Source organism: Cornus florida, unplaced genomic scaffold (genome assembly GCF_030987335.1).
Source record: "Cornus florida cultivar Cherokee Brave unplaced genomic scaffold, ASM3098733v1 CherokeeBrave_3.0.0_Hap2_Chr11, whole genome shotgun sequence".
Lineage (NCBI taxonomy): Eukaryota > Viridiplantae > Streptophyta > Magnoliopsida > Cornales > Cornaceae > Cornus > Cornus florida.
In genome coordinates, this window is record NW_026775581.1 from 136,292,756 (window position 1) to 136,359,839 (window position 67,084).

At 33.7% G+C, this 67,084-nt stretch overlaps 2 protein-coding genes and 1 pseudogene across 8 annotated transcripts; 2 read left to right on the plus strand and 1 right to left on the minus strand.

Moving 5' to 3' along the window:
* Nucleotides 1–7,331: 7,331 nt before the first annotated feature.
* LOC132283433 (vacuolar protein sorting-associated protein 29-like) lies at nucleotides 7,332–11,607 on the minus strand. 7 transcript variants are annotated; one of them, XR_009472028.1, is made up of 5 exons: nucleotides 9,698–10,935; nucleotides 8,393–8,530; nucleotides 8,107–8,273; nucleotides 7,909–8,009; nucleotides 7,684–7,821 (listed from the first exon to the last, which is right to left on the minus strand). XR_009472028.1 is itself a non-coding variant. In XM_059785378.1 (4 exons), exons 2-4 carry the CDS (start codon nucleotides 11,071–11,073, stop codon nucleotides 7,513–7,515), a joined length of 579 nt encoding a protein of 192 aa, XP_059641361.1. In that variant the 5' UTR covers nucleotides 11,074–11,129; nucleotides 11,475–11,607; the 3' UTR covers nucleotides 7,332–7,512. The 7 variants fall into 7 exon arrangements, 1 of the variants encoding a protein (XP_059641361.1); XR_009472029.1 differs by having other exon boundaries at nucleotides 7,707–7,821; nucleotides 7,943–8,009; XM_059785378.1 differs by lacking the exons at nucleotides 7,909–8,009; nucleotides 8,107–8,273; nucleotides 9,698–10,935 and adding exons at nucleotides 10,942–11,129; nucleotides 11,475–11,607 and having other exon boundaries at nucleotides 7,332–7,821.
* A 22,818-nt stretch (nucleotides 11,608–34,425) lies between these two features.
* On the plus strand, nucleotides 34,426–43,484 carry LOC132286511 (serine/threonine-protein kinase D6PK-like; annotated as a pseudogene).
* Nucleotides 43,485–53,332: 9,848 nt separating this feature from the next.
* Nucleotides 53,333–58,843, plus strand: LOC132286389 (formate dehydrogenase, mitochondrial-like). Its single transcript, XM_059788723.1, has 8 exons — nucleotides 53,333–53,403; nucleotides 55,065–55,167; nucleotides 55,267–55,652; nucleotides 56,298–56,469; nucleotides 56,715–57,255; nucleotides 58,018–58,142; nucleotides 58,283–58,386; nucleotides 58,492–58,843. Exons 2-8 carry the CDS (start codon nucleotides 55,071–55,073, stop codon nucleotides 58,597–58,599), a joined length of 1,533 nt encoding a protein of 510 aa, XP_059644706.1. The 5' UTR covers nucleotides 53,333–53,403; nucleotides 55,065–55,070; the 3' UTR covers nucleotides 58,600–58,843.
* Nucleotides 58,844–67,084: the final 8,241 nt, after the last annotated feature.

The window sequence follows — 67,084 nt, forward strand, 5'->3', positions numbered from 1 at the left end:
AAAGAAAATTATAATGAGACGGAGGATGTCCTATTTTTCTAGGATTGTAGTCCTAGAAGTGTCGAGGGGGATGGGCTTAAGCCCCAAGGGAGTCACATTCGGAAGTAACCCGTCCTTTGTGATTGGAGATCCCATGAATTAGGTTCAACAGGTAGAAACAATCCATACTGCGTGACTTATTTATAGCACTATCTTTTTAGGAGGTTTCTCGTGAAGATCCACTCCTACCCATCCCTATGGCACTAGTGCTGTTTAATGTGATGTTAGGAAAGGTTTTTCCCTGAATGAGCTTGAGGCAAACAAACTCTTGCAAGGTATAGGTCACATGTACCTTTGGAGAACTCACCTAAGTGAGAATAGTCGTGAGGTCGCGACTATGAGAATTGGGCTATTCTCTAGTAACTCTTATGAGAATCAAGATACCAGTGCATGGCCATTAATAGCGCTACATTGCTAACCAAGTCTTAAGTCAATACTTTGTGTGCTACATGCTGAAGTTTGATTTAAGGGCCGAGTTCAATACCTAGTCTCTCGGGTTCCTCAGATGGAGACAGTAACACTTATTGCAAGTTCAAGTTCGGAAGACTCTTGCACCTGTTGCATAGTATTCAGTTGCCAAGTTATTTTTATTTTTTCATAATATCTATATTTATATCTTTATATGATATTTTGAAGTTTGAAGTTTTAAAAACTTGTAGGGGATTGTTAGGTTTTTTTTGAATAAAATATAAAAGTTTTTTAAACTTATTTTTGAAGAGGTGTGACCCCTTATGACTAGTTGTGTCTATTGGCTAAGAGTGTGAAAATAGCCTATAAATATATGGTTATTGTAATAGATTACATACAGTTTTTACTTCCATCCTTTATATTTCTTTCTGTTTAAACCTCAATTTCATTCCACCAAAATATTATATGTATGTATATATATATATATATATATATATATATATATATATATATCTGAGTTTATGGGCAACATGACATAAAGACTTGGTGATTCGTCTCTCTGTGAACGTGCTTATAGAGGACACTGGAGTTGTATCTTGGAACATTTCATAGTTGTCACAACATGCATGTAGGGAGGCTATAAAGGCTTTAGGACAGCGTATACTGTGTGCCTCTCCATTAAACATGCCAGAAGTTTCTTTACTCCTCTTATTGATTTTATATATTTTACTGGCTATTATTTCAGTATATTGTTTTATTTATACTATATATATTGTGTTATTATTATATTGTGATATGAATATATAAGTGTAACATTTTAATATGATTACGTGAATGACCTTAAAAATAAGATTGTATAAAAATATTAAAAATCCCCAACAGGTCTTTGGGCTCGTTGACATCGTTGAAGAAAAAGAAGGGTGGGTCTTCAGGCTCATTGTCGTCTGATCGCAGTCATCATCATTCTCATTCAAGGAAACTTGAACAAATGGCCGTAATGGTGGTCGAAATGGTGCATTCGTGGTCGCAAACATTGAACTCAATGATTTTCCCCAAAATACATTATATATATAGGGTTAATTTCACTAACAGCCCCTCAGGTTTGGCCAAATATCACATTAAAACAACTTTAGAAATTACTATCATTCACATTGCAAACGTTTGGTCTGTTTTTCACTCACACCTCAAAAACGACTTTTTAGTTGTGTCACATCACTTTTTATATGTAAAAAAACATTGTTACCCCCTTTAACTTTTTGTTGAAAGTTATTTCATATATAAAATGACTTAACTATCCCTAGGAAGCATTTTAAGTGACTAAAATATTTGAATATGGAACCCCTTTCTTTATCTCTCTTTCTCTTTCTCTCACTAGTATATATATTTATACTATTATTAAATGTGCAAAGCGTTTTAGTGTTTCAGTATTTCAGTATTTATTTATTAATATATAAAACAATATTTATTAATTGATATAAAACTCTAAAAATTAACTAATAAAATTCAAATTACCTATTTATCTATTTGTTTCTAAAAGAATCACCTAATAAAATAAATCACGACTTTCAAATTACTTAATAAAATTCAAATTACAAATTCCCTAATAAATCTATATCTATACTATTATTAAAAGAGTTTCTATAAATTCAAATTACAAATTCCCTAATAAATCTATACTATTATTAAAAGAATTTCTATAAAACTGTAATACAAAATCTATATTTATATATATATCTATACTATTATTATAAAAAATAATGACATTCATCCGGCCCGACCTAGTTATGATTATGTTCTTATCAGAAGAGGACATATGTTATCATCCTATTAATCCAACAAGCCTGGCAATGAGAAAGGAAAAAGGATTTTCTAGAAGAAATTGAGAATTCTAGAAATCCAAGGGGGCAGAAATTCAGGGACTCATAATTTCAGAATCATCCCAACACCCAAGCCTTGAACCGTTCTTCCACAAATTCTCTCAAGCACATCTAAAATCTTACCGTTCTTCCTCAAATTCAACTTCAAGAAAGAACAAACACATCTAAATAGTGCCTCAAATTCAACTTCAAGAAAGAACAAACACATCTAAATAGTGCCTCAAATTCAACTTCAACAAAGAACAAGCACATCTAAAATCGTGCCGTTTGCGATCAAGATTCGTCAGCAGATGGATCCAAGCACATGGATCCAACCAACAAAGGATAAGATGATGGTACTCAATTTTTATAAATTAATAAATTAATTATTATTTGCTTCATATGCAAAGAATATATCATATGATTGTACTTATTTTTTATAAATTAATAAATTAATTATTATTTACTTCGTAAAAAAAGTGTTAATGCATAATAAAATATTTAATAAATCAATTGGTGCATAAATAATTAATTCACCACATATTATCCTCATACCCTTTTTTTTTTTTTTTGCTTTTGTAAAAGTTAACAACATTACTATATTACATTAAAGGAGTGCTATTGATAATTCAATTTCAAATATATTAATTTTGACACAAATCAATTACCAATTAAAATTAAATAGGTAAAATAAAATAATTTCTCTAAAACTCTAACACAAATTACCTTTTATCATGAGTTTTTTTAATAAAAGGAAATCTAATTAGACAAGGATACATTTACTTATTTTATTTTCAATAAAACATATTAGACAATGATACATTTAAAGAGTTTCTATAAAATTTTAACACAAATTACATATTTATTTATTTATTATAAATTTTTTTAAAAATATATATATAATTAGACAAAAAATTATTAATATAAAAAATATTTATTAATTGATATAGAAAATAAAATAATTTCTCTAAAACTCTGCCACAAATTATCTTTTATTATGAGTTTTTTAATAAAAGGAAATTTAATTAGACAATGATATATTTAAATAAAATAAAATAATTTCTTTAAAAACTCTACCACAAATTACTCAATTTATTTTTAATAAAACTCTATCACATTAGATAAGAAAATATTTAAAAAGTTTATATAAAACTCTAACATAAATTACCTATTTATAAAAGAAAATCTAATTAGACAAGAATTATTAATATAATTTTTTTTATTAATTAATATATAAAATAAAATAAATTTTCAAAAATTCTACCACAAATTACCTTTTATTACAATTTTTTAATAAAAAGAAATCTAATTAGACAAGGATATATATAAAGAAAATAAAATAATTTCTATAAAAGTCTACCACAAATTACCTATTGTTTTTCAACAAAACTCTGTCACATTAAACAAAGATATATTTAAAGAGTTTCTATAAAACTTTTTCACAAATTACCTATTTATCTATTTATTATGATTTTTTTTTTAATTAAAGGAAATCTAATTATACGAGTATTATTAATTTTAAAAATATATTTATTAATTGATATAAAAAAGAGGTTTTAAAAGAGTTTCTATAAAACTCTAACACAATTTACCTATTTATCTATTTATTATGAGTTTTTTAATAAAAGGAAATCTAATTAGACAATAATTATTAATATAAAAAAATATTTATTAATTGATTTAAAAAGAGTTTTTAAACGAGTTTCTATATAAAATTTTAACACAAATTATCTATTTATTTATTCATTATGAGTTTTTAATGAAATAAAATCTAATGAGACAAAAATTATTAATATAAAAAATATTTATTAATTAATATAAAAAATAAAATATTTTTCTAAAACTCTACCACAAATTATCTTTTATTTTGAGATTTTTTTTTTTTAATGAAAGGTAATCTAATTAGACAAGAATTATTAATATAAAAAAATATTTATTAATTGATGAAAAAAGAGTTTTTAAAAGATTTACTTTGACACACATTACCTATTTATCTATTTATTATGAGTTTTTTTAATAAAAAAAATATACATTTAAACAATAATATATTTAAAGAAAATAAAATGATTTCAATAAAATCTACCACAAATTAGCGGTTTTATTTTCTATAAAACTCTATCACATTATATATTTATTATGAGTTTTTTAATAAAGTAAAATCTAATTAGGCAAAAATATATTTAAAGAAAATAAAATAATTTCTATACAACTCTACCACAAATTAGCTATTTTATTTTCTATAAAACTCTATCACAAATAACATGTATTTATCTATTTATTATGAATATATTTACGAAAAATAAAATAATTTCTATATAACTCTACCACAAATTACCTATTTTATTTTCTTTAAAACTCTATCACTTATAACCTGTATTTAAATATTTACTACGGGTTTTTTAATAAAAATAAATCTAATTAGGCAAGGATATATTTAAAGAAAATAAAATAAATTTTTAAAAGAGTTTATATAAAACTCCAACACAAATTACCGATTTATCTATTTATTGTGAGTTTTTTAATTAAAGAAAATCTAATTAGACAAGAATTATTAATATAAAAAATATTTATTAATTGATATAAAAAATAAAATAATTTTTCTAAAACACTAACACAAATTACGACTTTTTAATAAAAGAAAATCTAATTAGACAAGGATATATATATATATATATATATATATATATATATATATATATATTAAAAGAAAATAAATAATTTCTATAAAATTCTACCACAAATTACCTATATTATTTTCAATAAAACTCTATCACATTAAATAAAGATATATTAAAAGGGTTTCCGTAAAACAGTAACACAAATTACCTAAACTCTACCACAAATTAACTATTTTTAAGAAGAAAAAAAAAAAAAAAAAAAAAAAAAAACTCTATCACAAACAACCTATATTTATCTATTCATTTTGAGTTTTTTAATAAAAGGAAATCTAATTAGACAACGATATATTTAAAGAAAATAAAATAATTTCTATAAAACTCTCTCACAAATGACATTATTTTTTAAATCTCTACAACAAATTCTCTTTTTTATTTTCTATAAAACTCTATCATATCAAACAATGATATATTTAAAGGAAATATATAATAATATAATAATACATATAAATAAAATATAAAAGTGTAAATATTTTTAGAATTTATTTTTTAATATAAAAAATTTATTAATTAATTTAAAAATGAACTCTATCACATATAATCTCTGCATTTATCTATTTATTATGAGTTTTTTTAATAAAAGATAATCTAATTAGATAAGGATATATTATATAAATAAAATAAAATAATTTCTATAAAATAATTAAAAAATCTATGAAAAGAAAAATTGCACAAGTTATAAAACATTCATCATTAGTGTGTGTGTGTGTGTGTGTGTTTGCTTTCTGGCAGAAGACGCTGGAGGAGAGATTTGTTGCTACGAGCGGCTATGTAAAATAGAAATGTTGTTGGGTTAGAGTTAGGAATTGTTTATATATAAATATGGGCTCATGGATCTGATTTTTCTATGAGCCTTCGTTGGGTAAGACATAAGTTTAATTATATTTCACTTTTGATGGGCCATCTTATGCATACACTAAATGGGTCTTTTATATATAAAAATTAATATACAGGTTACTGACCCGAGGAGACTTCTTGTTCCTCTTGCTCGACCACATTGTGAGAAGGTCCATATGCTGTATTCAGTTAATCTAGGAAGGGAAGAAAAGGAGCAAGTAGAAAAGAGAGGAAAAGAAAGAATTTTGGATTGGTACAGTTTTTTTGTGAGAAGGTCCATATGCTGTATTCAGTTAACTTTTTGAAACTTCTCATATTGCAGAGAGATTCAGATGGTCACACTCCTTACAGCATCCTTCTACAAAATGCAGAAACAGTTGCCCTAGTCTGTCCCCACCAAGGTCTATTATGCCCTTACACATAATTTTCTTGAAGCCTACTCGATTTTTTAATCGTATTCTTCATTTTCTAGATTTAATCTGTGACCTCTACTCTTTGCCAGGAAATGGACATAAAATGATGGCCATTCCAGTAACTTCACTCAAAGTTGGCGACGAGGTTCTTCTGAGAGTACAAGGAGGTGCTCGACACACGGGAATTGAGATCCAAGAATTCATTGTTGAGAAATGAACACGATTTGTATCCTATAGAACTGGTTTGTCATTATCACACGGTGACATGTTCATTGTCATATGTTGCTGAGTTTCAACCTATGGACCTTAGAGATGGCAAATACTGTGATGTTGAAGAAGATTGTGATCTGTCTAGGACCATCCCCGTCACATTTGAGAAACCAAATCAAATCAGTTACCCTATGCAAGTGTGGCTACTGTTGTATTATTTGTGATACTACAGTCAATAATGAAGAATTTCTGGTGATTCTGATCCTATTTTGCCTCCTCTCTTTGCTTCAACAACCAATACAAATCTTCCCAAATTGATTAGCAAGCCTTTTTGTAAATCACCAGACTGATAATCGAAACCTATGGTATTATGAATTGTACTTTCGGTGTATGATTTATCTGTTACCGAAAAGAAATAAATAAAAGGATTTTTTTTTTTTTTTTTTCTAAATGGAGACAGACAATTTGAAGCTTCCATAAAGGGTTACTGGTCAAGTATTGCGAAGGGAGTGGTTTGAAAATTAAAATTTGAGAAAAACAATTTAAAATATCAAATAAGTTTGAAGTTTCAAATATTTTTAATAAAATGATAAAAAGAAAAATCGGATATTAAACTGTGACCCTTTGTAATAAAGGAACTCAACGAAAAGCTTAGAAGAAACTTATTTGGATATGATTAAGACGAAGACAATTCAGAAATCGTTCACAAAATAATGAAATTCTTACTACTCTATGGTTTATACTTACTGTTGGAGGGTGCGTTTTCATCAATCAACTTGATCTTGAATATAAATGGAAGTTCGAAGCAACAGAAGAATGTCGAGTTTCACGCGAGGTCAATCACGAATAGTTAATTTGCCTAAAACACGAAAGGATAAAAGAATTGACAGGAGTTAAGAAACTACAACCATAAGCTATATGTTTACTGATAAAATGTTCAAGCATTAACTACAATGATGATTCCCTTACTTGCTTCATAAAAAATCGAGAAATGTACTGGTGCCAAATCTACCATATATCGTTCATTTTATTACAACTGGATATATACCTAGAGAGAACAGAACTGAAGCATGGTCATTGCGCGGGAAGAGTTGTGGCTGCAGCAGTCTTCTTAAAATCTATTTTGTCAACCTTCACCTCCCCATCAATGAGTTCATAAACATAGACAACAACACGCAAGCCATCAACGTCCATGAGCACAAAACTTGGGTTCGCATCATAGGTGATACTGCTGTACGCACCAGTGGCAGACCCAGGATTTATGACAACGCCACCCTCATGTTTGTAGGCCTTTAACTGATGGGTGTGGCCGCTAATAAGGATGCCCACATCTAACTGTCTCTGGAGCATCGCTAGAGAGTCCAGGTCTCCCCATGGAACGATCTTCAGATTATGAATGCATGATAAGAACTTATTAGTGTTATTAAGTTACAAAACAAAATGAGAACAATATGAATATTTAGACAGTACCAAGTGACGATTCATTTTGTAATGATGTAGATACCATTGGTACTTCGAGAAATAAGAAAATGGTAGATCCGGGAACTGGCAATAGAAAATTCATAATACCACTGTGCTTGGAACAAGTAGGATAATCAGTTAACAACTTCATAAGATGCCTCCTTGCTAAAATTTGATTTTTGGTATAAATAAAGGCGTCAGTCCTACCAATCAGAGTGATATCAGAGTGATGGGAGGAGTTCGCTGGATGTAGACCTACACCAAGTATTATTTGGAATTGGTTATTCTGAATCTCGAAACCATGTTCTCCCTCTTGATAATTCGAGCATTTTGATATTGCACCAAGCAATGACCCCTCAAGCTTTCACTATATACTGGAAAAAGTATATTTGTAAGATTAAATTTGGCACCATGCTTGTGGAGGTTGAAGAATCAAATCAAATCAAATCTGGTGATCCTTGCAGCAATACTGAAAGAGGGAGAAGAATCAAACCTGATGACCATGGCATAACCCAAGTTTAAATTGTCCAATGGTAAGTGTTTTGGTCTCTGGATAGCGGGAATCCTCATCGTATTCACCTCGTGTAACATTCAAGCTTGGACAAAGGCTCTTCAAGTAATCATGAACTTCCTGCTCATGGAAACAACCGAAGAAGTACGCTCAGGTACACAACATTTTAGCAAGGTACAAATAAATATGGAAAGAAAAATGTGAAGTGTTTCCCCTTGTGGATATCAGTTATAGTACCATGCTCTGTGTCGACAGCACCACCTGCCTTATATACACATAAATTAAGTAAATGGGACAAACAACGTAAATTACATTCACAAGGCAAGCAACTTTACTATCATTGGTACAACCACCCGGTGCTTGATGAACTTGCACCTTTTTTCTTACACTGAAAATTTTAGTTCATAGCAATTGATGGTAGCAGTTGATTGTCACTAACTTGAAAATCCAAGGCAGCAAAACTAATCATCATCATCCTAATTCCTTGCCCATCTCTTATTAATTAGATCGGTCACATGAATTCTCTTTTTTCATTCTTTTCTATTATAAACTCTCACCTACAATATATAACCTTGTAAAATACTTATCAAAAATAAAAATAATTAACTTTGTAAAATCATTTCTAAAAATTTCATCCAGTGTTAATTTGGGACTCCTTCACTGTCTAACTTTTATGTAAATTGGTCGCCCTCTTTGTACCAGTCCATTTATGTCTTTGCACATGTCTTATACCACCTAAGTTGACTTTCTCTTAGTCTAATAGGCACTACTCCTATTTTATTCCCTCACATTTTGATTAGTAATCCTATCTCTTCTAGTCACTCCTATCATCCATCTTTACATCCTAATTTCTGCTATTGTTGTTCATGTTTCTTTTTCAATGCCAGAGATTGTGCAACATATAAAATAGTTGGCCTAATAACTGCTCTGAAAAATTTTCCTGTTAATTTATTTGTTATTTTCTATTCCATAAAACACCACAAATAAATTAAAAGAACAGTTATCAGGCAGCAAAACTAATTATTATCACCAAAAAAAATAACATTGTAAAAGTAATATCTAAATTTTTTAATTTCCATCAAAAGAAGGGGCCTTTTGAATTCTTCAAATAAGTCAATGTTTCTCGAACAGATATTCAAATACTGCATTAATTAAATAGTCTCTCATTCAAACAACTCTCCAACTCCTAACCCACCAGGTAACCTCTTAGTCACAGGGAAGCCTACACACAGACAAAAAGCCAAAGCAATAAGCATGGGTAAACAACAACCAAACTGAAGGACTCACACCGGATTTGTTTTTGTTTTTGGTGGCCAAGGATGATGAATTGCAGTGGCAGCGACTGACACCTCTATCAGAAGGCAATCATGCATGCTCCAGTCCGGGAGGTGTAAATATCTTATTGAAGGCAGTGAACATTGTTATTATATGGTGTCACAAACAATCTTGCACTTGTACCTGCAAAGAGCATATTGCCAACTGAAAATAACTATTGATATGGCAAGCTAATGTTGTCGTTGAAATCTAATGGTGCACCATTCATGCCAAAATCCAATAATTAAAGAACAAGTCTGCCTAAAAAAAAGGCTTCAAATGCCTAAAAATTTTACTACCTCTTTCACAAACCAATCTAGAACCGAGATCTTCAATGCCCAAAGATGCCAATGAGATACGTGGCAAGAGTGCCGCTTAAAAATTTCTTTTGCAACAAAATGACCAATCCCATTGTCAGCCTTTCTAGATAGCTAGATTGTCAACAATGTGAGATAATCTCCTATCTCCTTTCAACTTGAATGATGGAAGAATTTCTCTGGCGATCTCAACACTGCCATATATCTATTTCTAACGGTCATCACTCTGTGGTCCCTACCATCCTCTATTGTCGATTTGTAGCTCACCGACACTCTACCATCATGCCATTCAAACTATCAATTTTCTGCTATGGAGAACTGTCATGCGGCTTAACAAGGACATAATTTAAATGGTGGTAGGCATATTCACATCAACCTATACACACAAGAGAGCTTTCAGAAGACACAGTTTCAACATTGGAAAGTTAAAGCTAGCTATCAAAATCATCTCTTATCTAACTGAAACTTAATACAAACACTATATGGGAGGCAAACTCGACAAGCATGGGGTTCCAAGTGTTTGTCAAGCCAAAAAAAATTATAATTTTGCACAGTTAAACCTAATCAAACCGGAGTTGGGACACCTACCAAAATAATAAATAAAAGAATCAAGTAACCACAATAAACTCATGCCTTCAGGCAATTCTTCTCGATTTTGTGTTTATGGACACAAGGATTAAATTATGGTCAAACAAGGAAAATCAAATGCATGTTGTGAATGAAATTCAGAGATTGGTTCCAGCATCAGTTATTATTTGATTAAAAAATAAAAATAAAAATACAATAATTCAAAGAGGATTAAGCAAAAAAAAGAAAAGAAAAAAGAACACATACACAATCAACAAAACATTAGCAAACCCAGAAAAAGAAAAATCAAAATATTGAGAAGAAGTGGGGTACTTTTATACAGAGATTGCCTGTGCAAATGATGTGCTGGATCTTGCCAGTAACAAGCATGGATTTGAACTTTGCTGGTAGATCAGGTGCCCTGTGTGGGATGTGAAGATCCCCAATTGCCAGCACTAACACCATTCTTTTCTACTTCAATAGTTTACATAAACACCCAATGCTCAAAATTTCATCACAATCTGCACCAAAAATTACAATAACTAAATTAACACCCCAATTAATGCCTAAGAACACAAATCTTTCAAAATTCTTGACAAAAAAACGGATATTGTAATTGATTCCTTAACATCACCTAACAGACTAACCCTAAAAGATAGAGAAGAGTGAAAAATTCTATACAAATTTTAGGTTTTAGTGGTGAAACACCAAAATTTCAAATTCCATACGGCTTTATTTTCAAGATCTACATCAAAAACCTAAAATCGCAATTAAATATACAAAAACGTATATATATATATATATATATATATATATATATATCAGCATATGAATACATGTACAGACATATTCAAATCAACACTTACATTTGGGGATTTACTCGTATAATATATTCAATTGCTTTTCTTGAAAATCTCCACCTCCTCCTCGTTCGATGATGAAAGAGATGCAAACACGCATGAGCACTTTTTATTTTTTATTTTGGATTAATTACACTCACACTCTGAAGTTTCCCTATTAACAAGTTAACCTATTTTTTAACAGTAACACCTCCTTAACTTTTGTAAAGTTAACAATGACACCCCATTTGTTTTTAACACAAGGTAAATTGATTTTAATGACCTTTGATTGGTCAATTGACCTATTTAAATCACAAATTTACTATTTTAACCTTTTAGTGATCTTTTACATATCAAACTCACCCAACACACTTCAATAAGGCTATATTTGGTACGATGGGTTTGAAAGGAGAGGATAACATTAGTTATAAGGGAAAGGGAAAGAAAAAATAATTTTATTCTCCTATCGTGTTTGGTTGATTATTGAATGGAAAAGAAAGGGAAGGATAACAATCATGTTTGGAGAAAAAAATGAAAAGATAGGAAGGAGAATTATTTTAATAAATTTACTATTATATCCTTTTATATTTTAAAATATAAATATATATATATATATATATATGTGTGTGTGTGTGTGTGTGTGTGTGTGTGTATTTGTCTCCTATAAGGCCCATGGATCAACCACTAGAAAATGATTTTTTTTTTTAGGGCAAATCATTTCAGCCTCCATCTCTATTCTCGTTCTCAACTCTGAACTTGCCCTTCTCTCTCTCTCTCTTTCTCTTTACAATTGCAAACTACTACAAGAATCAGAAGTTCAAAACCCATATATTTCAGTTTATATATTTGTTTGCAAGAATCAAAAGTTCAAAACCCATATCGGCATCATTTCAGATTGTTCAAAAAATCAAAACCCATATCGATCTTTTAGTTTCCATTGCCCGTTGTTCCAATTCGGGTTCGTTGTTAACAAGCTTCAGCCGCTGGCCCTCTTTTTCTCAACTCTCAAGCTTACCCCCCCTCTCTTTCTACAACTGCTAAATCAACTAATCAAGGTCTGTAATTCTTGTTTTGCAAACTAAATTCACATGTAATCAAGGGCAAAATTGGCATCAGAAATCACACACTAAGCCTCTCCTTCCCTTTCCTTTCATTTCCTCCCATTTTTGGGAGGTTAAGAAATTCACTATTGAAGCCTTGTGTTAACATTCCAAACCCTTCCCTTTCCTTCACTTTCCTTTCAACAATTTTTGCCAAACATAAATTTTTAACCCCCATCCATCACCTTCCCTTCCCTTTCCTCCCTTTTCCATTACACCAAACTGACCCTAGGAAAGAGCAACCTACTTCCCAATTGTAAAAGATACTCAAGGCTGATTCGAAGATAAACTCAAGCTGAAAGAATCAATTGATTACTTACAAGCTCTCACCAAATAAACAACAATAACAACCCACTGTCTCAATATTTAGTCACAAAATTGATAAGTTTATATATATATGTATGTATATGCTTATGTTTCTGTTCTGATTTTGATCGTGTTATATGTGTATCAGTCATTGTGCAATGTGTATGGGATTAGAGGTAGGATGAAGAGAATGGCATTTTTGGGTCTGAACAAAGAAGGTAAAAGTAGAAGAAATCGAAGAAAAGCTCCATTAAGAACCACCACCACCACAAGAATTTCAATGGAAATAACCGTAATTTGATGACATAGGTATATGGTATATGTGTGTGCGCACGCGTTGTGTGTGTATGGAATTTATATGTATATACTTCATCTGTTTCAATTTAAGTGTCGCTTTTGGGGAGTAGTAATTTTTAAGGGGACATGTAGAACATGCATTGTCTCCTTAGAAAGTTATTAATTTGCATTTTTAAGTTTTGAATATTAAAGTTTGAAATTTTAAACTCAAAAGACATATATAGAAAGATGTGAAATATATTGTTTGGAAAAGAAAAGTGGACAATTATTTTGGGCCAGATCAAAAAAAAAAGTATGACATATTTTTTTTGAGACAGAGGGAGTATGTATGTATATGTGATTGGTGACTGAGCAATGGGATTGAAACAAAAGAAACTTCCAACATCTACCTCTCTACAATGGAGGGAGGCCTCAAAATTGAAACAGCCAGACCTAAAAAGGCCACAAACCTTAACACCCTATAGCAGTATTATGCAAATTAATTAAATTATTATGTAATAAAAAATTAAATTAAATTGATAAGTCAAAAAGCACAAACTTTTTTTTAAAAAAAATAATTAATTAAATTCTTGTGCAAATTAAATGACTATTTTTATTTATTTAGGAAAAGTGACTCTTTTTTAATTAATTAAATTATAACTATATTTACATTAATTAATTAATCCAATACACATACAATAATTATTTTACATATCATCACACAATATCACTTTTCCATTTTATATCATTATCACACACAATGGCCCATTACGTCAGGCGCTACTTTATTCTTCATTGGTGGAGTGTGGAGTGTGTAATATGACATGGGGCCAACCTGTGTGTAATGCGCATAGTAAAGGCTTTCATTCAACACAGTTTCAGATATTGTACACTACTGCCTTACGCTGGGTTGCTTTAACCAACTAATCAATGGCAGATTCAAGGTAGGGCTGGGCTGGGCTCCAGCACACCCCAATTTTTATTTTATTTTATTACTATGGGTAATTGTAGCCCAGTCCCAAAATAAAAATAATAAAATTATTATTAGTATTAACCAATCCAAACAAGCCCAAGTTAGTTAAGCCACAATACTGAAATAAAGGTCTAATGTAATGTTTCCAATTTTCGGCATTTTTCATTCATTTTTTTCATTTTTTCTGAATTTTGTCGCCGCAAAGGCATTTTCGTCTTTTCACGTTTTGCGTATGGGATTTTAGTTAGGTTTAATTGCATTTCATACTTTTTATTTTATGTAAATTATGTATTATTCCTATAGTGGTGCATTGCATGTATTTGTGTGGTGTGGATTATAAGATAAAAGAAAAAGGGAAAAGAAAAGGATAATGGTGGGACCCACCACTATCACATTTGTAGGCAAGTGACCACATTTTTTTGGTCTCTTATCTCTCATTCTCCCGTAGCTCTCTCTTCTCCTTCTCTTTTCTTCTTTATTTCATTTTGTTTTGTAACAAACTTTGAATCAAGATTACTCCTTCAATATTTGGAAATTTTGAGTGTCGTTTGCGGCAAAACGGAGAGCACGGCGAGCTCTACACGTGTGTACCAACGATTCCAGCTTTGAGCCTCCCTAGGAATTTCGAAATTCTTGACCCACTTTAAGGGTTTTGCACAATTAAGAGGTAGGAGTCCTTAATCCATGAAGTCTTGTGCTTTAGTGAGTTAATTTACTTGAATTGTGTCTTAGAATGCTTAATTGTGTTGATTTTAGTTTAAAATGACTTGATTGAGATATGTGAAAAGTATGCTTATATGTGGAGTTCCTATGTCTATTATGTTGTTAACATGCTAGATTTTATTGTATGAAAACATGTTGTAATTCATTAAAAATTCTTATGAATTGTGCTTTGCCAATTAAATTTTGAGTAATTGTTGAATGATGGGCAAAGACATGATATTGATACATTCATGCATTGACATTGGGCGTGAAAAAGGGAAGAATTGTTTTGATACAAAAAAGGAGAATTTTGGGAAGTGTTTTGATGAAATGGTTTTATGGAAACTCGGTCGCCGCGGAGTCACTAGAGGGCCGGTAGGTTAATGTAGCCTAGAGGGAATTAGGGAGACTGCCCAAGAGTGGTTGAGCTATTTGGACCCCATAATGACGTTGTGGAGATACCAACGGTCAGGGACAGTAGCCAATCCTTCTTTCTCGGCATTGAGGGGGTACCAAAGGGGGTTACATTAACGGTTTAAAAAGTGATGGATTTGAATGTTGAAAACGGGGAGCGACATCGGCATGCATTGCATTACATTGCACCGTATTGTTTATGTTGAGATTAAATATGATGTCGTATTTTCCCGACATGGTATGATCCCGCTTCCCATTGTCCTATTCATTGTTTGGATTCACGGGGACACAAAAGACATGTCTTAAGTGCCACTTGCTGAGCTTACAATATATGTCGAAGCGTAGAATTGCTTGATTCCTTTATTAGAGGTCTAAGCCTCTATTTATATACAAAAGATTGTAAAATTATGGTAGGACTCGCGTTGCTTGCCCTTCAATTCTTTCGATATAAACATTCTTTACTAATAGAGTTCTTTCCATTGTCTAATTTTCCATACATAGAACTTGCCTTGTACAGAACTTCCTATCTCAGAATTTTCCTTCTACGGTAAATCCTTCAACTGGTAGGACTTGTGCATTCTTGAATAACTGGGCTGAACATACTTTGATCCGGCTGGGTTTGAGTAACGGACCGGATGTTAAATATTAACAAGTTGGGCTGATGACTTCTTGATTCGGCCTTGATGGAGGTTGGAGGACAAATAACAATGGTCTTGGACTAAAAATACCCTCAATTTGGGCTTGAGCATGATGGGCCTTATATGTCCTTAGAATGTAGATATGTGTAATGATGACGTGTGCGCTTTTTATTGGAGGGAGTTTTTTTTCCCTCCACAGTGACTGATTACAATTTTCTTGGTGATAGGATTGTAAAGCTTATAAGCTTTTGATTGGTCACTAACACTTCTAGTTTTTTACTCCTCTCATCTGGAATGTGGCCGTAAGCAATACACCCAAAAATTCTGAAATAATCTATCACCAGTCTTCGTCCGCTCCATGCTTCCTCTGGTGTCATATTTTGAACAACAAGAGTTGGACTTCTGTTCAATATGTGAATGCTCCAATAAATTGCTTCAGGCCAGAAATTTTTTGGAATGCCACTCCTTGTCAAAAGGCTTCATTCCATATTCAAAATAGTGCGATTTTTTCTCTCGCAAACTCCATTTTGTTGAGGTGTATATACTGCACAAAAATTTGAAAATTCACGTGAATTGTATTCTCCGCCACGATCAGTGCGAAGAACTTTTATTGGACTTCTAACCTCTTTCTCAAGAGTGTTTGTTAGTTTTTAAAGACTACAAAAGCTTCAGATTTTTTTTACAAAAAATAAGCCCATATTTTCCGACTATAGTCATCAATGAAGGTAATTATATATCTTTTACCTCCATTAGAAGATGGATTTATTGGCCCGCAAAGGTCGGAATGCACCAGCTCCAAAGCTTTCTTTGTTTTCCATGATTTTTCTTGTGGAAATTGATTACGATGTTGTTTGCTAACAACACATTTTTCACAAACTTGTTCAGGACAGTCAATTTTAGGAAGGCCATTCACCATATTTTTATGTTGTAGCGTCTTGAGTCCACCAAAGTTTAGATGCCCGTAACGAAAATGCCATAGCCATGCTGCATCCTTCAATTTTGCTGAGAAGCATGAATGAGTAGTGTTGTGGAGATAAAGCAGAAACATCCGATTTGTCGTCATATTTACTTGAGCAATTTAGCCCACTTTTGCATCTTGAATTCGACATACTCCATCTTTGATAGAAATCTCGTAACCCTTTTTTTACATCTGTCCCACACTGAGCAAATTGGTCTTTAAATCTGGCACAAAAAGTACATTAGAGATAGTATGGATGGAATTTCCCTTGGTTTGGACAGCTACCTTTCCTTTTTCCCATAACAGAGACTTTCGAATTGTCTCTAAACTTCACATCATCACGGAAGGATTCATCCAAATCATAGAGACTTGTTACCACACATAGGATTCTAACTACCATAAATTCTTGTTGGTTTCCTCATTTGCATGACAAACCTTCAACAAGGATACTTCTTCTTTCTTTTCTACAAAGTTAGACTTTTCACCATGTTCTCTATTTAAATTTGTTCGGCATTCAGATTTATAATGGCCATACCGATGACATCTATAGCATTCAACATTGGACTTGTCTACTGACATTGGTCTGAAATTGGTCGAATGGTGACTATCTCGTCTTTGGTGGTTGCCTTGTCCTTGGTTGCTACCTCGTCCTCTTCTTCTCCATTGAGAACCATGAAATTGGTTATCTTCAGACTTTTGGTGTTGTTAGTTTCTTTGATCCTTGTTTCCTCCGCCTCCTCCTCTTCCTCAGCCTGCTAAGTTTAGAGCTGAAAGTTTATTGTTATTTGTGACCTGCAATGTTTGTTCCTCCTTTTCTTGCTGTTTAAATTTTTGTTCATGAACCAACAATGAACCTTGCAGCTTATCAATTGAAATATCATCAAGATCCTTTGATTCTTCAATTTAACAAACCACATAGTTAAATTTTGGCGTCAATGATAGAAGAATTTTTTCAATTACAGTCACGTCCTCCATCTTGTCTTCATGGATATGTATCTTGTTGACGATTGCCATCATTCGAGAAAAATAGTCTATGACCGACTCTCCCGATTTCATCCAAAACATTTCAAACTCTGTATGAAATGCTTGAAGCTGTTGCTTCTTTGCCCTTACTGGCCCCATGTACTTCTTCTTCATGGAATCCCTTGGAAGTTTCTTTGCAAAGAATTGTTTCCAAGATTGACTGATCAATAGCTTGAAATAAGTAATTCTTGGCCTTGAGATCTTTCAACCACTGCCCTTCTATCTTCGTTTTCTGTGCTTCCGTCATTACCGTGACTACTACTAGTTCTGTTATTCCATCTGAAACGACTTGCCAATACTCCTTAGATCTTACGAAGTTCTACATTAGCATGCTCCGTGGTCATAGTGACCAGCAAAGCATGGAATTGCAGGTTGCACAAAATTATTTTCGAAGGCCATTGTTGCTGCTACAAAAAAAAAAAAACAGGTGAAATAAAAATAAGTTGCTGTTATATCACTCTCTATCTCACGTACTTTAATTTTTTTTGTTTGGCTTTGTTTGGCAACTTTCAAGTCTCAACTTTTCTTTTATCACTTTTTACTCTCTTTCTAACCTCGCTCTGATACTTATCATTTTTCAGGTCATGGAAAGGAATTGGCGGATGATAATCCACCTGGTGCTTGAAAGCACTTAGGGAGCATTTTGGATGCATTTTTGTAGAGCTTGAACTTATTTTGTAAAAATGTTGATTTAAAATGTATTATTTTTGCAACATGCAAAATATTTGGATTTACCATGTATATTGCCAGTGGGGTAATGTAATTAAGTGTTATCAACACTAATTCCTTTAGTGTATCTTAGTAACGTGTGGCAAATTATGTTAACAACGTAGTTGTTGTTATTGTTGATGTTGAAATATATTTAAGCATGTACGTGGGTGTAGTGGCATGGGTGGTTGATCATCAAGTGTTATTGTATCTTGATTTTCTTTGGACAGTGTGTGAAATAAAATGCATTAATTATATTTTGATCACCGAAAAGACCTTATTTTATTTATTATGTGATACAAATAAATGACTATTATACCCTTTGTGTCCCAAGCTACTTGAATTGTAGCAAATTACCATCTTGCCCTTTTTGAACCTTGATAATTGAATTTAACGTGAAAGGACCATATTACCCTTGAACGATTCTGGGTCGGGTAAAGACCCGTTTAATGATCCGGATCTATGAGGATTTGGGTCGTTACATCCAAGTCATGCCCTAATACATGAACCAGTGCTAAGTTCTAACCCTATTAAAAAAAAAAAAAATTACTTAAAAAATTGTCTTATTAAATTTATATTTAATATAATGAAAATATTTTCAAAAGTATGACAGATATGTATTGAATCGCAAACACCAATTCTGATGACTTGTTGAAGTAACACAAACAAATGTGGAATGGCATATGAGCATATCATTTCAGATTGTTCAAAAAATCAAAACTCATATCTTGCAGTTTCTATCGCCCGCTGTTTCAGTTCGGATTCGCCGTTTGAAAGCTTCAGCCGCTGCTTCTTAACTCTCAAGCTTCCCCCATCTCTCTCTCTCTCTCTGCAACTGCTGACTTGTATGTATGGGTTTTGTTTTAATTTTTGGAAGTGACGGCGGTGACGGTAGTGGCAGTGGCAGAGGAAGAGGGATGGTGGCGGCGGCAGCGGCAGCGGCAGTAGAGGGGACAGCCCGTCTCACAAGAATTCGAGTTGGGCTCGGGTTGACCATGTTCTAACCCGAGACCAACCCGAAGATTAAAATGTGTTCAATCCAAAGCCAACCCGATTTGTTGGTGAACCCAGCCCAATCCGAAAAATCTCGGCCTGAGTTTGGGTTGGACTGGGTCGGACCGTCCCAAGTTGCACCCCTACATACTGTACAACAAACCTAACTGCGAAATCAGAGAATGTACAGTTGTATCATAAATTCATAATGTTGTGCAGGCTGCAAATGTAGTCAATATCCTTTTGATAACTTTCCTTTTTTTAATTAACAATTTTGGATTGTGAAATTGCTCCTTAGGGTTTTCAGAAACAATTTTAGTATAATTCATGACTTTGCTTTGACCTCCCAAATAAAAGAAGAAAAATATGCTCGTAAAATCTCTTTTTATATTTTATTTTATTTTTATTAGCATGATTATGAGTAGCAGCTAATCAAATCACTAACTAGAATATTCCATGTGAATAATTCAGTCCATTTTGTTATATTTGTTTGTTTCACATAATAAATTAAGAAAAAAATTTTAAAAAAAAACTTTTATTTCTATTATTATAGACTCAAGGATTGCAACTTATGTAGTTTGAATCAACTAAAAAGCTTATTAAGTGTATTTAATTCAGATTACATTGGCATTTAATGATTCCAACAGAGACAGTACCCCAACCTATCTATTTCACATCTATGCTCCCCCAACACCAACAGTTCCGATTCCCAACTAATTGATGTCATAATTGCTGTCCCGTTGTCCTCAAAATTGAATATTAGAAATGTTGTGCTACACTCCAAAAAGAAAATTGATCCAACTCATTGGAGCACTGGCATTAATTCAAAACAACCGCAACCTATTGTTGCTACATTCCAAAAAGTAATATTGATCCAACAGCTGAATTTCATAGTTGGAGTCTCATTGCATGTGATCCAATGGCCCTCCCCGTTAACATTCTAGTCACTCTTTCTGTTACTCTCAGCCAGCTATGTCCAGAATATTTGACCGTGGGTTCGTTGACTGCTGTTGATACGCTTGATGTGAATACCTGGACCACCTTGCCCTTGCGGCCCTTGTAGGTCCCACGGACAACCTGAACATCGTCGTCCTTGTTGACGGGGTTTGAACGGAAGTTGTACTTTTTGCCGAGTTCGTTCATCAGCGGCACTTCCCGACAGCAATGGGTCACTAGCTCATTATCAATTCATTATAATGGGTTAGAAATGGGTTGAATATTAAATGAGCTGAACCAAACTCACATCTAACCAATTATTCAAATACTTTTAAAAATAAATTATCAAATATTTTTAATTTTTGAATATCAATAAATAAAAATTTGTTCTTGTAACAATTTTATATTAATTTTTTAGTCTATGGTGTTACAATTTTTTTTTTTTGAAAAGCCAATACAACTTATTACTTTGTTAGTATTATATATTTTAACCAGTACAAACATGATTTTAATTTCAATTTTTTTTACCCAGTAAAATAGAAAAAAAAAAAAAAAAATCAGAGAGGAGAGAGAAAACATAGAGAGAAAAATTTAAAGAGGATAATTTTAATTTTTTATATATATAATTATATTTAATAACCATAAATAAGTATCACGTCGTCTTCTTATATTTAAAGGAGGCAGTCACCCAGTTCACAGAGTACAATACTCTCTAACCATCTATCATCCCTTTTGTGACAGGTACACTCTTTCTTTCTATTGTTATGGATGAGAAAAGAAAAGCTAAAGAAAAAGGAAAAGAGGAGGTGATGGGAGAAGTCGGAAGGACGTGTAATGTTCTAAATAAATGTTACACGGGCTCTCAAAACTGAAGAAGATATGCGTGTCCGGGCTGAGGCGTAAGCATATATAATTCAATTTCTGTTTGTTATAGTAATAGTTTTAATTATTCTATATTATTATGTTTAGCCGTGTATATATGATCATGTGTATACTGTATATATATGGTTAGTCTTAACAACAAAAAACATACTAACGGTACAAGAGTGTCCAATTTCATTGGTTGGAATCCCATTTGAAGTCATTTGTGTGAGTTCAAATTGGAATGGACCGATGAAATGAACCTAACAGTTTCTCTCAAGGTTGACATATTTGTCCAGTCACCTAATGAGAAAGGAAAATATGATCCAATTGTGATTGGTTCGGGATTTCTCTTTCTTTTCAGGAGACTGGTCAAATATGTTGATCTTGAGAGGAACTGTTAGATTCATATCATCAGTCCATTTTAATTAGAACTTGCACAAATGGGGTTCTGACCACCACCGAAATTGGCCACTTTTGTACTGCTAGTATGCTTCTTGTTGTTAAGACTAACTATATACATACAATACACACATGACGATACATACACGATTAAAAATAATAATATAATAAATAAAATTAATATTACAACAAACAAAAATTGAATTATATATGCTTACGTATAAATGCTTATGTCAGCCCAGACGCGCCCATTTGGATTTGTATCGTCCTACAGCCACTAGAACCTTTACCTGGTCCCAAACCACATTTTTCATCTTGATCAACACGCAAAACCCAAACACGATATACACAGTGGCAATGATGGAGAAGTTTCTGGTAATTGATCTGGAATATCAATTTCATGTGCACAATTCCAACTACAACCTTGAGAATTCTTGAGTACCCGATTTACTACCCAAGTCATCACAATCATGGTTGGGAAAAGTCATAAAAGGCTCCTTCAATCTCCATAGCCAAACAACTAAAACTTGTAGTCCTGCAAAAGAGTACGTGACTACATTAGTGAATAGTGGTGGTGTTGTGCAAAAATTAAAGGTTCAAATGTTAAGGATGCTATGCAAAGTTGGTTAACGGAGCTAAGAGATATTTGAGTGGGAGTAAGGGCGATTCAAGATTTTTTAATGAAGTGGACTAAACAGATATAATTTTCTTGTAGATATAATTGACAAATAAAAAATAAAAAAAGGTTATAGAAATTAAAATATATATATTTGTTTTGCTGAAATAAAATGTAGATTAGGGTGATTACCTCAAAATGCAATGCAACAATTACCTCAAAATCAATGCAAATTTTGCTACTATATAAAAAATCATTAAAAAAATTCACCAAATAGGATTTAGTTTGCAAAACAAAAATTTCACCAAATAATATTGCTTTTGGTCATTTGTTTCTAAGGTCACGTGACTAAGCAGGTCAACAGCAACTCTGCATCGCATCACATGACGTGACCGGGATCGAATCTCTGTCACAAAATCAATATTATTACTTCTATTCTATAATTTGTAGCACTGACAAAATATTCCTAGGTGCGAAGTTTGTTGGGCGCTGTTGCAATGAATTACTGGACGAGGTCTTATCTTGTTCATTTCTCTCAGTAGGTTTACACATTGGGTAACAAACCCTCCGAATGTAATAAAATTGTACTACGTATATAATATAATGATGTAAGGGTACAAAAATGATGCCGAAGTTTAATCTTAGTAGGAAGACTTAGAGAAGGGTTAATAGGTTTAAGTAATGCGCAAAAAAAAAAAAAAAAAAAAAAAAAAATGAAGACATACAAAAGTAGAGAAATGACACCGCCATTTTTTTACTTGTGGGATGAAAAAATCACGAAGAGCTAGTTATTTTTTGCGAAACAATCCATTGTTTTGAAAAAGAAAATAACAAATTTTAGTGCATTATGATTCTATAATTCTAATGCCTACACCGCCATTTTTTTACTTGTGGGATGAAAAAATCACGAAGAGTTAGTTATTTTTTGCGAAACAATCAATTGTTTTGAAAAAGAAAATAACAAATTTTAGTGCATTATGAGTCTATAATTCTAATGCCTTCGAAATCACCACAAACACTAATTCACATTAACGTAATCATCTCACGATCATTGATCTTCTTCTCTTATTATTGATTAAACTCGCTCTGTCTCCCACTAATTGTAGAAAGATGTGAATATAAATTGTTCCTCTAATGAATTGAATAACTTTGTAAAGCTCATAATATCATCAATAATATATTGAAAACAACATTACTAAACACTCAACGCAAACTTGCGTGCTCTCAATATAAAAGAAAGATATTCTTTCAGAAAAATCTAAACTTGATTTTTCCCCCAAATTTTCACAAAATAATTCTGTATTCATTCTTATAAGTGCCTTATCAAAGTTGAATTTAGAGTAGTGTGTCCTTGCAAAAATGAAAAGGAAGTATAAAAAAATACTAGAGGACATCTCTTTGAGTTTTGGTTGAAGTTCAGACTTAAAATCCTACCAAAATAAATAAATAATAAATAAAAAAGGGGTTTTTAAACCTGCTTAAAACACAACTCTCTAGAGTACAATTTTAAATTTTCAGAGGCAATTAGTACAAACCGACTGGGGGTTTTGTCCAATTGGTTGTGACTTGTGGGGCATTCTGAATGGAATTTGAAATACCCCAAAACCTTATTCAACCAGTTAAACACATTGATCTATTGAGTAACCAAAGAAAAATTAGGATTTGCTAAGACATAAATATAAGGTAATTTTGTAAATTACATAGAAGTTATGTCCGGTTGTATAAAACTGAAGTTTTGAAATTAAAATTTATGAAATTGGAACTTTAAAATTTTAGATCTCATATTAGTTGTATATGAGAATCATTTTGATATAATTTCCTATATGAACAATATAACAAGATGATATCTACGTCATATTCGTATTTGAAATGTAATCATTTATATGAAAGTCCATACGAGACTTACAGACGAATAAAACTTTGTGACTTGATGTGTGTGATTTCTCTCCGAGTCACTCTCTAGGTGTTGTGATAACCTCCTGACTCCTTTGACACCACACCAATTGCAAGGGTAGAGGAGAGGAGGTGAGGTGAAGGGAGCTGGGGTTTGCGTTAGAGTAAGAGAGTTATTCTTCTTGTTTAAGCCATTGGATTGAAACCACTTTTTAAGATATGTTAAAAATGAAATGAACAATTTAATGTATCGTTCAATCTAATAACTAAATTGAGAGAGCACATAGTTTTTTTCATGAGAGTGCTCATAGAAATATTACTGGTTATATTTCTATTTTCTAAGACAAAGTAGTAATTTTACATCTTTCAAGTGTCACAATATTAATGATATATGGAAATATTCTGTACTCAGAACATTTTAAACTACTAATGTAGTACATGATTGCAAGATTTTTGAGCAATTCTCCTTTGATTAAACAGATTTATTATTTTTTTTTTCTTATTTATACACCTTGCCTAATCCAATTTTCCATTAGGACCACTTCAATCTTCTGTATCTACTTTTTATATCTTTTTTCTCTTTTTGGGAGATTCGGGGGAAAGAATCTTCTAAAAAGTTGTCGTATGAAACAAATGGAAAACAGTCAAACCCTTCTACCTCTGCCACTCTTAAAACCTGTCTTCTCTTAAATTTTATTTTTGTGTTATGGTAGATTGACATGGTCTATACCTCAATTCAATTATTCATATCTTACATAAAATTATTAGTTGTATCATTAGACTCAAAAACATGAAATCAAATTGAAATATGCTTACAATGTATCTTTCTATCTCTCTATCATAAAATCAATTTTAAATCTGCAACTAAGGATTCTTTCCCTTTCTAGTAAATCATAATAATCCCTTGCCACTTTCCCAGACAAAAAAAAAACCTCCTATAAGCCTTGATTTTTTCTTGGGTCCTGGGGTCCTGAGTAGTCTGCAACAAAGGCAAATTAACAGAGCCATTGAAGACCTTGAAAAAGAACTAGTAACATTATTTATTTACAAAATTAACATATAATTTATCTTCCCTATTTAACTTTTTTTTTTTTAAACATACAAAATTCCTGGATAGCATAGACTGTAAATATTTTACATTAATTGGGGTGATGCTACGAGAGAGAGAGAGAGAGAGAGAGAGAGAGAGAGAGAGAGTGCTCTCTTGCATTGGTTCAGTTTAGAGAGAGAAAGTGACTTTATTTATTTTTTATTTTATTTTATTATTATTTATTTTTTTTTTTTAGATGGCATGCTAGCGGGGTTGTACAAACGCCGGACAAGATACATAATTATTATTATTTTTTAATTTAAATTAAATCCTATAAGTGAAGAATTACTACTATAGATTATATAGCAAATTTTAAAAATTTTGAACCAGGGTTGACATGTCAAAAATTATAATAATATAGTAATATATTTATATATATAAAATATTATAAATAAAATTATTATTTTGTTTACTTAAGTTTACAATGTACTTACATGTAGTGGTAGGACCTATTATTTTGTGATAGGACCTACTAAAATACTCACCGGTGAGTAGGGATGCCGTACTCCCATGTGATTCAATTAGAAATTCACAAATTGTATGACGAAAGTGATAAATAAGGATAATAATTTTTTTTAATAAATTCAGTGATCCTCTTTGATTTCCTTATTTATTATTTTCCTAATTTAATAATTATAAACTATGTGTGCATTTGTAATTGGATTACATTAGCAGTGAGTCGGATGACCTACCTATCCGTGAGTAAGCAAGTCATGTCCCTAAAATAAATCGTTTTTACTTATGTGACATGATTCAATTAATTGATAATGAAATATTAACGTGCAGGAAAGTTTTTCCTAAAAATTGATACATAAAATGGAGAAGAAAAAAAAAAGCACATGTTACATTCGATGATAGATAGACTTGTTTCGGTTTTCTTATCTATTTTTCAGAAATCAATTGATTATTTTTTTTTATTTCTTATCAAATAATTATTATTGTTGGTATAAAAATAATTGGATTAGTAAGAGAAAAATTAAATAATTAATGAGGCAGAATGAAATTTCCTTTTAATTTATTTTATTTTATATCGTGTTTCTTTTAAAATTTAATTTTTAAAATTATTTTTAATTATTTCATACTTTAAATTTAATAGTTTTTTTTGTTGTTGTTGTTGTTGTTTAGTTTCTTCTTTATAGGCAAAGCACACTTATCTCGCATTTGAAAAAAACTTTATTTTATCTGTTGCACGGGCGCTACCTGCCATTCATTATATGGATGGTTACCAAAAAAATTTCGTCTGGCCGCAACATCTCTTCTTGTTTAGTTTTAGGCAAAGAGGTTTTCTAACCGCAATATCTTTTAGTCTACATTGTACATTATTATTTAGGGACAGCCACAGATCGGATCGGATTGAATTACCCTTCAATTCTAATCCGATCCGCTCCCAACGGATTAGACAAGTCTAAATCTCCCACTGATCCGTTATCCCACGGATCGGATCAAATTGGATCCGCGAATTGGATTTATCTAAATTATTTATTATTATTTTTATAATTAATATTAATTATTATTTATTTATCTTTTAACCATAACCCATTAGATTCCATTAAATTATCATTAACTAATTAAATTAACATATTCTTTAAAAATATATATATTTTATGAATCAGATCGAATTCACGGATCGGATTGGATTTTTAAATGTCCAATCTGTGATCCAATCCGTGAGTTACGAATTTGATTTTTTTGAATCCGGATTCATGGGTGTAGCAATACAATCTGATTCACATCGAATTCACGAATTATTTGACCAATCCTATGACACTTAAACTTAATTTAGCAGGTCGATGCCTAGTTTTGTAAGCAACATAATATTCTTATTGTCTCATTGAACAAAATATTCTTATTTTTTCATATTTCTTTTTCATTGTTCATCAATATGCACTGCCCAATTAACCTTACGTACAGAAAATTTTCTTTTAATTTTATAAAAAAAGGAAACTAACATAAGAACAACATATTTTTTTACTCATCCTATGGCTCATTGTTTTATTTATTAGTCGACTCTCTGCGTCTACTAATCTAATTTCTAACAAAATTTGTTTTATTTATTAATATTCAGTCTCCGTTTGTTTGAGCTCCTTGTAAAATGTTTTCTATGTAACACTATTTCTTGTAGAATATTTTCTTTATTTTTTATTTTTCAGTGTTTAACAAGCAAAGGTTTTGAAATTTTTTTTGGTGTCTAGCTTTTGAAACATTTTTGAATTGAAATTAAAATTCGTATTTGAGTTTTACATGAGATAAAATGTAAGAACATGTGAAATCACAAAATTGAGATATAGTGAATTTCTTGATTTATGACTTTCCATCAAACTAATTAGGACCTGACATCAATGTAAAATATGCATACCTGTACACACACATCTTTTTGATAAAAATAAAAATAAAAATAATAAAAAAAATCCAATAATCTAGACACACTTTTTCCAAGATTAATAAAATTAAAAAATTATAATTAATTAACTCTTAATTGTAGTTCAATAATAACAAAATCAGCTTTGTACATAAGCCTGACACTTTAAATGAGATTATTGTGGGAGTTTGACCAGGGCTTTTGATTGGACAAAACTTAATATAGACCTTTCAAGACTTACATCAATGCTATCTATGATTTCTTCGCCTGAAAAAAAATGACAGGGACATTCATTTTTATTTTTTATTTTTATAAATAACATAGAAGTCTGGCGTTTGGGTGTGCAAAACAATGATTGGTTCTTTTTAGGGCTAATTTTTAAAAACCTATTACCTCTGTCCTAAAATAAAGTTATTGTTTATTTAAAATATTTGATTTGATTCCATTCTACAGTAATAATTTCATAGTTTATATACTACACGTGCGCATCTCCCCCAATTTGCATTTTTAATTTAGTCAGGAAAAAAAAAAAAATCCTTTAATTCAATTTGTGAATCCTCAGTTTCATATTAAGTATCTACAATAAACATATAGGTTTCGTAAGATGTATTTTTTAAAAGAAAATATTATAAATTTTGTATTTAAAGTATTATTAATAGCTTGACATAGAAAAAGTAATATTAATATAATTGAGTTTTTTTTAGTTATTTATGTTTTGTTTATATATATTTATATATATATATAATATTGATTGACATGATGCACAGTGATATTTTGACACGTACGTACACATCATATCCGAGAACCATCAATCTTTTTTATTCAAATGAAAACGAAAACGGTACCAATCAAATTGATGTCTAGCTGCCTTTAAAGTTGAAACAAAAACATATGAATAAATAGATGCCTTACAGTTAACAATAGCTCTATGTGATGAGTGAGAGAATTACCTCTCATTTGGTCCCATTGTTAATAATCGGTCCTGAATGTAAAATGATGCTGATACCCATTCAGAGGTATTTCAATAAATGTTAAATGTCTCATGGATATAATTTTTTCAATTTTGCATGGCAAGAATATTAGATTTTAGTGGTGCCTGATATTTAGTCCCAAGTTCAACAGATACTAAACAAACTTACTAAATTTCAAATTAGAGACAAAAAAAAAAAACACTAAAAGAAAGCAATAGAAATTATCAAGAAAACAAAGGCTATTCTCCTGTCAATGTCTTCACCGCCTCCCCGACCACCGTCTGCGTCACCGAGTCAACAGTGGACTCAATGATGGTTTTGGCCGCGTGACAACCAAATCACTTGAGCAAATTCATGAATTTTCCGGTCTTGCTGTGGAAGCTAAAGGAAATATTCACTCTGCTCTCCACATGGTTGTACAATTTCAATTGAGCATTCCCACTAGGACCAATTTTGTCTAAATCATTCAACCGTTCGGCAGCCTGGCCAATTAAAGTTGAACCGCCACCCTCTGAATGATCAAAAATCTGTATTGTCACGGAAGTTGTTCCGCCGAGAATAGCTTTCCAATCCAATTTGAATTTGCACCAGTGGTTCCACACTGTGTCGGGAAGAGTCAGAGGTTCTACGGGTGAAATGCTTTTGCCGTTCGGGTTATTGTTGAGGAACACTGGATACCATCATCATATATATACACAGTTAAACATAATAATATAATAATTAAAATTAATAATTAGAACAAACACAAATTGAATTACCCTTTAAGCTCAACATCTTTCCAGCTCGTTCGTCGGCAGGAATGGGGAGATTACTGACACGTTCAACATTTATTAGGAAAGTCGCACGCCCTTCGGGTGCCGGTGGTAGTGCAGAGAGTTTTTGTGGGTTCTCACCACTCGGCTCCCCTTTCTTTATGCCTTTCCCTTTCGCCATAAGATCTGAGAGTTTCCCTTTCTCCATAAGAACTGAGAGAGATGGAGAAACAGAGAGAGAGAGTGTTATGGAAGAGATTTTTCAATAGATGATGAACAGAGAGAGGAGAAGGAGCTACTAGTGCAGATATAGGACATGCAACAGTACTACTTCAGAACCAGTTTTTTGTAACCATTATAGTAGTATTCGGGGTCAGTTGAATGTAAAATTATACTTTATGGTCAGATATCTTGCAACACTAAAATATATAAGACTCATTAACCACAGTGTCTCAGCCCCCCAAAACAGAGTATTCGGAAATAAGCTATATACTGTAGAAGTATTAGTATCATCGGTCACATATGTTGTTTATTCTAATCCCTTTTATAAGCTTGAATCATCTCTTCCTTATGCCAAATCACATTAGCCCCCCACAACCAAAATAATAATAATAATGATCTGTCTCATTTCTCATGGGCTCTGTCACATATGTTGTTTATTCTAATCCCTTTTATAAGCTTGAATCATCTCTTCCTTATGCCAAATCACATTAGCCCCCACACCAAAAAAATAATAATGATATATGAATAAATTAGTCCTACTTAACTCACATTATGACATTACTGAATTATTTTAAGTTAATCCTCTGTTTCGTTGAGCCAAAAAAAATGGAAAGAAGAAAGATACGAAACCATAAATTTCATAGGAAAATCAAAACGAATAAAAATGGAAAGAAGAAAGATCCGAAACCATAATCTGTTCTTCCCTACATATTCAAATCTACAAAGCAGACCATAATCAGAAAGTAAAATAACATCGAATAGCTTTATAGATGATGCTCAACCACAAATTCAAATCTACAAAGCAGACCATATACAATACACATGAAGATGTTACCAGAAAGTAAAATAACATCGAATAGCTTCATAGATGATGCTAAACCACAGATACTTCGCACCGTTTAGCTTCTTGTTGCAATGAAATAATTTTAAACCAAAAAAATCGAGAACAATGTCAGAAGTTAAGCAAAGCTATATTTCCTCTGGTCCTCAAGATAAAACGAAGAAGAAAATCAAAATGAAAGTACCAAAATAAGGTATATAGAAGATTCACCAAACAGAAGATGTAACTCAGAAAAAAAAAAAACAGAGCATCAGCCTCAAATAAATCGCAAGTATTACAATATACACCAAAAACGAAATCGGAAATCGACAAAAGAGAATCAACATACGAATATATGTGTGTAAATTAACATACTGAAAAAAAAAAAGCAAAGGAAAAGCAATATTGAAGTCACCTGTGAAAAAATGCAAGAAAAAACTTCGATCCAAAAGAGAGAGAAGAGTCACCTGTGGAAAAATACAACAAAAAACCAAAAAAATCGTCAGAAGATAAGTAAAGCTGTATTTCCTCTGGTCCTCAAGATAAAACGAAGAAGAAAATCAAAATGAAAGTACCAAAATAAGCTATATAGAAGTATTCACTAAGCAAAGGAAGAGCAATATTGAAGTCACCTGTGGAGAAATGCAAGAAAAACTGGCTAAAAACTTCGATCAGAAAGAGAGAGTTCTTGAGGGTTTGAGAGAGAGAGAGAGTAGAGAGAGAAAAGAAGGTTGTGCCACTTGCATATGCAGGAACGAGTACGCCTGCTGCTCTGCTAATATATGAGTAGCGCGGTAACGACGCTCTGCGTTTCTATTCTTGGTGTACAATTTTGGAATGTATGACTCTACGCGCGGTCGAGTGTGGTGGATAGTATATTAGTTGTTTCACATGAAATCCTGAACACGTGGCGACATATCTCAACGAGTGTTTGATATAAGAAGTCGATTGCAAGTAGCGATGTTTTTACCGTTTTAGGAATGGAATATTTGATCCTGTGGGACCGTGCGTATACCCGGCAGTTGGCACTCAGACTTGCTCACCAAGACATTAGTTTTATTTATTTTTTATTTTTTATTTGGGATTTGGTAAACCCATCATCCTAAAACATTTGATTATATAAATTTAGCGGATTGGATTCTAAAGAATCAAATAATAATAATAATAATAATAATAAATAAATAAATAAAAGTGAGGTATCCATCAATTCTTTCATTAAAAATCAAAATTAAAGTAGAATAGAACAAGTGATTAGAACAATAATATGAAAATGATTCATTTGTTGAAGTTGCCATTGCATTTCACGAGTTTTCTTGGGCAAATTAAGTAGATTAATGTGAAATCCGCATTGTTAGATTGCATTTCCACTGAATCAGTTTCTCTTCTTATACAATTTCCACTGCTTCTCCTACTTATTGTTGCTCTCCTTCTTTTCCGAGCGCCACGTGCTGACATGAGGATCTTTATTAATTAGAGTCCATATATATTCACATCCAAAAATGACCATTATTAACAAGTCAGGGTGTTTGGGTCTTTTCAATATTTCTCTAGTTTATCTCTATGGGAGCACATGCCCTTCAGCTCATCATTCAGGCACAATCCAATGTGACATTTTGGTGTGAAGGAGACAATAGATTGTTTGTGACATTTTGGTGTGAAGGAGACAATAGATTGTTGTATGATCCACAACCAAACGCCTAGATAATTATTATAAAGGGCACATTCCTAAACTAAAAATAAGATATATATTTTAGGGAAAATTACATATAAATGGAGTTAAAGTTCCATATTTACTTAGAGACTGAGTCAAAGTTCCATATTTCTCTAAAATGGATTGCTGAGGTGGCACATGATTTTTTACTGTTTAAAAAATTATGGTGCCTAAAATGCCCTTCCATAACAAAAAAGTAGTACTTTCAGTTCAAAAAAGTAGTACTTTCAGTTCAAAAAAGTAGTACATTCGGAGAAAAAGTAGTACCTTCGCGGGTGTTTAAAAAACATGGTACCTGGACACCAAAAAGTAGTACATTCAGTTCAAAAAAGTAGTACCTTCGAAGAAAAAGTAATACCTTCGCGGAAGGGTATTTTAGGCACCACAATTTCTAAACAGTAAAAAACCATGTGCCACCTCAGCAATCCATTTTAGAGAAATATGGAACTTTGACTCAGCCTCTAAGTAAATATGAAACTTTGACTCCATTTATATGTAATTTTTCCTATATTTTAAACTAAAAATAAAATTGGTTTTATCAAAAAGTTAGTGGGGGTTAATAAGAATTTTAACAAAATCTTAGGAATTTAACGCAAATAAAGAGAATTGGAATGCCACAATGAGCCCCATCTAGCTCCGTGCATGTCCATCACCATCAACCAAACTTAGATTGTAAAATCTTGGTTTTAAAAAATAAATAAATAATAATCAATTTTCCAAGAATCAAATATATATATATATATATATATATATATATATATATATATATATATATATATTGTGAAAAATATCAGAAAATATTTCCTCCACTATTCCGACCTCTTTTTCTCCTCCCTTTTTCACTCCCTCTCAGCCGGGTGACTTTGTTCTCCTTCCCTTTTTTTTTTTTTCTCTTATTCTCTATATTACCCCTATCAACGCAAAAAATTATTATTTAATCATGAACCATCATCTTATCTCATTCTGCTCTAGATGAGGATTTATAAGAATTAAATTTTATTTAAGAGATAAGGTGAAGTAGAACCGAACATGGGCTCCACTTATCATACCATGCTGATTTATCATCATTAGGTTTAAAAATATTTTTCTTTTTCTTTTTTTGGAAGATTTTAAATTTTAATTTTAAAAATATTTTTCTTCTTTGTAATATTTCATTAAACTTTTTGGACCCAATTTTCTTGATACAACAGTTTTGATTAGAATGGTTTAAGACCATCTAATAATTTCTTCTATGAATTAGATAAGAGATTCAATTGTGCCAATAACCTAAACTTCACCCCACAGTTATAGATTCTCATCACCCATACAAAAACTTTTCTAAATATCCAACCATATTATAACTTATTGGTGGATCAAAATTCTCTCCTGCATATATTTTTAAATTTAATCATTATAAATAATAAAATTGAATCATTAGAATAGTGAAATTTCATCAATTTAAACCCACCAATAAATATAGTAAAGAACAATACTTTGGTCAAACCTAATTCATCCAACCTGCTAATGTGGCCGAATATTTAAGACAAGTTTACTTTTAGACATATGTTTTAAATCATAACTTTTGTTTTTGAACAATTATTTTAGATATATTGAGCCGCATCAACAGGTTGAATGAACCTAAGTTGGATCAAAAATTTGTTCTATAGTAAAATTCTATCATCCAAATCCGATAATGTGACACTCTTTGTGAGTCAACACCATTAACCTAGTACATATCAACCCTTGATTTAACCGTAAAAATTAATTTCCTCTACACCATCACCTTATAAACGACCAAAGCTTGATAAATAACGTACTTAGTTGCACCACATGCTTGCTCTTTGTAACCACAGTAACGGTATTGGCTGGTGCCATAGAAATGTTGGACCCTTGTTTAGAAAATATGAAAGCCTTTTGTCGTCCTCGTAATTCCCAAAACACACACTCTCTCTCTCGGCATATGTATAATACTCTATGTATATTTTTGTTCATCTATGTTTTTGTCTATAAGCTATTGCATTTCTGGGACACTGTAAGATACGAGTCATATGACACAAACCCCAATTCACATTTCAAATTTGAATACCGTTTTTTTACCCTCTTCTGAGTCCCAATGGTTTCTATACTTCGCGCCCGCGTCTCTCTCGCTCTCTTTGACCTCCTCGGCAGCGGTGAAACCCCATTTAACCACCACTCACTTTGAAAACAACTCTTAACAACTCACTCTTCACCTAAACATTTCATCCAACATCTGAGCTCCATTCCAGTAACCGCCATGGACAAACCAATCAATAACAGTGCCTTTGATGGTGATTCCAAAACTTTGACGGCCACTTTTCAGGATCTTAGAATTGACAACACTGTTAGTGTCGAAGCTTGTAGCAGTACTGTTACTGGGTCTGATAATGGCGGTAGCATTAAGTTGAGTGACGGTGGTTCGGAGGAGAAAGAAATTATGAATAAAGGTGGGGAATGTGTTGATTGTGTGGAGAGTGAGAAGAGTAGTTTGAGTTTTGCTAGTTATTGTAACAGTGTTGATAGGAATGAGATTAGTTTTAGAAGCTCTTGTCATTCCAAACCTCAAAAGGGTAACGACAGTAGATGGGATGTGATACAATGTGTGAAGAAAGGCAAAGATGGGGACTTGGGTTTGGGATATTTTAGGCTTTTGAAGAAGCTTGGGTTTGGGGATATAGGGAGTGTGTACTTGGCGGAGTTGAGAGGGACGGGGTGTTTGTTTGCTATGAAAGTTATGGATAAAGGGTTGTTGGCTGGGAGGAAGAAATTGTTGAGAGTTCAAACTGAGAGGGAAATTTTGGGCTTATTGGACCATCCGTTTCTTCCAACCCTTTATTCACATTTTGAGACGGAGAAGTTTTCGTGTTTGCTTATGGAGTTTTGCAGTGGGGGAGATCTTCATATCCTTCGGCAGCGCCAGCCGGGAAAGCATTTCGTTGAACAAGCAACAAGGTTAGTTCTTGTTTTCGAGAATTACCATGTTTGTACTTGTTATTTTCGCCTATTTCTATCACCAATTTGATTTGCATCTGTTGATTGATAGTGTAACGAATCTAACTAAGGAAGATGTTAATAAATATGTTCATGGAGAAATGGAAGAGAACCTAAGTGCTTTTTTGTAGACACTTCCATTTTAAAAATGTTAATCACAAGTGAGTAGGAAAATGAGTTAAAGAACTTGAAAAGTTGAATGTATTGCTTTTGATGCTCATAAACACGGAACAGTAAGGTAAGGCTTGGTGGCAATGCTTAAAACTCAAGTTAAAATTGTGTTTGTGATAGTTATGATAGATCTTATTTGATTGGTACAGAATAAACTCATCCCTAAAAAAACTTCCCATTAGTTGGATTCTATTGTTTGAGTTGCTTAAATACTGAAAAACAAAACCACCCTGTGATACCCCTCGATTCTAGAGCCAAGGGTGATCAAGTCCGAGCACAGATCCGAGGGATATCAAACAATTAATATTTAAACAAGCATTGGAATACAAGATGAATTAAAAATAAATAGATAAGCTGAAAGGAAAACTAAATAATAAATTCTTATTTAAAAATCCTCAAATAAATAATGATTAAAATCCCATAATAAAATCCTCCAATCTTCTGATACCAGTAATTAATTAAACTACAACCCGGGAATCCATACTGTGGACCCCTAATAATATCCTAACTGAAATAACTGAATCGAAATAAAAATAATAAGTTACTAATGAAGAAGAGTCCTACGTAGAGTCGGAAGAATGAATGGCTGTCTCTGATGATCAATCTTGACCATCTGACAAGTACTACATTGTGAGACAAATAGAGCAATGTCCCTCTTCATACCTGCCCACCAAAACTGCCGCTTCATATCCTGATACATTTTGTCACCTCCAGGATGAACTGAAAACTCAGAGTGGTGAGTCTCAGTCATCACATCCTTCCTCAACTCATCAGCAGAAGGTACCAATAACCGTCCCTTGTACCTCAAACCTCCATCAGCCCCAACATAGTAGAATGGAACCTCTCCGGAAGCTATCTCTGCAACTTTATCAATGCACTGCTGATCCGTGAGTTGTGCCTTTAAAACTTTGTGAATGATAGAAGGTGTAACTACCATGCAAGCCAAGAAAGCATCCGACAATTCATCCACCCTCTTCAACGCATTCCACTCAGTAGTGAATAGAGTGGAAAGACTACCAACAGGTCGACGACTGAATGCATCTGCCACCACATTCGTTTTCCCTAGATGATACTGGATAGAGAAATGATAGTCTTTCACAAACTCCAACCATCGGCGCTGTCTCATATTCAGCTCTCGCTGAGTGAACAAGTACTGCAGACTCTTGTGATCACTAAATAATCTGAAGGATTCACCCAATAGATAATGCCTCCAAATACGTAAGGCAAAGACCACCGCTGCCAACTCCAAATCATGTGTTGGATAATTAAGCTCATGAGGCTTAAGCTTCCGAGATCCATACGAATTGGTCGCTCCTCCTGCATCAAGACACATCCCAGACCCTGCAAAGAAGCATCTGTGTAGACAAGATACTCAATCCCGCTCTGTGGGGTAGACAAAACCGGTGCAGAAGTCAACTTAGTTTTTAGTTCATCAAAAGCTTTTTGACAATGTTCATCCCACACGAACCGTACACCCTTCTTAGTCAGATGAGTGAGTGGTCCCGCTATCTTTGAGAACCCCTGGATGAACCTTCTATAATAACCTGCCAAACCGAGAAAACTCCGAATCTCGGTAGGTGATGTAGGCTGTCCCCACTCAACCATCGCTGAAACCTTGGCTGGATCCACCGCTATTCCCCTTTCTGACACCACGTGACCCAGAAATTTCACTTTCCGCTGCCAAAATTCACACTTCTCAAACTTGGCATACAACTGATGCTCACGAAACGTCTGTAAGACTATCCGAAGATGTCTAGCATGATCGTCCTCTGACCTCGAGTAAATCAAAATGTCATCTATGAAGACAATGACAAATTGATCCAAGTAAGCTCTGAAGACTCTATTCATTAAATCCATGAAAACCGCTGGTGCATTAGTCAACCCGAACGGTATCACCCGAAACTCATAAGATCCATATCTAGTGAGAAACGCTGTCCTCGGGACATCCTGCTCCCGAACCCGAAGTTGATGATATCCAGACCGCAGATCAATCTTAGAGAAATAAGTAACTCCCTTCAACTGATCAAACAAGTCATCAATCCTGGGCAAATAATACTTGTTACGAATAGTTACCTTGTTCAACTCCCTGTAATCTATACACAAGTGGAGCGAACCATCCTTCTTCTTCATAAATAAAACCGGTGCTCCCCAGGGTAAAGTACTTCTGCGAATGAAACCCTGGCTGAGTAGCTGCTGAATCTGATCCCTCAGCTCGCGCATCTCCACTAGTGCCATCCTATATGGTGCCCTAGCAATAGGCGTAGTGCCTGGAGCTAAGTCTATCATAAAGTCGATCTCGCGACTAGGCGGCAATCCTGGAATCTCCTGAAATACATCCGGGTAATCCTGTACAATTGGTATGTTATCCAATAATACAGTAGTCCCCTTATCCGTTTCCTCCTCCATATGAAACAAATAGGTGCTAGTGATTCCCTTAGAACGCGGCATAGCGACGACGTACATGTCCTGACCAGGTATGGTGAAAATAACTGATCTATCATAACAATTAACTTGGGCATGGTAATGCGATAACTAATCCATCCCAAGTATCACGTCATAAGTGTGCATGTCCAGGACCAATAGATTGGCTAGAAATCTGAGTCTACCAATATCTAGTGTCACAGGCCCATCACTCTCATGTAAAATGGCTGTATCGCCCAATGGTGTAGAAATACCTTGAGGTTTAGTGCATACCCTCGTCCTCATCCCAGATAAAACAACAAAAGTCCTAGCTACAAATGAGTGTGTAGCACCCGTATCAAATAAAACACGTCCATGCAAACCATGAATAGGAAACTTACCCTCAACAGCCTGAGGTGCCCGAACATCCTGTGGCATGGGGTTGTACACCATGCCATAGTGCAACTGCTGCGGTGCCTGTCCCTGAAGCTGCGGCGGCGCTGGTAAAGCCGGATATGTCTGTCCCTGAATCCGTGGAACCTGTGGAGCTGGTAAAGGCACTGGTGCCCTCTGCCCCTGCTGCACATGTTGTCCCTGTCTCTGTCCCTGTCTTACTGTAAGACACTGCCTGAAAGTGTGACCATACTCTCCACAAGTATAGCAACTACCCTGGAAAGTACCAAATGGCCTCCTCTGTCGGTTAGCCTGTGGCTTACCCTGTCCTGCCTGTGGTCCCCCATTCTGCTGCCTCTGAATAGGTGCCCCATTCTGCTGAGCATCTGAACCACCCTTGTGCTTCTTCCAAGGCTGATGTCCCTGGAATTTGCCCCTGTCATTCTGTCGGTGTCCGTTCCCATTCCCTTTCTCAGCTGACTGATTAGCAGAGTCTCGATCACCCCGCTTCTCACCCTTAGCCTGTCTGAAATCCACGGTTAACTGATACTGCTGTAGAGCGGCGTCTACCACCTGAGCATAAGTAGTATAGGCTGGACTACCCGTAATAGCTCTCTTGATAGACCACATCAGTCCCTTGACGAAACTGTTGCGCTTCTTTTCCTCTGTATCCACCTCCTCCGATGCAAAAAAAGATAGGCGCGTGAACTGCTGCTCATACTCTGCCACTGTCATGTTCCCCTGTTGCAGATTAAGAAACTCAGTCTTCATGGCTGCCCTGATTGCATAAGGGAAATACTTTTCATCAAAGCGTGCACTGAACTGATCGTAAGTCAATGCCATCCTCTCCGCTGCGGTGGTAACTGACTCCCACCACTGTAGTGCATCCCCAACTAGCTTGAAGGTAGCAAGCATCTGCTTCTGAACCTCCGTGCACTGAACCAAGCGAAGATGTCGCTCGATGTCCTGTTTCCACTGATGAGCTGCTTTCGCATCGGTGGAGCCTGTGAACTCAGGTGGGCTCCCCTTTGTGAAAGAACTCCTAGCCTTCTCCCAAGTATCAATCCGAACAACCAGTGCTGGTAACGGTGCCGGCTGTACTTGAGGCTGATTCCGAAGTGCAGCGGTTACCCCTGCTTCTATAGCCCGAGCAATAAGGTCATTGATGTGAGGAGGAAACTCTGGATCTCCTCCCTGATCCCGAGTCTACTGAACTTCCTCATGCTCCTCATAGAACTGACCCTCATCCTCCTGACGCTGCCTACGAGCCGCCTCCCTTCGTTGCTTGTTTCTCTGATTGTCCCGTCTTCTTCTAGCGTTAACCATTCTGTTAACATAGAAAGACAGACATTAGTACGATTTAACCGAACCGTAAAGAATACAACGAATCCTAATCTTAGGCTCTAACTAAAAGAATACGCTACGCGGAAGTCTTAAAACAATATATCCCTAGAGACACTTGAACCTGGAGGGCTCTGATACCAACTGTGATACCCCTCGATTCTAGAGCCACGGGTGATCAAGTCCGAGCACAGATCCGAGGGATATCAAACAATTAATATTTAAACAAGCATTGGAATACAAGATGAATTAAAAATAAATAGATAAGCTGAAAGGAAAACTAAATAATAAATTCTTATTTAAAAATCCTCAAATAAATAATGATTAAAATCCCATAATAAAATCCTCCAATCTTCTGATACCAGTAATTAATTAAACTGCAACCCGGGAATCCATACTGTGGACCCCTAATAATATCCTAACTGAAATAACTGAATCGAAGTAAAAAAAATAAGTTACTAATGAAGAAGAGTCCTACGTAGAGTCGGAAGAATGAATGGCTGTCTCTGCTCGGCACGAACAATCTCTAAGACTGGAACTGACGAACACCTGAAAAATAATGATGGGTCAGGCCCACATACAAGTTCTAATCTACTACATCCCAAACAGAGATCCGATACACGTACACATCCTAATTAATTCAACAATAACTAAATAGTCCATATATAGATATATATACACACTAAAGGAACCTCACTAGACTATAGAGTTGTCTCAACCTGAATAGTAGGCAATATGCAAAACGCACATATAGTGGGCATGAGTACCTAGACCTACCAAGGTACACAACCACACTATATCTAGCTACACATCCCTGGCAATATACGCACCCTAACCACTGATCCTGAGACTCAAGCTCATATCATGGCATATAATTCTATATGTAAAATCCATCATATCCAACCATCCAAATAAACTATCCAATTATTATTTCAATAATATGTCATCCAACTATTCCGTTGACCTGACACGAATAAGTAGGACTTAACACTGTGATTAATCCGTTCCCTTATTAAAAATAGGTAGGACTTAACTCTTAAGTTAATCCGTCCCTAATATGCCCCCATCCCATAATGGTGCATTAATCCATATCACAACCAAATAAAAGTTTCCAATTCAAGGATAATGTAAATAATATTTACATTTAATAATCCAAATAAATATGATATAAATCTTATATACATCCTTTGCATTTACTTAAGCAAAAATATCAATTCTAATTAGCATGCATTTAATTTACATCACAACAAATTAACATGCATCTCGACTAAATTGTACATCTCCATGTTCTGATTAAATTAATTTAAATCTAAACAATTGATTAAAATAATTTAATCCAACAATATTTAATTAATTTATCCTTTTAAAATTAATTAAATTCCATACATAGCATGTAAACTTAAATCATGCATTCCAATTCAAGGATAATGTACTTAAATTAAATGGATATTTAATTCAGATCCATCATTCAAAAATAATAAATACTAATTTAACATTCTAATATTAATCAAAATAACATTTAAAAAAAATATTTAATGCATAACTAAGTATTATTATTATTATTATTATTATTTTTTCATGTACAAGATTTATTTCTAATCCATATAGCATATCAGATTGTAATTGTTGCTTGTTTCCTCCTCGTGCAGCGTGTGAACCTTATGAAAACAATGAAACTTCAATTTAAAGAAAACAGCAAACTGATACATGATTCATATCACTTTGTAATGCTTTGTTTTCCTTCCCCTCGTGTGGCGTGTAGTCTTATGAAACAATGAGATTTAAATTACAATGAAACAAAACTGATATACCACATGTTTCCTTCCTCGTTCGGCGTGCGTACCTTATGATGAGTTACCAATTTTGATTTTTCTATGTATCACACACAGACACACACAGACTGATACATACGAACATCATGTGAACAAAAATTTAAACACTACATAAACACATAATGGAAACCATAACTCAAACATATGCATCGATTTGTCAATATTAAAATTCATTACAAACCTATTATTAAAACACATGAACTGAAATTTTCAAATAGATCCATGTAATTAGATTCAATTAATTTATTTAAGAACCTAGAATTAATCTAGCATGCATAGGGTACGAATCAAAGGAGAAGAGAAAGATTAAAACTTGCCTTTAGGGATTAGATAAAACCCTAGCCTCCTTCTTCCTTTCTCTTCCTTCCTCTTCCTTCTTTCTCTCTCTAAAATATAGTACGTAATATATTTCTAACCTCTTTCACAACCCTATAATTATATATTTATAGGCAAATAAAAATAACCCTAATCTTTTTTCCAATCCAAGCCAAACTAATAATAAAAACAAAATAAAATCTAAATACCAAAAAGGTAACTAAAATATATGGTACGTATAATCTATGTGTAATCCTTTTTATATGTAATATATAAATATATATGACTTTCCTTATATATATATATATATATATATATATATATATATATATATATATATATATATATTTATTTATTTATTTATTTATTAAATATACATATACATGGGTAATTATCCGTCCCCATTAAACCCCTTATCCAAGTAGTCCATGGAGCCCAATTGGTTGGTCCATTACTACTATTCATATCCAATTCCTTAAAAATATGAAAATAAAAATAAAATAAAATAATTAAATTCCTAAATAAATACACACCATCACACAATTTCATTTAAACAATTAAATCAATTAACACATTTAATAAATAATTAAATCAATTAAACAAGTAAACAATTAGCCAAGAAATCAACTAAATAATTAAATGCAATTAAAATAATTTTTAAAAAATACCGAGACTATCCTTTTAAAATCAGGGGTATTACACACCCTAAAATTATTCAGCACAGGGTTTGTTATTATTGGTTATTCTTTGGTAATCATTTTGATTATCTGTTATCCTATCACCATAATAAGCTCAAGATATATATCTCCAGCTATGTAGAAGTTTGGCAATTATGTTGGTAATACCTTTTAGTGGATAGCGGTTTCATTGGACGATAATGAATTATTGATTCATTTTGATCCTCATTACATTGAGCTTCAGTACAATCTCGGCACACAGGTGCATGTTAATCGAAGTGTGAGCTAGCTTCCTAACAACTTTTTGTTTTGTCTTCTAGGTTTTATGCTTCCGAAGTGCTGCTTGCTCTTGAGTATCTACATATGATGGGGGTGGTGTATAGGGATTTAAAGCCCGAAAATGTTTTGGTGAGGGAAGATAGACATATTATGCTATCTGATTTTGATTTGTCTTTAAGATGTTGTGTGAGCCCCACTCTTATTAAGTCCAGTAATGAGGCCGCTTGTGTGATCTCTTCATACTGTATCCAACCATCATGCATTGATCCAGCATGCAAATTACCAGTTTGCGTAGAGCCTTCTTGCTTCCAACCCTCTTGCTTTGAGCCTCGTCTTTTCAACTCCAAAACGTCAAAGGTGAGGAGTGAAAGAACAACTTTGGTAAATTTAGATTCACTGCCCATGCTTATTGCAGAGCCAATTGCTGCTCGATCCATGTCATTCGTAGGGACACATGAATATCTAGCCCCTGAAATAATTAGAGGAGATGGTCATGGGAGTGCTGTTGAAATTGGTGGACATTTGGTATTTTTTTGTACGAATTGTTACATGGGAGAACACCATTTAAAGGCAATGGAAACCGAGAGACATTATTTAACGTTGTTGGCCATTCACTGAAATTTCCTGATGGTTCTGCAGTTAGTTTTGCTGCAAAGGATTTGATCCGGGGTTTGCTTGTAAAGGACCCGCAAAAAAGATTAGGGTACAAGAGAGGTGCTACAGAGATAAAACAACATCCATTTTTTGAAAGTATTAATTGGGCTCTCATTCGCAGTACTCACCCTCCAGAGATTCCTAAACCAGTTGATCTCGTATTCCTTAATCAAACATCCAAGCCATCCTTGCCTCCAAATGACAAGGGAGCTTCTGATTCCGATAGATCATCAGGTCCTTACTTAGATTTTGAATTTTTCTAATGAATTTTGAGTAGAAAGAAATGTACTGTTTTGTTGTTGTGCAATGTAGATTTTCATTGCTGATTTGTATTCATATCCTCAATGAAATCTTGTTGTCTTTAAAATGATCTATTCTTTCTTGTTATCAAATTGTTGCGTTCTTCAGTTCGGCTTTTCAGCAGCTACAGGCACTGAATTCACATGAAACATAATTTCCTTTTTTTTTTTTTTTTTTTTTTTTTTTTTTTTTTTTTTTTGTTTTCTTCGAATATTTCAAGAAATAAAGAAACCGAAAAAGGGAAGCAGACTTTGTCACTATTTGTATTCATTCTTTTAGCTGTCACAAACTGAGAGTCTGTACCTATGGGAATTTCTCAAAAGATGGCCCTCTAATTGTAATTTTCAGTCCCTTTCCAAATTCACCCTTTATTTCATATCACTGTTTGTCTAGAATTGGGATGGACCCTAGTCTTTCTCTGAATCTTTATTCGTGAATGAACAAGAGAAAATTTGATATAGACGAATCGTGGTAAAGTTTCGTGGTAGTGTTGAGCTAAGAATGCATTGTGAAAGGTGTCAATGTTGCAGTGAGCTTTTATCTTTACTTTTTTTTCCTTTAATCTTTGTGGTCTTCTTTTGAAAATTTCAAGGTTGTGCTTTATTCTGCACTCATAAGCTTTTTCTTTTGGATGCATACTTGTGAAGTTGTGATATTCTTTTCTGGAACTGACAATTAAAATGAGGGTTTGATGCTATAATGATGAGTTTGTCACTGCTCTTTCAGCCTAAGGAAAAATATTTTTATTTATTTATTATTTTTAGCATTAATTCTCGTTCTGCCCAAAATTGACATAAAACAACTAAAGTTCAAAATTTATCCAAGTCCGCCTTAAGATCAGTGATAATAAAATGAGAGGTGGATTTTTTTTTTCTTTTTTTTTCTTCCTAATTGATGTATTTGAATAACTATTTATTTGTGTTTACATTTTACACCATAACTTTAAGTTTTTTATTCATTTAGTCATGTGCCAAAGTGGTCAATCTGAGTTTTGCTGCACAGGCTTGGAAGATGTGGTAATTTGGTAAATTAAGAAGACTACATGGACCGAGAGGTGAATGCAAACTTCTTCTTTTTTTGGAAAATGAAGCTAATATATATAAATAAATAAAGGAGCTGTACATGAGAGGCCTTTGGCCCAAACAACCCATACATGATGGAAACCAAAAGCCCAAAGGCTCAACAGTTACACGGGCCAGGGCCCAAGTTAATAAAAACAACAAACCATCAATTAGCTAATTAGCCATTAATGGTGGATCTGATACAAATCCGGTGAACTAGCTATTGCAGCGATTAAAGCACAACGACCTCAAATCTTCAATCAGGTGGACGCGGCGGTGGCCGGCAACAAGACGGTGAAAGATCCCAGTCCTTTAGAATGTGATGCGAAGATCCCTAATTTCATGATAGAGGTGATGGTGTGGGAAATCCTTGCCCGAATTGAGTTATGTGATAACTTCGATCCACGGAAGATACGAGCATTTCTCTCCTCCCAAATGTGATATACCAGAGCTGCGAAGCAGAGCTTTCTGAGTAGATTCCATGGTGATGGAGAAGACCACTGGATGCTGAAGACTGAAGCAATTTCCAGCCATGTCAAAGCTGTAATGGAAATCTTGCATTTCCCCTTGAAGAAAGTCCAAATTGGGGAAGTAAACTCGCATGAGAAGAACAAATGAGAATGAGATTCTGGGTTGACATTACACAGAGCACATACATTGTCAAATCTAGCCATAGATCTTCTATCCAAAGTGGGGAGACGACCTTGAACAGCTAGCCACATAATGAATTTCATTCGTGGGATTGCTGGAGATCTCCATACCAAGTTGAACCATGAAATCGATGGAGAAGATGGCGATAAGAGAGCTGCAGTATGCTTGTAGCTGAATCTTCCAGATGGTGAGGCTGCCCAAATCAACTTGTCATTCCCTGAACTATTTGGAGCAGCAAGTGCAAGAAGTTTTGGGATTGCCAAAGAGATTGATGCAGGGAAATTCTAAGTTCCACCAGAGATGAAGTGGCTTACTGTGGTTGAAAGGTCTAGACCTGCTACAATGAGGATTTGGGAAGGGAATCGAATGCTCAATGGTCCAGCAGGAAGCCAATTATCATACCAGAAACAAGTGAACATGCCATTTCCAACATAGTGCTTAATGAAGTTTCTAGCATGGTGCCTCTGTTGAAGAAGTTTCCTCCAACTCCAGGAGCAAGATTGAGGAATATCTAAGGCCCACAAGTTTTTGCCTTTGATGAGGTAAGTCTTACACCATTTAATCCAAACTCTATCTGTATTGTCTGTTAGAAGATCCCATATATATTTGATAATTGCAGCTTGGTTAGAAATAACCAAGTTAGGGATATCTAAACCACCTGCCTTCTTAGGTTTACAAATATCCATCCAAGCAATCTTGGCACTTGTGGACTTCATTTCAATGCCAGACCAAAAGAATGCCATGAGTATTCTATTGGTCTCATTAAAAACCCCTTTAGGAAGGATGAATATGCTTGACCAATAGATTTAAGTGGAAACTAGGATAGATTTAATCAATTATAGTCTTCCTGCATAGGATAGTGACATTGAGGTCCAATGAGTGATCCTGTGGGTGATCCTTTCAATTAGAGGCCTACAATCAGCTGCCCTTAAACATGTTGAGATTAAAGGAACCCCCAAGTGTCTAATAGGGAGAGATCCTGTATTAATTCCTAATAGGTTTGAGATAGCTGCTTCTGTAGAGGGGTCTACCCCTGAGAGGAAGATTGAGCTTTTGGACAAGTTGATGGAGAATCCTGACATGGTGCAGAAGTGAACTAAGACAGATTTTAGGATGGATACAGATGTAATGTCACCATGGCAAAATAGGAATAAATCATCTGCAAATGAGAGATGGGTGATACCCAGCTCCTTGCACCTCCAATGATATTTGAATCTAGGGGTCTAGAGATAATATTCTTAACAACTGAAGTAAAAATATCCATGATAATGACAAATAGAAATGGGGAAATAGGATCACCTTGTCTTAAGCCTCTTTTCCCTTTGAAAAACCCCTTGAATTCTCCATTAATTGCAACAGTGAAGGATGGAGATGTGATGCATGCTTGGATTAGCTTGATGAACCTTGGAGGGAAGTTGAGATGGGAAAGACAATCCAGTGTAAACTCCCATTTAACTGAGTCAAAAGCCTTCATATGATCAATCTTGATAGCACACCTTGGAGGGGGAATGTCTCTGTGATAACCTCTCAATAGCTCATGAGTGAGTAAGACTGAATCAGTAATTTTCCTACCTTAAACAAAGGCTATTTGGGTGTGATCAATGATGTGAGGGAGAGCCAATTGTAGCTTGTTAGCTAAAAGCTTTAAGATACATTTGTAGATGGTGTTGCAACATGAAATAGGTCTGTAATCATTGATGGTGGAGGGGTTTTGATACTTTGGGACAAGGGAAATGTATGTAGAGTTGGCTTCACCTAGCAGCTTACCATTTCTGAAAAACTCAGAGATGGCCTTAATGATTACAGACCTATTTCATGTTGCAACACCATACAAACTTAATTCTAGAGACACGTGGCAACATGATAAGGGTATTACAAGCAAAGAGATAGAATTGATAAATACGAACTTATGTTTTGTATTTGAAATTGAAATTGAAAAGAACAGTTCAATAACTGCTGCATTTTGATTTTAAACGATTGTACAACTGTTGATAAATATGAACCTATGTTTGTATTTGAAATTGAAAATAACAGTTAAATAACGGCTGAAATTTGACTTTAAAGTTGACAGTTGTATACAACTATTGAATGGATCAAGTATAAATAGCTAGAGGACACTGTGATAAAGGTCCCAACCTAAAACACCTTCTTCCAATTATGTAGTATTACATTTTTATTGTATTTCTTTTTATGTACACTTAGTTTAGAACAGATTTGTCATAGTTATTTAGTTGTAATCAGATCTTATGTCTTGTATTGTAGTACAAGAATGTTGGTATAAATATAAATACGTATACTATAATGTATTCTACACATCGTCGCTTTCTTCAATTTACTTTTAATCTAGAGCTATTTTAAACCCGACATAAAAAGAGGCATTCTATTTCCCTGACCTCGCTTGATTGGAAATTAACTAATTCATTGTTGTGAATAACTGAATTCAAGGTTAGAATATACTCTGTCCTGAATTCTAAATTTCTTAATTCAAGACAATATTTATATATTATTTTTTAAAACATTTATAAAGGTTTAATAACAAAATTATACACTCACTTTGATCGTATAAAATTTACACTTTAAACTTTTAAAATGAAGAAAAATCCGTAAATTACATATAATAACAATTTTATACGTTGGAGGTTTAAAATTGACACCAACTTTGAAATGTTTTGAAGTTAGAAATCATGTCAACAACGTTAAATTCATTAATTGCCCTTGGCAGAGTTCTATTTATTTATCGATGGTTTTTAGATGCACATATTAATTCATGTAACTAACCATTGAAAGACTGGCCTCTTCAGACAGCTATGGCTCCACATAAGCCCTAAATAACATCCTTGTTTTCAATCAAAAACACATTGGTATTAGTCTTTGTACTCTCAAGCCTCAACATTTTTTAATTTATTTTTTGACTTATAAAATTTGAAAGTTGAGGATATATTTGTTTTCTTGGCACACTTTGAATATTTGACAAATGTACGGCATGGAATAACAATTCTTGAATTTTTTAGTACTTGTCCTAAAGGAGAGAATTATTATATGAATATTGTATACAAAACAATGGGACCCTTTTAGCTTTCATCATTTTCAAGAATAAATTTGACAATGTTTATTTATTAGTCATATATATATATATATAAACTATTTATAAATAAGACTATTATTGTGGGTTTTCATTTACAAATCTCGTTACCCGTTCTCAATCTAGTTATCATTTTATTAATTTATTGGCCCTATGATAATGGCTTCTACCATACTTATGATGACAACTGCGCAAGAAAAATATAATAATGTCCCTTCTTAAATCTTTTCAAGAGTGTTTTTACTTACATAAAAATTAATAGTGAAAGTGAAAGCAAAAATAATAAGAAAATAAAATCTTTCAACATGTAATTCATTAGTATGAATTTGTTTTTGAAGAAAGTTACAAAAATAAAAATTATAATTTGAAATGCATTAATTTTGTAAGTAAAATAAAGGATATTATTGTAACATTTCACAACTTAGATGAAAATTAATATGTAGTAGCAAAAAAGTGAAAGTTAAAAAAAGTAAAATGAACGAAAAAACAACTAAATAAAATCTTCCAACATGCAATTTATTAGTATGAATTTTTTTAAAGAAAGTTATATAAAAAAATATATATTATTTGAAATGCCAAAAATTTATAAGTAAATAGAGGGTATTATTGTAAATTTAACAAAAATTCACAAAATTTCTATATATTTTGCAAAAAATGAAAAAAAAAAAAAAAGTTTGAGAAATAGAATAAAAATTAGGATATGTACAATTTCATCCAATTTTAGTTTGAATCAAAACGTTATTTTTTTAATTATTTGTTTGATTAAGTATTTTTAGGGTGGGTAAGATTTGACTTTTACTTAAACCTAAATTCTAGTACAGGCTAAAACCAAATCCGTAAACTGTTATTGCATTTTGGGTTAACTTTAGTTACACCCCCTGTGGTTTGTCCAATCTTCAAAGAATTTCCCCACGTTTACAAAAATTCAGTCAGGCTCCCTATTTTTTCTGACACACATCAGTCTCCCCCCTCAGTCAACGGTCAAAGCTGTTCAGAGATAGTTTTTGTTGACCTCAACAAAAAAAATAGATTAAATGCCCTGATTGCCTTCCAAGCTCATGTTTGGCTATAGACTTGATTACAATCTATATATTAGATAAGAAATAAACGGTGTCGTTTGAGTCTTCTTCCCCATCGATAAAAACTTAACACCTCTGTTAATGACCAGCCTGTTCCACCATAAGATACCTTACGTAGACGTTTTATATACAAATCCAAAAGAAAATGAATCAGAAAAAACACATAACGGAGCACCCACAACAGTAGCAGCAGCAGAGGTCGAGCGATGATTTTTATCGCCAACAAGCTCCTCACCAGCCGCATCTCATTGGCAGCAAGATATTCAAGATCGCCATTCAGTACCACCGACTCGCACTTCTCTTGAACCCTAATAGGAATAAGCTCGCCTTCGCCGACAAAGCCTTCAAGCTCGTCTCTGATGCCAGGTTGTTGAACCGATTCTCGGCGACGAGGAGTGTGTTGACGACGGCGAGGATCCGGTCGGCATATTCGAGGCCTGGGTCGTCCTCGCTGGCTCGGATCGAGAATTTCTTGCTGCTGATGAGGTTGCGAAAATAGAGAATTTCTGAGTTTCATAACCTCCATCCCATCGTTTCTTCAAATCCGACCCACATCAATTCAATCTAACTGATCAATTCAACCATTCTCATCAATATATAATTGAAATAATCTAATAAAATCATCAATTCAACCATATGTATCCATCAAGCTCACGGATATGATCGAGAGCATACTCAGTCTGGTACTCATTAGTTGGTATTGGGTGTCTGAATTCAACGAAGATTGGGAAAAACTCGCCGGTGACTGTTGTAGCTTCGTCCACTTCAATTTGTACCCTCAACGATCTTGGTATCAGAAGTTGTACATCTGACTGGACTGTAGCCTACTAAAATTGAAGTTCGTCGAAACTAAAGCTCACGGTTGGGTCGATGTATCTCTGTTTTCTTCCTAGTCTCTCAAGCTCTATGCTCATATCAGTAGGTCATTGAAACTTTGACATTGAGTCGCTGAGACTCTAAACTGAACTGCAAAGCAATGAGTCTAATTTTGTAACCTGACTTTGCTATTGAGATATAAGGGATGATAGAATATTAGCTGACTGTTTGGTTCAACATATAAAACTAATCTTGGTAGGAGTTATAAAATATGTTGTTTGGTCAAGTGTATATAGGAAAACGATAAAAGGTTAAGTGTACAAATTTTCAAATTTTTTTTTTAAAAATTAATCATATTGTCAAGACTCTAAAATATAAAACTAATCTTGGTAGGAGTTATGAAATTCAAAGTAATTATCATTATATTGTCAAGACTCTAAAATATGTTGTTTGGTCAAGTGTACAAATTTTCAAAGTTTTTTTAAAAAAATTGTTTAGAGATATATTAGAGAAAAAAGTTTTTTAAATATATATATATATATATATATATAAGGTAATGTGCAAATAACACGCCATACTATCTTTCACTTTTGTATCTAATCTAAATAAAATAATTTGTTTTCAAAGTCTAACTTTCTAAGATATATCGTGTGTGTGTGTGTGTGTGTGTGTGAAGATCATATTCTTGGTGATAGCTTTAGTGCCCAGAGGAGCAATTACCTGCCGAGAAGGTCCTGCAGCACCTGCTACTGTAGCATAACTCTCCTTTGAGTATTTCAGCATATAAACTTCTACAAAGGTGGGGAAGACTGCTCCCAGCGTACAATGTGTGTAGGGGGAAAGCCTAGTGGAACGGTTACACCAGACTTATATAGGTCCATTCCATGAAGTAAAAATTAATGAAAATTTTTATTGTGTTATGTTATTAGGACTTCAATGTAATAAAAATATTGTGTATAGAATTTTGAATGTTAGTTTTGTCTTAATGAAAATTTTACTTAACTTGGTTATCTTGTTTTTTCTTCCAAATCTTGTCAAATTTGGAGGATTCTGTTTGAGGGACTATCCTTCCAAATCCTTTCAACCAAACACACTATACACTATCTTTTCCTTTTTTTTCTTTCCAAAATCACTCTAGGGTCAGTTTGGTGCAATGGAAAAGGGAGGAAAGGGAAGGGCAGGTGATGGAGGGTGATTAAAAATTTGTATTTGGCTTAAATGGTTGGAAGGAAAGGAAAGGTTTTGGAGGGTTAACACAAGGCCTGAACAGTAAATTTCTTAACCTCCCAAAAATGGGAGGAAATGGAAGGAAAAGGGAACGAGAGGCTTGGTATGTGATTTCTGATGCCAAATTTGTCCTTGATTACACGTGAATTTAGTTTGCTAAACAAGAATTACAAACCTTGATTAGTTGATTTAGAAAAAATAAAAATAAAACAAAACCCATACGTACAAGTTAGCAGTTGCAGAGAGATAAAGGGGGGCAAGCTTGAGAGTTGAGAGAAAGAGGGCAGCGGCTGAAGCTTGCGAATGACGAACCCAAATTATAACAGCGGGCGATGGAAACTGAAAGATCGATATGGGTTTTGATTTTTTGAACAATCTGAAATGATGTCGATATGGGTTTTGAACTTTTGATTATTGCAGACAAATATATAAACTAAAATTTATGAGTTTTGAACTTCTGATTCTTGTAATAGTTTGCAGTTGTAGAGAGAACAAGTTCAGAGTTGAGAACAAGAATAGAGATGGAGGCTGAAATGATTTGCCCTAAAAAATTTTTCCTTTTCTGGTGGCCGATCCATAGGCCGTTATATAAGAGACAATATATATATATATATATATATATATATATATATATATTTAAATTTATCTTTTAAAATATAAAAGGGTATAATAATAAATTTATTAAAATAATTCTCTTTCCTTTCATTTACTTTCTTTTCTCAAACATGATTATTATCATTTACTTTCTTTTCCATTCATTAATACGATAGGGGATTAAAATTACCCTTCCCTTCCATTCCCTTTCCTTCATGACTAATGTTATTCTCTCTCTTCAAACCCACCGTACCAAACATAACCTAAATCCCTCCATCCAAACAAAGCGTTAAGTTATTATTCTGTACTTTGCTAGGGTTTTCAGAACTGGTTGTCAAAGTTTGTTCCTTTTTCATTTATCCTCTTATGTAACGTTGTTTCTTTTATGCACTCCCTGCAAAGAGAAGCAGTTTACGAATCAATGGTTGATTTTTCATGTATAACAACAACCCTTTTTACCCATTCTTATTTGAGCGAATAAGTTATTATTTCGTGACTGGTACGACGCCTTCTTATCCTCCATCTATTTTTATTTTTTTCTTTATCGTTAAACTTCTTACATTACGGTGGTGAATTTTAAGTTATTATGTACCGTACTGGGCTAGGGTTTGTGCGTGTGCGTGTACATATAGATATTTTATCCTTTGTTTGTGTGACTCTCTTTTTCTATCATGGCTCTCATTTGAAACAAAATGTTGATACTGTATTCAACTGGCAATGGTGGTGAGGTGGCCGGTGGCAGAAGATACAGAGAGGGGGAGTGTGTGTGTGATGAGGGAAGGTGAGGGTGTTGATGTTGTTGGGGAATTAATTGGGGTAATTTCGTCCTTATACAATTATGATGTTTTGGATGAGAGGGCGTTAAAATTTTTGGGATAGCAATGCCATTTTACACAGTTTTTGGGGGTGTTTGTGAAAGTTAATTTCAAAATTTCTATCCAGATTTGGCCAAGCCTCAGGCATAACTCCTCTTTTTTCTAGCTTTTAATTGGATAATAATATTAAACATATATGCAATAAACAATGCCATGCTTAGATTTGAGATTTGGTGTTTAATTTATTGAGTTGTGCAAATCTGGAAATTTTATTCCAATAATTGTCGTTTGGGCTTAGAAGATACAAATTCCAAAATTGATTTTGTTACTAAACAAAAAGATTTCCATTCAGTTGCTGGGTTTAGAAAATCTGGAATTCTTTTTTTATATTTCTACCTTTCTATTTCTGCAGCTCACCAAATTTGGGACAGCATCTCCGCCCTGTATTCCGCTCATTAAAGTCTGACTACACCCCCTCACACTAATCTCCTCTCAGGCCTCCCTACTTTTTACCCGATCGCCGTGTTATCTACTTCGCCAGCAGCAAAGATAGTCAGGTTGTCTCTAAGAGTCTAAATACTTGCTATATTTCTTTCTTTGGATACATATTATATATATACATATATATATATATAGATCGATTTCATAAACATATTTATATGTAGATATAAATTTCATACATACTTATGTATGTATGTATTTGTGTGTGGGAAGATAAAATTTTCAAAATAAAAAAACAAATAGGTTTTAAAGTGGCTTCAAAAAGATGAATAGTCATCAATTTTGAAACTAAATTGATCTTTAGTTGTCACTTTGTCAAAAAGTTTAATAATTCGAAAGGTTAGGGTTTTGATCTAGAGATGACACGATATTACATTCATGGACAACATCCCGTCGATGCCGGTGGGGAAAGCCTCATCATACATGTAACTACCTTTATCCTATCTAGACACAATAATTTTCGCTTTTGGCTCCTTCGGATCACACACTTCCCGGGGGTCACCTATCTTGGTATTATTCCAGGTTAAGCATGCTTAACTCTGGAGTTCTAGTGAGTTCACGGTCATCACAGCTTTAAAACGCGTTGTATCATAAAAAAATGTTGAATTTACCTATAACACTTGTCCCATCTATACCTAAACGATGTGGGATCATGCACCTGCACACGCTCACACACACCCGCCCACAATGGGTGACCCCCTTGGAAGTTTCTGGTTCGGGAGAGTCAAAAGCGGACAATATTGTGTCTGGCTAGGGTGAGGGTTGTTACAAATGTTATCAGAGTCTGATTTAGTCGGAAGTGTAGCCAATGAGGACGTTGGCCCCCCAAAAGGGGGTTGATTGTGGCAACCTTGTGGGCTGGTGTGCAGATGGCGCCAGTGTGGTATAGGTGCATAATCCCACATCGTCTGGGTATAGATGGGGCAAGTGTTATATGTAGATTTAACACTGTTCTATGACACAATGCGTTTTAAAGCCGTAATGGTTGTGAACCCACTAGAACTCCAGAGTGAAGCGTACTAAACTGGAGTAGTACTAGGATGGGTGACCCCTCGGAAAGTTTCTGGTCCAGGAGAGCCAAAAGCGGACAATATTGTATCTGGCTAGAGTGAGGGTTGTTACAGTATATCCCTCCCAAAATTCACACTTTGGTCCTTCGTCTTCCTCGTGCCAATCCTCTCTGGCGTTAGCAACCGACTTCTCCGGTTGGAGTATCCAGAAAACACATCCTCAAACACGCCGGCGTTAAATGAGTTTGACATGCGGTGAGAGAGTGCTTCACTGAGGAGTTGACCTGTTGTGTTGTACCACCAATTATAAGTTGTTTGTATGCCTTCTAGATGTGTGAGTCAGTGAATCCACACCTATTCACCGGTGATTGTTTAATTAATTAATTTTGACAATATAAATTGTGAAGGAGGATTTGGTGTTGTAAACAAATTATAGGAATTTGAGTGCAGAACCTAGGGAGAAGCATGGGAGGGAGAGTGCAAAAGAGGTATGTGTGAAATTTAGATTCAATGGTCACTTAAGTGGAACATAATTTTAGGATTGACAACTATTTGGCCTTCTATAACTTCAAGGTCGGTTTAAAGCTATTATCTTTAATTTTGGTCAAAAAAATCTAATTTATCTTGTATATATGCATACAAACAGAAGTTTTTGTGATAAGAGTTTCGTCTTTTTGTGCTTCCCTAACTTGTTCTCAGTATAACAGTTCAGTATGAGTTCCCGCATGGTAAAATTCAGGATCTGCATCTGTTATGCAACTCATCTTCCAGAGTGCACTGAAAACTCCCAAATGCATGCTTACACTACAGGTTTTATTAAAAGTCAACAACTATATATGTTCCAATTCTATGCATATTTATCAACTTATTAGGGTGTAAATTAATTATTTATATACTGTTAACATTCAGTTGCAGTTGGGAAGCATAGAGTGAAGAAAACTCGAACCAGCTCGCTTAACATGAGAAGCTCGCTTTGGTATTCCGTCTTATTTTTCACATTAGACGTGTCAGAGGTTGATCAAGAAGGGGTCATGGTTTCTATCAAGTTATACCGGAAGGATGCCAATTCCAAAAATGACGAGTACATTGGTGGAGTGTACAAATCTTTAAATCAGTTTTGGAATGAGAGGGTGATGAATGACCTCACATGGTGTGATTTACCCTTGAAAAAGGATTTGGGTGAATTTATTGGATGGATACATTTTGCTTACGGGTTTATTGAAGATCCCTGGTGGAACAAATTGAGTAAGAAAAAGATTTCCTGTACGCCGATTTTCTGTGGCTTAAACTCTAAGGTATAATATTTGTCTCTTTCACAAATTTCCTTTTAAACTAAGTTGTGTGAATTTGCTTGTGTGTGAAAGAGAGTTGCATGAATCAGATGAAGGTTCTGAATGACATGGGTGAGAGAACTGAAAACAGTTTGAAATTCATTTATTGGCAGCTTTTGGAAACTGTTATATGATAACAATTTTTATTTATTTTTTTATTTTTTTTTATTTTTTTTTTTTATTTTTTTTTTCCAGTTACCTGAAAAATGTTTCTCAAAATATTTTGTGATAACTAAACTAAAACATGCTTTGGATTGTGCTTCATGAGCTGCTTGACTGTCCCCGTTATTGAATGCTTCCGATCACATTTTCAGTAACAATTTAAGGTAGAAATGCATGATTTTCAATATACTCAACTTGGAAAAAATTGGAAATCCACTGTATTCCTCCTACGTGGTTTTATTTCTGTTTTCTGAAATGAAAACTCGTGATTTTAAACATTTCTTTTTAGTTGGCCATTTTTTTTTCCAAATGACTCTTTATATTAAAATGCTATATAAATTGAGAATAAGGCCATTCAAATTCCAGACAAGCTTTAAGTTAGAAGTAAATTTCTTCAGTTTTTCTTTTATGATTGGTGTGGTCATTTTTCTATCTTATCGCAAACAGTTTTCTCATGGAAGCAAAAAGATCATTGGTTTCTCTTACAAAGCTAATGAATGTGCTTCGATAGAGCCCAACTTTACAAGCTGTGTAGAAGGAGCCTTGGGCATTCGGGACTGGTTGGAATCACAAGGTCACCAGTACATTGTCATCGACGGCAAAGATGGATCTGATTGTGGTAAGTGCATAGACAAAATTACTCTATATAATGTATGTACTTTTGTGCATGTGAACCTGAATAACACGTTAGCAGGGAACAAGTAACATCAAATAACTGAGATGAAGACGAAAAGCTATTTTTTCTAATTTTTATTAATTGAAATTTTTGAAAAGGAATATGGTTAAAATAGTGTGTTGCGAAGTTATTGCTTCTTGGTTATAGAGAATAACAAAATCTTCTGTTTTAATGATTCCTTGTTGCAGAACTTGAAAAGCATATTCCTGATCTCCACGTGCTGATAACTACCCCTTTCCATCCGACCTATGCAACGGCTGAAAGGATCAAGAAGGCCAAAAAATTGCAACTGGTGCTCACAGCTGGAATTGGTTCTGATCTTGTTGATTTGAAGGCAGCAGCTGCTGCTTGTTTAACAGTTGTAGACGTCACTGGAAACAATGTAGTCTCTGTTGCAGATGATGAGCTCATGAGAATCCTCATACTTGTCAAGAATCTTTTGCCTCGATACCATCAAGTTTTCAGCAGGGAGAGGAATGTTACAGCTATTGCTCATAGAGCTTATCATCTTGAAGGAAAGACGGTGGGAATTGTTGGCGCTGGACGTATTAGCAGGCTTTTACTTCAACGTTTGGAGCCTTTCAACTGTAACCTCCTATATCATGATTGGGTCAAGATGGACTCAGAATTGGAGAATCAAACAGGGGCAAAGTTCGAGGAGGATCTTGACTCAATGATTGCCCATTGTGACATAATTGTCATCAATACACCTCTCATGGAGAAAACAAAGTAAGTCTTTCCTCTCACACCCAAGCCGCCTTCAACTAGAGTTCTTTTTAATTTTGAAATTAGTAAATGGGAAACTAACATGCATATGGACGATAAATTTAGATGAAGTTATGACATGTTTCAAACGTAGGGCAATATAAATCTCAATTGTTCTTGTTAACATCTAATAAATGTTGGGAATTCAATCCAACCTCTTGAATTGGCCAAAATTGTTGCAATGTTTTGAATGGGTGACCTGCCTTCAGCGCAAGCAGTTTATGATTATCTTAATTGGAAGCCCATCAAGCATGTGTTTAGTTCTTTTTGGGCATTTGTGAATTTATATCCTCGGTTGCTACTATTTAATGAGATCAAAATTTTGAGTTCTGAACTACAACTTAAAACAACATTTATAGTTGCCTATGTTATTATTTTTAAAATTTTTATTTTTTATAAATACTTAAATATTACATTTTTCTGTTTGTTTTATTCCTAAACGGTATTGCCAAGTGACGTATCAAGGCAGCTCACTGGTGACTGCTTCACCACTGCTAGTTTGGAACTTAAAATGCTTGGATTCTTTTCTTCACTTTAAGATGTATAATGTCCATCAGTCCATATGTACTTGTGAGGTGAATAACAATTCCGAGACCTAATCCACATTATATGATATGTTAATGCTTCTTTCAATCTATTATGTGGTTCAAAATAATGTTGGTCTTTTGCTTTCATTTTTTAACACTATTGGCGACATGTTTATACTCTAATCAAAACTAATTACAGAGGGATGTTTGACAAAGATAGGATTGCTAAGCTGAAGAAGGGAGTTCTAATTGTTAACAATGCTTGGGGAGCAATCACAGATGCACAAGCAGTTGTTGATGCTTATTCTAGCGGACAAATTGCAGGTAATTTCAACATTGTGAATTTTATGGATATGGATGTTATCTATCTTTATGGAATACAAGTTGAGATATTCAATTTGTGAGTAGAGGGACTGCAATAGTAGTAATCAACTACTGCTTTCCTTTTAATTCTGAATTGGTAGGTTACAGTGGGTATGTTTGGTACCCACACCCATCTCGGCATTGGAAATGCATGCCAATCCAAGCTATGACCCCTCATATTTCTGGCACGACCATTGATGCGCAGGTATTCAAGCTTTTAATTTTCCTTTGTTATTGTATTACAGTATTGTTTCTTCTTTTGTTCTGTTTCTGGTTTGTAACTCCAATAAAAATATTGAAATGACGCTAGTTGCAATATGCGGCTGGAGTGAAGGATATGCTAAAGAGGTACTTAAAGGGTGAAGATTTTCCTCCACAAAATTACATTGTCAAGGAGGGTCAACTAGTAAGCTACTGAAGATGATGCTAGTAATGCTCGTAAGTGGATCTCTCGAATCGTCTTCATTTTACCTCCATGCAATTATAATTGTGGAGGACCTGGAATGGAAAATTTGTAAATTTCACATTCATTCTCTTGCCCTTTTTGTTTTCTCGGTAAGTAAATGGATATTTGGGAATTGGGAGTCGTGAAATTTAGATATACAAATTGGCAATGGTTAGAAGAATAATGTATAAAGAAATATGGAACCGTGCGCGCGCACACACATAATCAACATGAGAAAATAAATTGACATTTATAAAATGCCCTGAAGTTGTAAATACAAAACTTGTCGTTATTCCTGTTGGCTTCCGTCATCAAAAACAAAAACTAGACGGCGAGACAGCTAAATTAAGAGCTTCACCAAATGAGACAGCCTCTGAAAAAGATTTACAGGGAGGAATGCAAATTTACAGATTTAAATGGATCCATTCAAACAAATTTAAGGATTTAATCACTAAACTCGTCAATGGATGGAGCAAAGAATGAGCTGTTTGCCGGACCGAATAGCAGCTCCAGGAAGAATGCATATTGACTTCCCTTTGCTTCCAATTTTATCCAAATCCCGCATCCGGACCAGAAAAATACTTATAAATCAAAATTAAATAGAATTAGTTGTTGACAGTCTTATAGATGGTTCCGACAAGCGTGTCATGATGACAGACTAGAGCCTAAAATTAAGAAGAGAAATATGTATTCAAAACACTCCAATGTATGGAACATCCTATCACTCTAGTATGTCTTTGTAAATGACGCAGACACGAAAATGCCCCTTTAAGATTCCGTCGCTAAATTGGGTGTTGCCATGTCCTAGAGTTACTGCACAACTCTAGACAATTGAAATCATAGAATTCTCCAGAAATAAGCATTTCATTAGACGCCTTAGTGGGCTGAAATTTCTCCCTATTTAAAGTAGGTGACAAAGAAAAATCCACCTGTAGCATGCTGTATTGAAGCAAGTATAGAAAAGACGTCCTATACTCTCCTCGAAGGTCTTAATTCCCTGTAGCCTCTCCTATACTCTTCTGGAATTATCCCTTGTACGAATATAACCCCCTTCTTGCTATATCATGCCATAACGTACTCTCTAGTCTCTCCATCTCTCATGGCTTCTTCTACTGTTGCTGCTACTACCGAGGTCGCCCAGAACGGGTCATCCAAGGTCCTAGAATCTCATCATATTAATAGTTTTTACCATATTATTCGGGAATTTTTTGCTCAGTTGAATTTCTTTGATTTCCCTACCTTTTTCACTATGTTTTCAGCAACTTATTCCAAAATTTCAATTGATTCCTGCTGGATCCTCAATTTGTCAAGGTGAATTATACAGAGACAAAATTAAGTAAATGTATTATCACGTCTTACTTGTACGGGTTTCTCAAAGTAATAGCCGAGACAGATTTTCTGGTAGATTACAGGACTCTCTGTGTCCATTTGAACAACCAGACGAGGTTCTTCCAATCCCAAATTCTTCCCTTCTTCATATCTCTCGATGAAAGAGAAATAATAGCGAGGGCTATCTGGTCTCTGCCTTTCTCAATTCACCTACAGCAACTCTTGGCAACTTCCACAGTTGGAAATAAGTACATGGTAGTTCCCATCCAATAATGAAATCCCATAACTAAACTATATGTGTGCCCGCCCGCGCACACATATTTTTTTGATAAGTGTGCCTCGTCAATTAATATGTAGGAATAATTTCACTGACTGACATCTTTCGTAATTTAGCCAAATATCAATCTAAAAATAACTATAAGTCCATTTTCACTTTTTTGTTACTGTCACCGTTAAAAACATGAAAAAGATATGTTTGTCCCTAATTTTTTTACCACATTTATTCTAAAACATTAGATAATAGAAATGACTTATATACCCCTACACAGTATTTCTCTCTCCTCTATCTCTGAAGGACGACTCTTCCCTAAAATTCTCTTTCCCTTTCAGAAAGATGAAGTAGTGCCGAAGCCATAATTGGCCGTTCGACATCAACGTCAACGACTGTGACGATTCTGGGCAAATTGCGGCGAAGAAGATTTTTGGGGCTAAAGCGAAATTGAGAGATGAGGTATGTAGAAATCTGATGAGCTAAGGATACGATGGTGTTAGGTAGGAATTGATTTGTGTCGTTAAGGACGTCTAGAGCAAGCGATTTGATGGAATCATCAGATCAGAGCCTTATGCGCTCGAAGGTAACAACCTTCTCTAAATTTCCGGTGATTTCTTCTTGTTGGTGGTTAATGGTTATGAATTTGTTGCTGATACGGAACATGAAAAGTGCTTTACCCTCCATAACTCCATTCTTACGGAGCTTCTCATTCCATCTGAATACACGCACTTTTCTGCTATGAGCTTCTTCACTCAGACTCACCATTTCTTGCACTCCGTGTTAATCCGATCCACTAACGAAAACTCCATTGCCAATTCATTATTCCTCTTCGATTTGCTGTAGATCAAGAACAGAGACATCATTGTTCCTCTGTACACGATCAAAGACAGTGTCAAACACTCTATATGGTTTATTGTGTATATGAATTTTTGTATTATTATTATATATATATATATTTTGGTAATTAATCAATTTTGGAGAAACCAAACTCATTAATTGTTTCTTTCAATTTATTAATTAGTGTATTTACTAATTGATTTGGGAATTCTAGTATTGGAGTTTATGGTTTATGGCACCAATTAGTTATGTATAGAAAGTGTATATGTTGTTGTTTATGATAGAGAGAGAAAGAGACGAAGATGAATTAGACAGATGAGGAAAAAAAATTAAATATAAATTTAAAATGACATAAATAGACTTCAATTCATTCGTTAAACAATAAAAAGCAAGGGCTTTTGTTGTCCAAAAAATATGAAGACAAGCCTCTATATATATATATATATATATATATATATATATATATATATATATATATCTGAAATGATGAAATATGTGAATGGATGATTGATTATAAAACCAAACACTTATAAAAAAAAATTCTTATTTTTCTCTCTTTTTAAATTTCATTAATTTCCCAAATAAAATAAAATTTTCTTACTTAAAATTTCATTAATTTCCTTTAAAAATATATATATGAATGGGTGATTTTTCTTATTTTAGTTTTTAAAATTTTTCTTATTTTTCTCTCTCTTTATAAATTTCATTAATAAAATTTTCTTGCTTAAAATTTCATTAATTTCTTAAAAAAATATATGAATGGTGATTTTTCTCATTTTATTTTTCTATTTTAGTTTTTAAAATTTTTCTTATTTTTCTCTTTCTCTTTTTAAATTTCATTAATTTCCTTAAAAAAATAAAATTTTCTTACTTAAAATTTCGTTAATTTCTTTAAAAAAATATAGAACCGAATACTTATATGGCGTAGAATAGCCCTCAATACCAAATTGTATGATGTTGATCACCTACTTTATTTATTCTTGTATATAGAAAAGGAAGGGTAAATATGTCATTTGAATAATCAACCTAAAGTCAAATGAGGGTAAACATGTAATTTTAATCATTAAAAAACAATTTATTGGGTCAAACCAAAGTAAAAAGGTAAGAATGTCTTTTTATATGTAAAAAGTGGTCTGACACACCCGTCAACTAACTTTTGGGGTCTGAGTGAAAAACGGAACAAACGGTTGTAATACGAGTGATAGTTATTTTCGAAAGATGTTTTAGACTGATATTTAGCCAAACTACTGGAGGTGTCAGTGAAATTATCCCTAATATTTATTACTTCTTTGCTCCATCCATTGACCAAATTGGAAAGGGTTCACACGCTCGACGATTTCAGGATATCCCATCAAACAAGCAAAATATATAAGAAAGAAAAAGGCAAATTAAAAAAACAGAAACTAGCAAGCATATGCTGTTTGGAAATCTCATTAAATAGTTTTAACCAAGAACTAGACAGAAACGTGGCGCATGGCATCAAACAATTTTAAATCAGTTTGAAAAACAGATAACAGCTATAAAATGAACCAAACTTTCAACCAACGGCTCGAACTCGGCTTGTTAAGAGCTCACTTTATATTTGTTTGTAAAATAAACGAATCGTGCTCAAATAGAATTTTCAAGCTCGATTAAGAAACGAGCTAAACTCAAACAACCTACTGCTCGGCTCGTTTGTTCGTGATCATGTTTGTGAACAAAGCTCGTAAATGTGTTTGTGAACAAAGCTCGTAAATGCGTTCGTCAACACATGTACTTTTATATACACACACAATATACACACACACACATATAATATATAACACATTAATATATACCTAATAGTGAAAACTTATACATTAATATCTATCTAAAAATGAGAGAGCCTAAGGTCCATTTATATATAAGACCCTCATAAAGTGAAATATCTTGTCCCCAACTAAGGATACATGAGCCCATATATATGAAAAAGCCCTAACCAAATCTAACCTCATCCTTCTCCTATTCATCTTCCAAATCGCCGCCGGCGTCTCTCTCACACACTCCTACCGGAACCAGCGTTGTGTGTCTTTTCTCACACGCAAACATGGAAAGCATTACAGGAACACCACTTTGAAGATCTGAGAGAAGATTGGAGTGAAGATAAGTGGAGAATTTATAATCTTATATAGAAAGTTTTTTTGGGGAAATCTCTGATGATGTAATTCGTTTTTCCTGAATGCATCCATGTAATGTGTGTGTGTGTGTGACGCATACATGATGGAATCAACGTGTCTTTGCCTTTTTGTCAAGGAGCTTCGAGCTCGGTTCGAATTTGTGGCGAATATTATCGAGCTGAGCTCAAACACTGTGGTGAGAGCTTGGCTTGAGCTCGAACTAAGCTCAAACACCATGTTGTATAGCCGAGCCAAAGGGATTAATTAATATTTTCCCTTGAGTGTCAGGATCTCCTAATAAGCATTAGAAAGTCAATTCTAAATAGATTAAAAAGTCAAATTTAAATACAGAAAAAGAAACACAAGCAACATGGTCAAACTCTTGTGTGGACTCTCCTCATTAAGTTATCATATATACCATCTTAAAGGCGTGAGATGGGCTAACCTCTTGCAACTCTGTGACCACAAAGAAGACTCGTTCAGTGTTCACCGTGTCGTATAGTCGGATTCGCCGCAATTCTCTACTGCATGATTGAGGCAAGGTCAAGTTTGGAGGTCCATAATCAACTCCCCGAGGAAAAGAAAGAACATTCTCCCAGTATCCGACATAACGAGGTTAGCTAGGTATGGAGACCTGTTTAACACATCAAAATTATCCCACTTGTCCAAAAACTTCATGTGTTCGAATAATCAACATTCTTACTATGACCTTTAACTAAAAAAAAAAACATTCTTAATATGACTGGCAGGGATGGATCCAACACCATCCTCAATATGTTTACCGTTCTAACAGACATGTATATTTTTTTAAAGGTTAAATAGACATGTAGATAATACGATATTAAGTAACATTAATTCACCACATAAGAAAAAAGGAACTAGAGTACTCACAGTAATGGATCCAATGTCATTGTGAATATGTTCAAACAGAGACCATATAGATAAAACGTTATTAAAAGCAATTGTCACTCTATAAGAAAAAAGAAAATAAAGTATTATATGCATAAAATTCTGAGCTTTATGGCGTTCTATTACCAACTTGGGTATCTCCTAATATGTTCATGTAATGTGCACAAACAAGAATAAGACTGGCAGTAATGGATCCAGCAACATCCCTAGTTTGTTCGAAGAGGAACTATGGATTACACAATATTATGTAACAATAATTTTGCAATTAATAAGCAAAAAAGAATGTAAAGAATTCTATGGATAAAAATATATATCTACGTTTTATGGTATTCTGTTCACAACTGAACAGCTCTCTTATGATTTTATGATATTTATCATAAATTTTCTCAACAGATTTTTCCTTTCAACATTTTGGTGTGATTTCTATTTACAACCAGTTTATTACAGATACTGTACTTAAAGGTATGTCAATCCATCAAACTATTCAAATAGACAAATAGAAAATTGTTTTGCATCACATTCAAACTAAAACTTTTCACTGGTATATGTATAGATAGCAATGGAAAATCGACATATTTCAATAAACTTATGTGCTATCTATGTATGGATATAATGATTGAAACTATAAACAAGGCAGATAGTGTGAATAGAAGATCTAAGAGTAATCCCAGCACAAGACACCCTTTCAATTTTACTCTTTATATAAAGTTTACAGCCAGCAATTGGTTTTACACTTATTTTGGACACTTCAAATTCTTTTTGTGCACTCATTTTTTTATTCTATACTTTTTACTATATTATTATTTTTTTAAAATTAAATTTTTTTTTATTATTTATTTTTATTTTTATTGGCGATGAAGATGTTTAAATTTGGTATAATCGAATAAAATGTAATTTTTATATTATTATGATAATGAATTAAATTATTACGTGATGAAGATGTTTAAATTTATTAATCGAATAAAATGTTATTTTTTATATTATTATGCAAATTAATTAAATTATTATGTAATAAATAAATAAATTAAATTGAAAAGTCAAAAAGTACAAACTTTTTTTTAAAAAAAATAATTAATTAAATTCTTATGCAAATTAAATGACTCTTTTTATTTATTTAGGAAAAATGACTCTTTTTTAATTAATTAAATTATAACTATCTTTACATTAATTAATTAACCCAATACACATACAATAATTATTTCACACATCATCACACAATATCACTCTTCCATTTTATATCATTATCACACACAATGGCCCACTGTGTCAGGCACTACTTCATTCTTAATCGATAGAGTGTGGAGTGTGTAATATGACATGGGGCCCACTTGTGTGTAATGCGCATAGTAAAGGCTTTCATTCAACACAGATGCAAATTTTGTACAATATTGCCTTGCACTGGGTTTACTCTAACCAACTAATCAATGGCGGATTCAGGGTAGGGCTGGGCTCCAGCATACCCCAAAAAATTTTATTTTTATTTTTATTTTATTACTATGGGTAATTGTAGCCCAGTCACAAAAAAATAAAATAAAATAAAATAATAATAATTATTATTAGTATTAGCCCATCCAAACAAGCCCAAGTTAGTTAAGCCACAATACTAAAATAAATGTCCAAGCCAAGCCCTAATACATGAACTAGTGCTAAGTCCTAGCCCTATTAAAAAAAAAAAAATTACTTAAGAAATTGTGTTATTAAATCTATGTTTAATATGATGACAATATTTTCAAAATTATTCCTCACGTCTAACTACTAAGCCACTTTAGCTGTTACATTCTACAATTAAGTAATCATAAATTTGGAAATATTGAAAAGATTATATTAAATGCAAGTATGGCAGATATGTATTGAATCGCAAACACCAATTTTGAAATATTGAAAAGATTATATTGAATGCAAGTATGGCAGATATGTATTGAATCGCAAACACCAATTTTGATGACTTGTTGAAGTAACACAAACAAATGCGGAGCCGCATATCATTTCAGGTTGTTTAAAAAATCAAAACATAAATTTCAGTTTCCATCCCCTGTTGTTTCAGTTCGGGTTTGCCGTTCGTAAGCTTCAGCCGTTGTTTCTCAACTCTTAAACTTGCCCTCCTCTCTCTCTACAACTGCTAACTTGTATATATGGGTTTTGTTTAAATTTTTGGAAGTGATGGTGGCGGAGGCAGTGGTAGAGGCGGAGGGACGGCGGCAACGGCGACTGAGGGGATGGCGACAACGGCAATAGAAGGAACGGCCCGTCTCACAAGAATTCGGGTTAGGCTCGGGTTGACCATGTTCTAACCCGATACCAACCTGAATATAGGCCCAAGTTGAAATGTGTTCAACCCAAAGCCAACCAACCCAGCCCAATTCAAAAAATCTCGGCCTAGGTTCAGGTTGGATTGGACCGGACCGTCCAAGTTACACCCCTACATATGGTACAACAAACCTAACAATGAGAGGATGTACAGTTGTATCATAAATTCACAATGCTGTGCAGGCTGCAAATGTAACCAATATCCTTTTGATAACTTTTCTTTTTTTAATTTACAATTTTGGACTGTGAAATTGCTCCTTAGGGTTTTCAGAAACAATTTTAGTATAATTCATGACTTTGCTTTGACCTCCCAAATAAAAGAAGAAAAATATGCTCGTAAAATCTCTTTTTATTTTTTATTTTATTTTATTTTTATTAGCATGATTATGAGTAGCAGCTAATCAAATCACTAACTAGAATATTCCATGTGAATAATTCAGTCCATTTTGTTATATTTGTTTGTATCGCATAATAAATTAAGAAAAAAATTAAAAAAAAAACTTTTATTTCTATTATTATAGACTCAAGGATTGCAACTTATGTAGTTTGAATCAACTAAAGAGCTTTTTAACAATAATGTATTTAATTCAGATTACATTGGCATTTAATGATTCCAACAGAGACAGCACCCCAACCTATCTATTTCAAATCTATGCTCCCCCAACACCAA

What these genes read in the sequence shown, in the direction of transcription:
- LOC132283433 (XM_059785378.1), bottom strand. Translation starts at nt 11,073, where the DNA reads ATGGTGTTAGTGCTGGCAATTGGGGATCTTCACATCCCACACAGGGCA. An exon ending in CAGGCAATCTCTGTATAAAA is followed by an intron (nt 8,531 to 10,941) that starts GTACCCCACTTC and finishes TTCCATGAGCAG; the next exon opens with GAAGTTCATGATTACTTGAA. An exon ending in GGTTATGCCATGGTCATCAG is followed by an intron (nt 7,822 to 8,392) that starts GTTTGATTCTTC and finishes CATAATCTGAAG; the next exon opens with ATCGTTCCATGGGGAGACCT.
- LOC132286389 (XM_059788723.1), top strand. Translation starts at nt 55,071, where the DNA reads ATGAGTTCCCGCATGGTAAAATTCAGGATCTGCATCTGTTATGCAACT. An exon ending in TCTGTGGCTTAAACTCTAAG is followed by an intron (nt 55,653 to 56,297) that starts GTATAATATTTG and finishes TATCGCAAACAG; the next exon opens with TTTTCTCATGGAAGCAAAAA. An exon ending in GCACGACCATTGATGCGCAG is followed by an intron (nt 58,387 to 58,491) that starts GTATTCAAGCTT and finishes AAATGACGCTAG; the next exon opens with TTGCAATATGCGGCTGGAGT.